This window comes from Zerene cesonia, chromosome 25, assembly GCF_012273895.1.
Source record: "Zerene cesonia ecotype Mississippi chromosome 25, Zerene_cesonia_1.1, whole genome shotgun sequence".
Classification (NCBI taxonomy): domain Eukaryota; kingdom Metazoa; phylum Arthropoda; class Insecta; order Lepidoptera; family Pieridae; genus Zerene; species Zerene cesonia.
This window is the reverse complement of record NC_052126.1, coordinates 1821685-1893773: the sequence shown is the minus strand read 5'-3', so window position 1 is coordinate 1893773 and position 72089 is coordinate 1821685. Positions and strand designations below refer to the sequence as shown.

Sequence of the window (72089 nt, the reverse complement as noted above, 5' to 3'; positions counted from 1 at the left end):
GGCGATGGAAATCATCTACCATCAGATTACTCGCTTATCTTTTGCATGATGTTCGAGAAAATAAAGGACTATCTTCTTATCTTTCTTATCTTTCTTATCTTCTTTTTATCTTTACTTTAATCATACTTTATACATACATTGTTGCAGTAACTAATCTAAATGTATTAAAATTTATTAACATTATCATTTATTAATGAACCTATTCATACTAATCTAATAACTATGCTAACATGAACTAACAATTATTTTTATGCTGCATTTCAGGCCGGACCCGCTGGCTTCCTCAAAAGCTTTTTCTAAGTTAGCCCTTCTCAAGACTGTCGTTCATTTAATTTATCATTTGTTTAATTTTTTCTTTAACTGTCGCACTTACTAACTTTCCGTAAGCGACGCCTCCGATCTCCACGTCTTTCGGTAAATCATCATATTTAAGCTTTACAAACGCAATTCGTACTTAAGTAATGTTATTGATATTTGTATTGAATATATATTGTAATGAAGTGTTCAGATAATAATAATAATGCGTCACCTCTTGTTGATAATCCTTGAAACCATGTATACAGGTTTTCTAATTGAGTTTATTGTAACCAGCACACAAGTAAGATAAATATTAGTTTAGCGATATTTTTAAGTGTTTAAATGGAAATTTAATCGTGTTCAGCGGGACTTGTTTTTTAAGTATTGATAATAAAATATTACAATATTGTAAAACTGTTAAGCAACCATGTATCTAGGTAGAACTGTAAGTCCACTAGTCCATGTTATCCAGCTTTTCTTGTTATGCGAATATCAATTGAGGAATAAACTGAAATCTATGTTGGCCTTTCTCGAATTATTTTTGAGTTTATACTGTTGGTATGTTTTGTTACTGACTAATTAATAGTTGTTATTATTATTTTGATTATTTTCTTTCATTTTCTCACCCCTATCGTTAGGAAATATCGCGAGCAAGACAAAGCGAGATAGATGCGATCAACGATCTGACAAACACTCTTAAAGAAAGAGACAAGCTTAAATGCAAGTTAGAAGAAAACAAGATGAGGATAATTGATTTAGAGATAGAGTTAAATGAGTCATCGCTTATACTTTCGGAAATATTAAAAATATCAGACAGTCAAGACTTGAATAACTTAAAAAAGAGTAAGAGTTTCTTTGAATTGCAAAAGAGTGGTAAGGTAGTGGATAGGCTCGATAAATGCAAATTTAGTAGGAGTTACAATGACTTGCATGTGGGAGGAGACAGGAGTATGATAAATGTACCGAAGTTAACACGTAAGATAACAGATTTGACGAAGGAAATCGAAATAAAGAATTCGAAAATTATTGAACAACAGAAATGTATATCAATATTGGAAGAAGCGTTAAGAGAAAACAATAATATAGCCGAATTTGAACAACTTTTAGCCGTGGTAAGAAGTAAGGATGAACGCATTGATGAATTAGAACAGATATTAAATAATAAAACTGGTGCTGCGAAAAAATTATATAAAGAAAAAAGAATATTGGAATTGGAAGAAGCACTTAAAGAGTCATTTTTGATTGCGTCAGAAAGAGAAAAGGTATTCTATGAAGAAGAAAAAAGGAGGATCGAAGCGATAAATATGGTTAGTTTTACATATCAACTTTATATTCCCACATATCAGACTTTTAGAATTACTGTATTTCCATGAAAACTTAACACTTTATTGCCTTAGAAATTTTGTTTATAACAAAAATATTCAGAAACTTTATTAAAGATACATACGTATCATAGAAATAAACAAGTAATGTTAAAAGCGCTTTTAATATGAATTATTGACTTTCTTGTAACTAATATTTGCGAGTAAATAGCAGAATAATGTAAAAAAGGTAATGTTTCAGATGAAGAAAATGGAACAAAGGATTCGTTCGCTGCAAAACGCTTCAGTGCTGAATTGCGAAACCTGTTCAATGCTAACAAAGCGCTTGAAACAACTAGAAGATTTACTGCAACGCTGCAATATGAAACGAGAAGCAATGCTACGTCATTGGTCACGTGTCGTGTAAGTTATAGAATACAAAGAGCATTGATTTTTCTAAGGAGAAACGTATAATTATTAAATGTTGAATCACATTACAAAATGAAATTTATTATTTGAATTTTTTCGTTGCAAATATGTACAAATATTATTTCTTAAATCTTCAATTAAATGTTACTTGGGTCATTCAATGTTTATGATCTACCAGACAGATATTATGTTCCTACTGGAGGGAAACACACGGGTCTTCTATGAGTTGTGGCATATGTCACATGTCGTCGAAATTTTTGATGCTTCGACTTGCCAGATACCTCAAGATCTTACTCTTTACCGTTTCTAGCAGTGGTTATGTGAATAATGTACAGATGGATTGAAAAATAAATATATTTTTTCCACCCTCATGTGATTTTGAGCTCCCAACTTTTTGCTTTAAGCCTGAGGTCCTAACTGAGTCACCAGTGCTCTGAAATGTATATCGCGTTAAGTCTTATTGGACAATAGAAAATACTAATATTTCAAGGATAAGAAAAATAATGAAATGATGTTAATTATTAATGTTTTTTATAGGCAAGATCTTTTGGAAGGTGCCATTAGTGAAAAAGACACGCAAATTGCTGAATTGGAAATAAAGGGAGTTCTGGATGAAAACGAGACAAAGGCATGCGACTTATTAAAGAGTGAGAGAGATCGAATGCTAAACAGATTAAAAATGGAAGTGAGTTTTTTTTATTTACTTGACTTTTATATTTTTGTTACATAATCACCACTTCACCACTTTATATAATACCAAATCACCACTTTATATAATCATTTATAACTAGGATTTATACAGTACATACCCGATAAAAAGATATTTAGTTTAATTAAATAATGTATTTCTATTGTTCTTCTGGGAGACATCTAGATTCCAAAAGATAGATTTTTATTTTGCCTTATCAAGAACTATTGCCCGCAGTAGCCAAAACCGCTGTAATGAAATGCAGTCATATAATATAACGATAATTTCCAGACCGAAGCGCTAATTGAATTTGAAAAAGATACAACCGAATTACCTCAAGAGGAAAGTTCCTTGCCGACAATCGTCGACGATGTGTTAGCGGCCTGTGAAGATAACCAAGTAATTATCTGGGTATCGTAAATCCACACTGTTGGGAATGCGAGTGATTTTTTTACTTTTTTACCATAATTATTTAATAAGCATGGAACTGCCTTAATGGAGTGTGATTTTTGAGAAAACAAGGCCTAGTAATAGGTGAAATGAAGACTTTTTAGACCTCTAACCACATTACAAAAGAAAGTCAATTATAAATAAACACATTTCAGGAAACTTAATCATGTAGACAAAAAAACTACAGATAAATATAATTACAAGACAATACATACTACTCCTATCGCTTGTCCCTCAGTCTTGTGGTGTGTTGCCCTCAATAAAATGGCTGTCTTATTTAATGTAATACTGCAGTGGATCTTGAGTGTGATAATTTGTTTTAGTGCGAGTTATAACACATAGGTAATTCTTAAGGGTTTGATTGAACTGCTTTAAGAGATATGGGTTTTATATTTGAACTGACCTGAAACCTAACGCTTATTACGATTTCGATACAGGCGGACATTGGAATCAACATAAGTCTATGTTTGTTTTGTTGCGACAAGAAGTATCGGATAATTATAATTCTCAATACTATATAAATATAATAGTCATCTTTGTACGAATGGTGGGAGACATGAAGATAACTTAGATGAAAATAATTCTTAAATGATAAATATGGGTATGGGTAGCTAGCCCTCCATAGTTTAATTTATTTTTCAATTTTGTTCCAATTCTGTCGTTGTATTTGCCCTTTTCATTATTTTAAAGTCAGAATTTGTCGGATCAACTATCAAGATCTTCGGATCAAGATAGTACTTGGATTGAGCATTGGGGAATATCTTATATTTAATGAGATTTCTAAGAGTATCAACTCGATAAAATAAAGTCCAAGAAAAACATGCAATCTTGAAATTTTTATTTTTGTGTTTGAAAAATCCATAGTAATTATGATGGTTAACAAATAAATGCCAAACAATTTTAAGACTAGAAATCAATTATGTGAAATAGCATTGTTTACAGGAGGAGGACATCCCTGCCACTGTGCTGTGACGTCTTAAAGCTAAGTCTTATCTGTGTTGTGGCCTAATACCATCGCACTTGTCATCTCATCCGCTACTTTACCAATCATCGCTTTTCACCAGCCTAATTGCCAATATTCCTCAAATAAAAATTATTGTGAAGGAATACTTTTTCTATCCTTGTAGTCTATGACTCAAAACCATTGACAAATCAATTTGGGGGGGAATCGCAGCTGTCAAATTTGACATCTGTCAGAAATGTCATTTCTTTCAATTCGTAATTAGTTTTCTCTGATTTTATTAATGTTTTATTTATTCTCACACGATACGACACGGAACCATTTTGAGTGATACCAAATAATATTTTTTTAAACGAAATTGATTGATATTTAGTGGAGATTATTTATCCTATTTATATACCCTATTATAGCACTTGTTAAAAGTTGTATACATGTAAAGCAATAACTTAACCTCTGCTCGTCTTAGATTATTCATATTGGTGTCTATTTTTTAACTAGTAAAGTCTTCTACTGATGCTGCTAATGAATTGTTATAAAACTAATATTAATCCTATAATAATATTTGATGCTTATTTATATTTTATTTTAAGCACTATCTCGACTAAAATGCTAATGTATAACAATATGATACTCTTATTTAAAAAAAATCATTAAAACGTGGAAAATACTAAGATGCACGGTTTTGAAAAACAGTTGAAATAATATTTTAGAATTATTTTTGAAATTACATATCATGCACAAAGTTTGAAAGCCTTTGGGCATATCATTATGTTACGTAGCTTGAATTGTAGAATTGGTGTAAAGACAATGCTTAACGAATCAATAAAAGCACTGCCTTATGTAATAAGAGTTTCCTTTCGATTGAGAGCCTACGTAATCTTAGGGACGTCTGTTCGCCTCGGATGCACGAGGGTGACTTATTTGGTAAATTGCATCCTGAACGGCAGCTATTTTCAACTACACACAGTATTTATAATGTGAAATTGTGAGCTTTTTATATTTTTTACAACCGTCTTGCAAGTGTGATAGGCGTGTAGACAATCCAATTTGTGAATATAATTTGTTACATGTAAGTATATACTTATATATGTATGAATGGTACTTGTACATTGCGTTGACTTCGTTACACGTGTTTGTTGTTTTATAAAAGTTTTATCCGTTGTTCTGATACATGAATTATTTATCCGCGTTACAGTTCATAAATTGGATATTCTGTACAGAGTAAGTGACATGAAATTATGTTTATCCGAAGACAATGGTCGCTTGAACATGGCAATATTTATTTAGTCGGTACCTACACCAACTTTTACGATGTTTATTGAATTTGTTACGGGTCCAATAAGGCCATTGTCTTTTATTTTACCGTCAACTTTAATTCTTGTTTGATCCATATGGAAATTCCTCGGGCATAAGCCGAGGTCTTACATTGCTAATGTAGTATGTATCTATGATAGATGGGAATAGAAAAGCTGCAATGTTTTGTTGATTTACAAATCGAAAATTATGTTCCAATAAATACAGATAACTAATAGATAATTATAATTAAGTTTTTGCATTGTTATTAGGTACAATTGAAACATTTTTAACGGGTTAAAACTTGGATTAAACTTACATTATAATGCTGATAACTCGATTTGAGAAAATATAACTTTTGCTTAGAGATTCTTTGTTGTATTCACCAACGTTCATTTTCTATTTCCAACTAAGCTAATAAAACTAAGTTAAAAAAAAACCCATTTCTCTATATATTTCCAATAAATTTTGATTTTTAGTCTGTGATAAAATATATTTTTCTTCCGTTTCGTTTAAATTCAAGAAGTTCTTAGCGTTATAATGTAATTAACTCTATTCTCAACTAGACTTTGCAGCTACAATTTTGTAATGATAAAGTGTAGGTGAATTATATTATCACAATAATAATATTAGTTAATTGTTATTATAATATGACGTTCGTATTGTTTCACACGTTATATTGACAGATATGCTAACATAAGGATAAATGTTCTTTGAAATATAATATCTTCGTATAATATGATTTGTGTCTATTATTTCTTAACCTATCCTTGCCTTCTTAAATCTGCCTAATATTTAACGTTTTAACAAATTTAAGTCGATATTCAAAGAGGGCATTACAGCATAAATCGCTCAAGTGCATGTGAAGCTGGAGGAAAACGCTAGTAAGAGAGTTAAATACACTCGTACCAAAGTCATAAAATAAATTTTGAAACATAAGTTTAATTTCACTCCAAACCTGCCGTACCGACTTTAATTAATTTTAACATGAACATTGAAAAGTTTGAAGGACTTTAAAGTGTAGTATTTTATATAAAGCACAACGGTACAGTAGTTTTATGTATATCCCTTTTTGGTGGAGAATGCATTTGAACTTAGTTTTTACAAAATGAAATAATAACACTAAGCTTTAATTGTATCAAAAGCCGTAGTAAGTAGGATACCATACGTAATAAAAATAATAAATGAGTTTATTATTTTTAATTTCGTTTTTTTTTTTTGTTCACTTAGAAGAAATTAACGTTATTTATTCAAATTGTAACAGACTAAATGCGTCATTATATATGTTTTCACGCCATCTATCGTGGAGTAGATTTTAACAAAAAAGAAAAATTAATGCTTAATCTATCCAACACTAGACGGCGCTTCATCATTTCTTAAAAGGTGAGGTGATTATATTATGTTAAAACTTCGAGTCGTATACACCAACTTTCTATATTTTTTTTATAAAAACTGCTTGTAAAGCTTCAATAAGAATAACTTACCATAGAATATAAAAAAATATTTTATTATGATTGCCATTTATGGACCAAACTCCACTGTGTTCCGTCGTGTCGAATGCCCACAAATTTATTATAACTATCATAAGTACCAATAAGTCCCTAAATTTCTTGAAAAGAGAATGAAAAATTATATCCAAAAATGATTTAATACTGGAATAGTATTTTTCATGTCCAGTAGTTAAATTTTTTGTAATAGAAAATATTCTTTTAAGTATCTTTCTATAAACATAAAATGTACCGACTAGGAGACTTATACTTTAAGATAAAATTAAATCAAACAAGCAAATGAAATCGAAATGTCGCGGACTAGAGCTGTTAGTTTTTATATAATTATGTTAGGGTTGAGCCAACTATAAATTATGTTAAAGTTTATTTTTGTCTGTCCTTGTTTGGAATAAATAAAGTATATAAAAAATCTAATTCCATACCGTTGGAATTGAAAATAAATACTTTTTCTGTTACATATAAATTCTTATATTCATTGCAATACGAAAATATACCACATGTACAAGACGACCCATTGCGTATCGATATTTTCTAAAGAAACTTTGTTGTTTGTTTGAAGGTTTTGAAGAATGCTTTCAGTATTAGATAGCCCATTAATTGAGGAAGGCTTTAGGCTATATATGTACCACGAATGAAGCCGGGGCGGACCGCTAGTGTTAAATATACCTATCTTCTGAGAAATAATCACTAAATTGATTTTGACGTAATTTAATACTAACAAACTCAGTATTTTCAATATTATAACTACTTATATTATATGTTATACATATATATTTTTTTATCTGTCAACCCTATAGCCAGCCCCAATCGAGTCACGAACGGAACTCCCGCGCACCTGTTTCCGGTGACGTCACACGGCTGGCGGGAATAAATATTATTTTAAGGAAATCAAACGAGTTACCTGATGGGGAACCTACAATATACCACGGATGTAGACCTTAAAAGAACGGAGGTCGGAGAGAGGTTGCTCAGAAAGTATAAATACAAACTTATGAATATTATTTTAGTATAACTATTAATAAATAACCGTAAGCAAAAAAAAGGTGTGTGTGCGATTCACACACGATAGAAGTGAAACTTCAGTAAATCCACAAAAGAATGAATAGTATGTATATTTCTGTCTCATTCTTTGCCGGCTTCATTCTACACATTTTTGTATTTGTGTCTCTTACCTGTCGTTTTTTCCGTTGCATCGGGTTTGAAATCACAACGATTCTAAAGAAGTTTCACTTTAAAAATCTACTCATTTATTTATTCAATAAGTCTACCAGATAGAAGTATTTTTGACTTCCGAAGAAGCGCATTTGAATCGTAAAAATACGTCTATATTCTATAATACTTACCAGCGGTTTAGAAAACAGCTCAGCTACAGAGAAGAGCCGGCAGGAAACTCTGTATTTGCTCTTTTAAACATTCTACTTAACATTTTAATTTGTCAAAACAGACTTCTGATAATTAAGTATATTGTATCCACCTAAGAGATATCTTGATTATTATAAAAATAAAAATCCAGAATTTAAAGTAACAGGTAATAAAGGTACGCAGTATACATAAGAAAAATTGAATTTGGCGGGAAAAGTGTGTTTTTAATCATTTTTTTTTTCTGTTAATAATATTCTTGTTTAAATTATTAAATACTTAATTGGACACGATAACAAAGTGCATAATAAAAAACAGTGTTATTTATGTTACATATCACAATAAGTGGCCTTATTCTCTGCAGTAATATCTACCAGCCAACAAGCAACCAGAGAAAGAAAGGTAAAAATAGAAAAGGAATATTTCTATGTGCTGAAGTTATAAATATTTAAATTAAAATCAAATAGAACTGATTTTAATGATTATTGGTTCATTGGAAAATTTTATAAAAAAACTTAAAAAATTCTACCGACGCAGCCCGGGAAACTGCTGGTGTTATAATTTTTTTCCATCATACGCTAAGGATATGAACTTTTCTAAAAAACTAAGGGAAAAGAAAACCTATTAATAACACATTATTATTATACAAACCCAATAAGAACGAAATGAATTCGACTTTATCAAAAACCCGACCCCCATAATAAGTCGGTCGAATTTACACCGCACTATTTTTAGTTTTTGTGGAATGCTGCGGTTATCCTAATTGGTGTAATAGGCGGCCAGACGTGGCTCCAAGGCAATCTGTCTTATGGTGTGTTTATGGTAAGATTTATGTATTAGACACCATGTTCTGTAACCATGAATAAAAAAATTATTTTGAGGAATACATAAACATATAGTTGTGCATTACGATGACTGTAATATACGTTATTCTTCATTAAATTTTTGAAAGTCATCGAATTCAAATCAAATCATACTCTTCATAGTGCACCAGACTAAGAGAAATACTAATAAAATAAACAGATGTGCAACTAAAAGGTACAACAGATTGATATATGATGGAAGTGCAACAGAAAAGTTTTAAATTATAATCAAACCTCACAAGGTTTGTTAATATTAATTCAATTAAAAGAATCCGCATCCAACTTTCTAAGACCCTAAAATATGTATTAAAATACACACACACAGTACAATTCTTGATAAAATTAATGACATTAAATACGATATAATATATATCACGTGGTCTAATTATGAATTTCATCAATTTTGCTTATGTGCTAGCTGCGCCCCGCGGTTTTATCCGCGTAAGTCCGTAGCCCGTAGGAATATCGGGATAAAAAGTTGCCTATATATTATTTCAGTTGTCCAGCTGTCTACGTTGCAATCGGTTCAGCAGTTTTTGCGTGAAAGAGCAACAAACACATCCTTACAAACTTTCGCATTTATTATATTAGTAGGATAGTAGGACTAGTAGGAAGGAGTAGGATTTTGTTGTCAGAACATCTAGTTACATTTGTTCTATTTAAATAACAAAAGGGAAACAAACTATTAAATATTACATATAATAACAAATACAAACACCTTAACTGCATAACAGCTCACAGGATTAAAAAGTGATTATAGTAATTTAATTTTTCTTAGATTTATTTATGTTAAACGTATACAGAGGAGATTGAATAATGACAGGTTCAGTGATGGACGGACAGCTTTGCTTTTTATTATTATATCAGTTTATATTTTGGTGTATATTATATATATGCCAATTCTTGTAAGTTTTTAAAAATGTTGATCAATTATTTAATAACAAATTTTAATATTTCGTAAATTAATGTATTAGTTTGTATGTATTTATATGTATTAGTTTTTACCATTACAGGCTCGTCCCGGCTCCGCCCGGATATCAAGATTCCTGTTTTATCCCAAGGGAAAATTAAATAGGGATAAAAAGGATCCTATCACCTAAGTCAGCTCTAACCCTGTCTGTGTACCAAATTTTATCAAAATCCGTTTTGTTGTTTCAGTGTGATTGTCGGACAAACATCCAAACAAAAAACTTACACTAAACTAACAATATTAGTGTGTGATAAAAATAAAGAAAAGTGTTTTTTTGATCGTTTAAGTAGTTAATAGCTACATAGATAAATTAAGTATTTCCACTTAATGAATATTTTCGCTCGTTAGTCTTACTTGGGAATGGCTGAATACATTTGAATGCAACTATAGTCTATCGTATACATGATGAGATTATTACTATAATCAAATTTTAATATTTTAATACTATTTGAATACACAAAACACATGCGATTATAGATTTAATTTGTATTTATATCCTACTAACTATCCTATTATCCTACTAATATTAAAAATGCGAAAGTTTGTAAGGATGTGTGTGTGTTGGTTGCTCTTTCACGCAAAAACTACTGAACCGATTGCAACAACAATAACTTTAATAACATATACATAACTTTTTATCCCGATATTCCTACGGGATACGGACTTACGCGGGTGAAACCGCGGGGCGAAGCTAGTGTAGATATATATCGTAGCTCCGAAACACAATAAATGTATCTTATTCAAACTTAAACTCAAACTCAAACATTTATTTCTTCAATTATATTTCTAATAGAAGCACTTGTTGGTTCATCATCACACAGTTTTAACATTTACCACTTTAATTACATAATTTTTTTTTCTAGGTGACCTTAAGAAACCTATTTTTATGTCATAGTAGGTCATATGGCAAAGGATCTGGCGGCTGTTGGTAAGCGCTACCACCGCCCATGAACACTCAATGGATTATTGACTTAAAAGGTGTGGGTTGGAGAAATTAGGTGGATAAAGGATAGGATAGGGAAGGGTAAGGAAAAGAATACATGCCTCCGGGATATATGAAGATCAAGCTATTTTCTAAGAAGATTTCATTTCAACAGTCCCATTATGAAATCAAATTACAGTGCCTTGTATTTAATGTCACAGCGGGCAACTGAGCTGGTGGTTCGCTTGATGGTAAGCGATCTTCTCCACCCACGAATATTTGTAGAGGTTGGACTTGGGCCAGGCGTTTCCTGCTCATAAGTGGTAAGGAATAAGGAAGGAATGGACGAAAGGAATAAAGAAGTGGATTGGGAAGAGAGGAATAGGATACGGGCCGTGTTTCGATTTAATTAAAAACAAGTTTTTATATTTATGAAATGTAACCACAAATTAAAATTTATAGATCTTAATACATATAAATTACGTTTCACATTGTTTGTCCGCGAAGAACTCCTAATTTACTCGACCGATTTTAATCAAATTTGCACACCATGTGCAGTTTGATCCAAGTTAAAAGATAGGATGGTTCATCCTACTAATATTATAAATGCGAAAGTTTGTAAAGATGTGTGTGTGTGTTTGTTGCTCTTTCACGCAAAGACTACTGAACCGATTGCAATGAAATTTGGTACGTAGACAGCTGGACAACTAGAATAACATATAGGCAACTTTTTATCCCGATATTTCTACGGGATACGGAATTACGCGGGTGAAACCGCGGAAGGCAGCTACTACTTTATATTATTTTAATTACGATTAATGACTACACGGGCGCAGCCGGGGCGTGCAACTAGTTATACCATCATCGATCTTAGCACATTACCGCTAAGCCTTCAATACAATAGTTACGTAACAATTTTGTATTAACAAAATTATCCGAAATGATGTCATCCGTTTCATCTGGTCACCATTGCATATACTATACACACACATGTGCATGCATATACATAAACGGGGACGCGTGTGTGCGATAATGCAATAACGGCATTTCACACGTATAGTATTATATGAAACCTCTTTTTGGGTGTGAAACAGCTTTTATAAGCGAAATAATAATGAAGACTTGCCGCCAAATAAGTCGTTCAAGATTTAATTATAAATTAATTAATTAAAACATATGTCCATGAGTGTATTTTCAGGAAAAGTATGAAAGCAATTTTGAGTTTTTGATTTTTATTATTAGTTTTAATAACAATTAAATGTTGTTAGTGCATTTAACTTATTAAATATTCTGGCAAGTTCTACGTTATATGTCTTGTATGGAGAGCCTTTAATGTAGATGGCTCAAAACATATAAAACAGACGAGCAAAGAGCTTTTAAAACTATTGAATATCCCGAGCAAGGGATTGTAAGCTTTATGCTTTGTGCATAAAGCACCAAATAGCATGACTTTAAAATATTATTCAAAAAGCGCGAACAAATAATGAGATGGACTGCGGATACTTTGTACTGGGAATTATATGCTTGATATTTTAAATAAACAGATTTTTTGTATCCAGATATTTAATTACACAAAAAAATTTCAAATGTTACTATGTACATGTTATTTATGATAAAAAAAATGGTTTAATTCATGTAAATTATAGAAGTTTCAATTAAAACTTGTAAAAAATATCATTCTTTCGGTGTAAGGAATACCACGAAGAATCTTATGTGGGAGTCGAGCACGCTTCGGCACAAATTGGACCATCTAAAACCAGGAAATTACCACACCCCCACAGAAAACCGGCGTGAAGCATAAGCTGTGTTTCGTTCGATGAGCGGGGGAGGCTCGTATCTTTTCCTTACCCTTCCCAGTGCTTTCCTTTATTCCTCTCAATCCCTTTTCAATTTATAGTCGGCAATCCTTTTGTAGAGGCGTAAGGTCTGCAATCAACCTTACGCCCCTCCATATGTTCATGGGCGGTGGTAGCGCTTACCATCAGGCGACCCACCAGCTCCATTGCCGACGATGACATAAATAAAGTAAATACAAGAAGACTAACCTTAGCAGACCAGCCTTGGTTCTCTTTCTTTATTCCTCTGTCTTCTTTCTTCCCTATAGTACAAGGTAAGAAATTACTACATAATATGTATACATCTTATTCCTTACCTACCAGGTAGATTGGTAGAGAATGCCGTTCAGCAATAAGACCGCCTCTTGTGCAAACGATAGTCATTTGAGTTAAATCGTTCTAAAGTATCACTAATAAAAATTAATTAAAAAAACAAATTTATATATTCATGCAATGGATTTTTTATAAAACTAGCTTTTGTGCGCAACTTCGCACGCGTTACATTCGGAGTAAACCTTTTATCCCACTTCTTTTCTCTATATTTTGTAAAATCTATTATCTTAAATCTACAAACTCCATTAATCTGTAGCGTAATTTCAAAGATCCAAGCACACAGACACACAGCGTAAAGCGACTTTGTTTCATACTGTGTAGTGGAACTCAAAGTATCAAGACTATTCGTGCAGTATATAGTAGCAAGCATGCGCACACTGTGTATCTAGCCATTATACAATAAGTTTTATATAATGATTATATACGTTAAGTATATAATTATATATATTAACACCCGAGTGGCCGGAGGATTTGGAAATTTATTAAATAGGTCACGGATTCGATTCCCAATAGTTTGAATTTATTTCGCAACTATATATAGCTTATGCCCGCTGCTTCGCTCGCGTTAAATTCGGAGTAGTTTAATAGATGTTATTATATAGACCTTCCTCTTAAATTATCTCTCTCAATTAAAAAAACCTAGTCAAAATCCGTTGCGAGTTTTCAAGATTTAAGCATACATACATACATACGCGGGAAGCGACATTGCTTTACTATTACTACCTTCTACTACCTTAAGGTAGTAAGTAACCTTTGACTACCGATATGCCCCGGTTTTGACCGTGGTACCTACGTACATACGTGGTGGTGGTGGTGGTATATATATCTTATAGCACTTAGAGAGCACCTACATACGGTGAAAGATTTTTTTAAATCTGTTCAGTGATTCCTGAGATCAGTGCGTACAATCAAACAAACTCATTGGCTTTATATTATTACTAGCTGCTTTTCAGTTTCGGTTTCAGTTCCGCCCGGGTTGACGCAAGATGGAAACGAAATAAATTTTAGCCTACGACACACACATAATGTGGCTTTCTATTAATAAAAGAATCATTTATATAAGTTCAGCAGTTCTAGAGATATTACGCCACAACGTTACAAAGTCACAAATTCAAACACTTCACCTTTACACAGATAACATAACTTTATTATACTAAGTAATCCTACTAATAATATAATGCGAGTTTGTTAGAGATGTGTGTGGTTGTTGCTCTTTCATGCAAGAACTACTGAACCAATTGCAATGAATTTTGATACGTAGACAGCTGGACAACTGGAATAACATATAGGCAACTTTTTATCCCGATATTCCTACGGGATACGGACTTACGCGAGTGAAACCACGGGGCGCAGCTAGTTAAAAATACTTTAAAGTCTCTAGAATTTTATGAAAACGAACTCAATTTGAAAGAACATATCGATTAATTATATTTTATATTAATATAAGTAATTGTCGTGTTGCAGCGTTATTTGATTTATACTCAGAAACAGTTTTAACAATAATTATGAAATTTTATATGTAGGTGTAGTAATTATAAGGCTTCAACCCGATTTCTACTGCATTGTTTCCATGCGTATAAGATGTATCGCCACGGTATAAAATAGTCTATCACTAGCCTCTTAACTATCTCAAGACAAACGAACAAACACACTATCGCATTCTTATGAATAATGCTTAATGTTGGTGCGTCTCTTCTTCTCGCCAAAACCACTGAACCGATTTGCATGAAATCCCGCAGAGCGATATATTAAGACCCGATAAAACACATAGGATAATTTTATACCCAGAAATATTACTGGAAACCGATCCCAAGTATAACACGGTCTTATTAGCTTTATATTATATATATATAGCTATATGTTTGTATGTAAGCGACCCCTTTAGACTCAATTTTGACCCACTTGTCTTTCAAGTGGGTCAAAATTGAGTCAAATTTTATTCCAACTTCGTACACTTGTCAAGGATCGGTGACAATACAATAATTTCATGTGTTCATCTCATTATCCTGATCAGGATCGTCAGGTTTCGGAATGTCTATTTTTAAAGACAGATTTAATTCTAACTTTGAACACTTATGACGGCTTGGTGACAAAATAATTATTTCATGTGTTCATCTCATTATCCTGATAAGGATCGATAGGTCTTTTTTTTCTTACTCTATATAAAAGTAAGACAATTCAGTTGATACCATTATTAAAGCATATTTTTAGTTTATATAAATTCCTAGCTGTAAATATCTATGTAAATAGATATCCAATCGTTTAATTTGGGTCAAACTTCATGGCATGCAAATTTGATCAAAATCGGTTGAGCAGTTTAGGAGTCCATCGCGGACAAACAACATCGTGATGTGACACGTAATTTAGATGTATTATGTATATAGCTTTTGCCCGCGGCTTCGTACATGTTAATTCGGAGTAATTTAATAGATATTATTATACGTATAAACCTTCCTCATGAACCACTCTATTTATTAAAAAAAACCATCAAAATCCGTAGCATAGTTTTAAAGATTAGGGACAGAGAAAGCGACTTTGTTTTATACTCTACTATTATTTGCTTTAACTATGCGGACGAAACCGGAGGCGGAAAGCTAGTGTAATATAATATCATTTTAATTGAATGAAGTCGAAAGCCTGACGGTTAGTATTATTTACAAACAAACCTGTCACCAAATGATAGATGACGAGCGTCACCTAATGTATCAATGCCCCAATCACCAAATATGGTGATTAAATAATTTTGATGTGTGTGAATGATGATTATTTTATTTCTTCAGTAGAAATGATACTAATACTATAAATGCGACATTTTGTAAGGATGTGTGTGTGTTTCTTCATCTTTCACGCAAGAACTACTGAACCGATTGCAATGAAATTTGATACGTAGATGCTGGACAACTGGAATACATAGGCAACTTTTTATCCCGATATTCCTACGGGATACAGACTTGCGCGGGTGAAACTGCGGGGCGCAGCTAGTTATATCTTAAATCTTAAAGTCCAATATTATAAATGCGAATTTGTTTCTGTTTGTATTCTTTACACTTGAACCACAGAACCGATTTGCATGAAATTCAGTATATAAATAATTTGAGAACCCAGAATGGACATAGGTCAGTTTTTGTACCCAAAATCCCAAGGTCAGGGGAACTAAAGCGGAAACTCAGACTGTCTATTTTTTCCTTATACTAAGCAGGCGAAGCCGTAAGCGAAAAGCTAGTAATATCGTAAACATGGAAGTTTGTAAATAAATATGTTTGTTACTCTTTTACGCAAAAACAGCTGATCGGATCTGTATCACAATTTTAAGTAAATAATGTCTTTTATTACAAATATTCCTAACATTAAAAATCATAAAATTTCAACAATTATCATTTCATTTCACATCACTGATACGACTCTATGAAATAGACAACAACCAAATTTAATTTTCGAATTTATGAAAATCAAACTAACTACTAATTTTAGCTAATTCCAAATTCAAACGCATTTCCGAACGCGCTGGCTAGAAAAAAAAACAAACCATATACCTAACTGTATATATAGGGCCGTACGAAAGTTACTGTTATCTTGGCATATCCTCTCTAGGCAACGCGCCCATAAAGTAACGTATTTATTATCTCTACACTCGCGAAGAACGGTACGGCGTACTTGATGAGCGCGTCTCTCCCCCCTCACTGCTATTGTTACGAACTTCACATAAAGTACCACAATTCCAGACAAGAATATTTCTACCTCTGGCTTCGAATTAAAACGCTATTTTCTCCAAAACCCAGGTAAATACGTAGGATATTCTTATATAGAATAAAAGAGCAAAAAATTTGCGATTTTTCGATACACACCTGCATTTAAAACTATGCACTATAATCACGTTAAAAGGTCAATTTAAATAAATTCCTTATCTCTCTGGCGGCCATTTTAAATGCGGTACTTTATAGACGCGCGCAACCATGTTGAGCCGGATTTGTGTGAAGCGAGAGAGCGCGCTATAAACTCGATACTTTCTGGGTCTCAGAGCAACCCTTCGTCTTATTCTCCGTCCTTGTCTTGCGCGACGCTCGACTGCGCTCCTCTACTAAAGCCATGAGTGTACTGCATCATAAGATATTTATTATTAATACTTTTTTTTTCAACTATAAAACTTTTAGAATGCAATGTTTTTGCTAATGTAGGGAATACGATACTGTTGATACTTAAAAAAAATATAGGAAAGTGCATACGGTGCTATAGGTATGCCTATTTCAAGCTAGTGTATGAATGGAGAAATTATATTAACATAGGACACGTAATCTTAATCACCCCAAACGGCTTGAGTGAAAATTTATAGTAGACTGCATCTGTCGGCGTCGGTTAAAAATAATATGGACACAAAATACTCATAATAAATTACTGATAGACAATAGAGTTTAAATGACACGGTTTTACGTGTGATTTAAACTCAAATTTAGTATCGTTCTATGTAATGTAAAAGAGCTCTCCACTATTACCTAAAAGTACTGAAAATATCGAAAGCACATAAAAAGCGTTTTAGATACGCATATTTACGTACAACGAAAATAAAAAATATACAAATGAAATCTTTAGTAAGAGAAGTTAGAAAAGTGAGGTGGCTTAAAACTTTAACTATCTACAATATCAAGAGTCTCTACAATACCCTCGTAGTATTTGAATTAAAGTCAAAATTTAGACCACACCAGTAATCGGCGTTAAGTATTTAAGAATCAGAACCTACACGATATAATAAAAAAAAAAATATCTTGATTATCGCCTAACATTACTAGTGGAGGCGAGCCCTTAAGCCCGCGTCCCGGTCGGAGCGCCTACGTAGTTATAGCGCGAATGTACTTTTGCCCACTTTGAAATATATCGTGCCTAGAGCATAAACACGCAACTGCTATCTTGGGCTTTTTAATAATTATTTTTCTCAAAATTTATATTTATGTTTGTCTATTTATATTTGTACTTTACAGTTATATATATATTTGGGATATATCGATTTTTTATAAGTTTGATTACCTACAAGCACAAGGCACTTAATATGACATTCTTATTTTTTAAATGACGCATTACTCCTGTGGACTAAGATCTATATCCAGTTAAGAAGAAAATTAGTCTTATTATTTAGAGAAAATCAATTAAACATGTGTATCAGTCTCACAAAATCGACACACACACACACACACATACATACTTCGTTATGACAAGGAATAAGAGTTATCATATCCATGTGATTTATCTATTTCGCAGTTGATCAAATGTTTATTACTGTAATCAGATCATTTGCATTTTATAGCCGCGTGTTGATCAATTAAAATGTTATAAGATGATTTAATGCTGGCGGATGAGCTAATGAATGAATTGCAATAGTAAACATGTGGGCTGTAGCTTTGTTATTTGTAGTATAGAAGATTTCATGAAAAATTATATGAAGTTACATGTTTTCATTAATCTACGTTTTTAAAATGTCTGTTGGTAGCTGTAATAGATTTTTTTACACATTACACATGTATGATATGTGATTGATTGTGCGCGTGTGTGTGTGTGTGTGTGTGTGTGTGTGTGTAAAATATTATATTAGATACATATTTATTCAATTTATTGGTAAGAATAAAATGAACAGGTAGTTAGTAATTATTTAGTAATATGTTGGTTATCTAAAATGTTCATGGCACACAGTATATATTATATTACATATATTAATAAAAAATATAAACTTTTTTGATTCTAGAATAAAATTAAAGATTAATAATAGTTATTCATCATAATGTATGATGATAACTTTTTTTCATTTTTTTTTATTAAACAATAATAAAACGAAATTTTCAGTTCCGCCGTTTCCCGCTGCGAAGGTCAGCTGTCTAGAAGCGGGCGCTTTTTATACATCGAGAGCCCATCCGAGGAAACAAAAAGACTGGATTTATATATTTTTTATTATTTTATTTATTCGCCTTTATTCTCATATTTTATTTTCGTGAAATTTTCGCATATCGCACTTCGGCCGTTATTGTTTTTGTAAATGTTTCCCGCGCTTTCGACGAACTGTCAACTGTCACCGCGCAAATATGTGGCAAAGGAAACTTGATCGAATGCCCGAATGAGGTTTGACATAAACCGCTTTTTGTAAAAATGCTTTACGTGCGAGTTTCGTCTGATATTTTTAAATTTAGATTTATCTATTTTTTCCTTGATAGATAGTAACAATGCTTGAATATTTGTTGTAGAGGAATACTACATACCATTTTAAATATTATAATAAGAAGAAACATTAAAATATTACATAAAAATGGGAACTCCTTGCTCCAGTGATTATCGTAGAACCGTTGCAGAAGCAATAGGTCGTTGGTTCAATTGCATAAATTATATGTGGCGGTTTAAATAAAATGTGCAGAAAAACTAAAAGATATAACGCTCTTATTGTATCTAAAGAATGCTTCATTTAATTTGCTTTAAAGCTAATATTGCTAATTATCAACCCATAAAAGGTGTTACTGAAGTCAGTAACGGTTTAGTAATATATTTATATGTTATAATATTCCGAAATATCATCGTTTTGTGTTTTGATTATTGTTAGAATAGTTCATACAGTTAGAAAGATAAAAAAAAAATTATTACGTAAGTTGCCTGTTTAGTCTGTACTTTAGTTCTTATTGTCCAACAGATCACTTATAAAACGAGTAATAAAAATTCGTAAATAACCTGTCTCAAATATTGAACAGAACATTACTCAAATCGGTCTAGGCTTTTCAGCGATTTTACGCTACTCAAGCATACACATACAGCCATATTGATAACTAGCTGCGCCCCGCGGTTTCTCCCGCGTAAGTCCATATCCCGTACGAATATCGAGATAAAAAGTTGCCTATATGTTATTCCAGTTGTCCCGCTGTCTACGTACCAAATTTCATTGCAATCGGTTCAGCAGTTTTTGCGTGAAAGAGCAACAAACACACACACATCCTTACAAATTTTCGCATTTATAATATTAGTAGGATTATTTATACATTCTGAATAATGAATATGCATATTGAAACCTGTTTATTAACATAACAATTTACAATTTTACGCATCCAACAAATAAACAACAAATCGATTGACTATTTTTTAGGTACAGACTCGTAAAAGTAATCATTATATGTACTTATAGGGTATGCTTATTATGTACAGTGAAGTCCAGTAGTGCACACATACTGTTTGCGCATACCAATGATACAGTCGTGTGAAAAAGTGCTTAACTTTTTTTTTCACCTTTCGTTACTATTATAATAACTTAACACAAACAGGAGATCAGACAAAAAGAGGTAATTTTAGATATTATTATTTCATATTATCCTACTAATATTATAAATGCGAAAGTTTGTATGGATGTATGGATGTTTGTTACTCTTTCACGCAAAAACTATTGAACCGATTGCAATGAAATTTGGTACGTAGATAGCTGGACAACTGGAATAACATATAGGCAACTTTTTATCCCGATATTCCTACGGGATACGGACTTACGCGGGTGAAACCGCGGGGCACAGCTAGTTATTTCAAACATAAACAGTTTTATAATTTAATTTGTATATTAAAGCTGAGAATTAATAACGTATTCTGTACATACTTGTATATTTTTATACAAAGTTTAAAGATTAATCACAGTACAAGTGACATTCTGAATAGAATTTGATCATATTATGAATAAAAAACTTCATTTACTGATTGAAAACTTCATCATAAGCATTAAAATACCATCTGAGGACGCCCCATTACACTGCGTATAAATATTATAAAGAGAATACATAAACAAGTAATAAATAGAAAAAATACGGTATTTTGCACATGCGTAACGCGCTGTCATGCGTGCATGATAGCCTAATTAAAATATTGTTTATCAAATCCCATCCTACTAATATTATAAATGCGAAAGTTTGTAAGGATGTGTGTGTGTTTATTACTCTTTCATGCAAAAACTACGCAACCGATTGCAATGAAATTTGGTACGTAGACAACTGGACAAGTGGAATAACATATAGGCAACTTTTTATCTCGATATTCCTATGGGATGCGGTCTTACGCGGGTGAAACCGCGGGGCGCAGCTAGTGTGTTTGTAAGTCTTACACTTGGACTTCTGATGCCAATATACAATGCAAAACAGGTCATGCTTTATGATCGCCGTGTTTGGTTGGGAATTCTATAATGGAGTTAGTTTTTCTCTTTTATTTTTGTTTGCTTCATTCCAGTTTCGCCTATGTAGTCGTAGGAATCGCAGTCCTGTCTCGGGCTGTAAAGTATATTTATATGAAAATTCATCCAAATGCGGTCAGCAGTTTAGACGTGAACAACTGTCAGAATAACTTTCGCATTTATGATATTAGTATTAGTTGATATACTTGTATAAAGAATTAAGGAAAACATGCAGATCGAGACTTTTTTTTTATTTTATTTATATCTAATATATATAATTCTCGTGTCACAGTTTTCGTTGCCATACTCCTCCGAAACGGCTTGACCGATTTTGATGAAATTTTTTGTGCCTATCCGGTATCTATAAGAATCGGTCAACATCTATTTTTCATACCCCTAAATGATAAAAGTAAGGCAGAACAGCGTTTGCCGGGTGCAGCTAGTAAGTATATAAGTAGTTAAGAAAAATGCTACAAAATTTGGGCATAACAATTTTCTGCGTCACTCATATGTGAGTGGGGAAAATAATCAAAATTGACTGAGAAAAAAATTAACTGACGTGACATTATATTACATTATCTCTACTATATAAAAATAAGTCGGGTTTTCCTTCCTGACGCTATAACTCCATAACGCACGAACCGATATCCACGGTTTTGCATTCGTTGGAAAGGTCTCGGGCTCCGTGAGGTTCATAGCAAAGAAAATTCCGGAAAAATTTCAGCAGAAAAGCAGGAAAAACGAAATCATTTATTTGGTGGCGAAACGGAGTTTGCCGGGTTTGCTAGTATTGTATGAAATAATGATTTTGAAGAAATTATCGAATAATCGACACAATTATTAGAAATATTTTTATTATTTTTGTATCAATTGTATACATACGTAAAATATGTTTTTTCATGTATTTTATACGTATGAGTATCCTAGTTTATATGTTATTTGTTATATTTAACAATTTCTCAATCTTATTCTAATATAAGCACAGTTTACTTCCATATATTATATTTGTATGTTTATATCATGATAATTCCGACTAATAAATAATCATGTAATTTTCCACTCGACTGTCCACATATATACGTATAATATTAACAAGGTAGGCTGGGGAGCGATGAACAAACAGACCGGAGGCGATACTGACTGTATACATAACAAATGTATACTGATCCTGAGTGGAATTATACATTTTTAAGTATATTACCTACTAGCTGCGCCCCGCGGTTTCACCTGCGTAAGTCCGTATCCCGTAGGAATATCGGGATAAAAAGTTGCCTATATGTTATTCCAGTTGTCCAGCTGTCTACGTACCAAATTTCATTGCAATCGGTTGCGTAGTTTTTGCATGAAAGAGTAACAAACACACACACATCCTTACAAACTTTCGCATTTATAATATTAGTAGGATTAATTAATTAATTACTTAATCCTACTAATATTATAAACTTACTTACTCTTGTCATTTAGGGGTATGAAAAATAGACCTTGGCCGATTCTCAGATCTACCCGATACGCAGACAAAATTTCATCAGAATCGGTCCAGCCGTTTCGAAGGAGTATGGTAAGGAACATTGCTACACGAGAATTTTATATATATAAGATAAATACAACTAGCATATCGTTTGGATTGCACAGTTTTATCATTTTGCTTCCGTATATGAAGGTATAATAATTTATTTTCAAATACAAAATAAATCATAAAAATCAATTTACCCAACTAATTATGAGTGAGAAAATAAGTAATATGACTTTTTGTATCACGGCTACATTGAAGGACCGATTTTGATAAACTTCACATTGAAAATAGCTCAAGATTTCGAATGAAATTTGAAAAAAATGAATATAAATTATATGTCTATTAGGAATAAGGTAACTTTTTGCAAAAATATTTACTAAAATCTGATTTTTTGTGCAAAGCTTTCCTCCATAATAACTATATACATAGATCATAGAAGTAGAAACCTATATATTGAACTACTTAAAGGATCAGATAGATTCGTATATAAACTTTGAATTAAAGCTAAAAGATTTAGACCTAGCTGTAGCTTCGCCCGTGGTACATACATAGCCTATATCACTCAGTGAATATACAGCTTTCAAATGGTAAAAAAAAAATTAAAATCGGTCCAGCAGTTTTTGTGTGAAAACATTCCAAACATATTTACAACACAATTTTTTCCTCAACTTTTATACACGTACAAAATGCTTTGAATAACAGAAAATAAGTACATGAAAAAAAAATATACAAACATAATAAATATCCGAAAAATAAGGTTCCTCTATTAAGGTAACATCTCTTTAAGTAGCAAGCAACGACACGGGTATAACTAGTATTGAATTCTCCAATCAAGCTCGCGGCGTTTCTCGATGTTTCTAGAAAATTATACGTTTTACTTGTAGCGTAGATAAATAAACCGTTTTACCCTCTTTCATTGAATATGAATTAAAATTATCAAGAATTCGCGATGAATGGATGCGGCATTAATAAATTTTCTATCAGTTAGTCTAGATTTGATAATATTTTAGGTTTAAAATGAATTGACTTTAATAATAATGGAGTGAATTTGGCAACGTAAATTTAATCTTTATTACCAGTATAATAATATCAATATATATTTACCTACATACTAGGTATGTGGGCCTTAAAAATTTAAGAAATGGTAAACGCAATAAAATATATTTTATGTCGTACAATTTTACGAATTTATTTTGCAACTGTGAAATATTTTCAATGCATACCTAAGACATTTGTTAACTAGAAATTAAAGACTTTTTAATGAATTTTAAAGCGAGTCTCCCCGTGACCACGCTCGCTGTAAAGTGTTCGAAACGTCGGGTTAATACAATATCATGAATAAATCGCGTTTAAAATTCGTTAAAAAGTCATCAATTTCTAAATGTATAATACTCGCGTAAAATCAATCACAAGAAAATACTAAATTGGTTAACTGCTTTCAACTTCCAATAACTTAATAAGACAAATAATAATAATTGCTCAAAATTTAAGTGAAAATAAATAAGCACATCCAACCCCATTAATAATTCAAACATCCGTATTTTCGTCACGTTAAAAACTTTTTTGCATCGCGTGCTTTGTGACAGACAGACAGACGGACAGCGCAATTTATAATATGTCCCTATCGCCCGATCTTAGCACGCTAACTAACCACCAATTTATGCAGACCCCTCATTTCCCTACCACGTCATTCAATGTATAAGAAAACCAGAGGCCCACACAAATTGGTCGCGTTTTTTCGCGCCAATTTAACTTGATCTCTGTATCATGTTGATTACGTTAAAAAATGTTTGAACGCGCAGGTCAATTAATTCTGGTTTAGTTTTTAAGGTAAAATTAGATGTAAAAATGATACTAGGTTAAATTGTTCGATAATTACAGTCGGGGAAGGGTTTGTTCCGTGTTTGGTAGTTTTTTTTTTTTTTAGATAGCGATCAGTGAATCATCGGTCCGGTTTTTGGATTTTAGCGCTGGCAATTTTACTGAATATTCCTTATTTAAAAATGGACAGAATAACGTGTTTAATTTTTTAAATTATAGAGTGGAACAAGAGTCGAATTTTTTCATTCGATTTTCCGTGATAAAGTTGATATAAGTAAGTAGTTAAAATAAAACTTATAAACACGCTTTAACGATAGAATCGTACAACTAAATTGTATCATGAGATCTTTTACTGAGAAGGAAATTTGTTAAATGTGATCCTAATAATTTTTAAGGAGTCTGTTACATACAAGCATATGAGTGAAGCTTATATAAGCGCGTCAAAAAGTTTATTTACATGTATGTTTAAATATTTTTAGTTTAGATAAACTAAGATCTTATTATACTAAGATATATATTCCAGTTCTTAACTATTATAATTTCTTATTACCTTTCGTATTTTTGTGTATTTTTATTTAATTCAAGTTCACTGTATTGAAAATAACCACAGGTTACTAAATAGTTACTAGATAGTTCGTATTATTAGCGTATATTTTTTATGTCATAGCGGACAACTGAGCTGATGGTTCGCCTGATGGAATACACCAACGTCCATGAACATTCGCAGTAGTGCCTGTGTGAATGCGCTGCCCGCTTTTAAGGGGAAGGGTAGGGGATACAGAAAGGAGTGACGAAGGTATGGCCTGGGAAGTGTGAGAAAAGGAAACGGGCCTCCGGCTGAGACTCACCGTATGAGACACAGTATTATGCTCCTGCTAGCTGGGCCCCGCGGTTTCACCCGCGTAATTCTGTATCCGGTTGGAATATCGGGATAAAAACATGCCTATGTGTTATTCCAGTTGTCCAGCTATCTACGTACCAAATTTTATTACAGTCGGTTCAGTGGTTTTTGCGTGAAAGAGTAACAAACATACACATACAAACTTTCGCATTTATAATATTAGTAGGATTTCCGGCCGGTCTTCTGAGCGAGTGTGGTTCGAGCCCCACATAAATGTCGCCGTCGAAAAAAAAATCTGTAATTGAAATTAATATCTTGTATTGATTGCGTACGAAGTTACGTCACCTATCTACAATAAATTATGATAAATCTGTAAATGAGTTGTTAGTGTGTGTGTGCCATTACTCCTACACAAATATTACTGGAGGAATTTGTCATTTGAATTAAATTAGGTATAACGACAGACTACAATGTAACCTAAAATTACATACATTACATAGTATTAAACTTTGTTTTTATAGCTGAAATAGACAATTTCGAAACGTTTTTCATATCTATAGATGTATTTATACTGATATATTATTTGCAGGGAGCGCTGGGCCATTTTTCATTGTTCTCATTACTGCAACCCTTTATGAGTGCGCCCTTGTACCGTTGGCAGAAAAGTCTATTGAATATTTTTGTGATTATTTCATAGAATTGATTTAACTTTTCTATAAAAAGCCGATATACTATATTAAATATTATCGCTTAATAGAAGATTTTTGTAGTATTATTATTATTTTTTTTCTTTTAAACAAGATCTCGGCCACAGGTGTCGCCGGGGTTACTGATGATCACGGGCCTAGGCCAAGTGATCATCATTCTGGTATATACTATATCTATGCTGTTGATTGTTCCGTTTGTAAAAATTTTCTTGTATACCTGCAAGTGTTCAATATGACTGCTTTTTGTAATGTAATGAATAAGACTTTAGGAAGATCGAGAGTTCTTATATCTTGATGAAGTTGGTTTGGTACTATGCCAGTCGTTGATAAAACTATGGGTATGATTAAGACTCTACGTAGATTCCACATGCGTCTAATCTCATCTTTTAGTTCCTGATATTTACTTATTTTGTGTGCTATAGTTGATTGGATATTGTGCGTATTAGGGTAGTGCGTATATTATTTCAAAACACACATCTTTCCCCTATTCCATTGAAAATGCAGCAACTGAAAATATTAATCATTAGCTGCGCCCCGCGGTTTCACCCGCGTAAGTCGGTATCCCGTAGGAATATCGGACTAAAAAGTTGCCTATGTATTATTCCAGTTGTCCAGCTGTCTACGTACCAAATTTCATTTCAATCGATTCAGTAGTTTTTACGTGAAAGAGTAACAAACACACACATCCTTACAAACTTTCGCATTTATAATTTAGTAGGATTTATAGTATTTTTTTGCTAGCGGTACTTTCCATAACAGGGGCTAGGGACGTAGGCATTTTTCGTTGCAAGTTGATTAAATCTCCTCTAATATATAGCCTGCATATTGCAATTGTACTTCTCTTATTAAAAAAGCTATGTATTTTTGACTATCATGATATCTTCTATCATATATGTAGTGTGTGAGAAGTTATCTGTGGAACCTACTGAAAAATCTAATATATAAAATTCTCGTGTCACAGCTTTCGTTATCATACTCCTCCGAAACGGCTTGACCGATTTTGATGAAATTTTTTGTGCTTACCCAGTAAATGAGAATCGACCAACATCTATTTTTCATACCCCTAAATGATAAGAGTAAGGCAGAACAGCGTTAGCCGGGTACTAATCGTATCGGTGCGTAATCTAAACATTTGACCTTATACCTCTGTAAAGGAGTAACCGATAAACGTAAATTTTGTTTTGATATAGCTGGAACATCAAGAATTGACTAAGACTACTTAATATCTTTGAATAATTTACATAGATAGCACTCTTAAATCAGAAACACATATTCATACAGCTATTTATATCCATAAAATATTTCTATACATATTTCTATCTTGACACTAATTCGATACTGGCCAGCTTCGACTCATTCATTCTAATAAAAAACAAACCATTCCTCAAATGCGATATAAAATAAATATTGTTTCGCGAATATACATGAAATGAACACCCATTTATCCGTCGCAGACGAAATATATGTGTCACTAAGCCATATATTAGATGTGGTCTTATAAAAATATATAAATACAATTCTGTGACGACATCGCGTCGCGGCCTTATTCTCGTTTCTTGAAGAAAACAAACTTTTTCTTGCGTAGATGTAGTAAGAATTTGGTAATCTGTGCTTTTACCAACATTAGACAATTATCTGAAGTCTTAAGAGTATGTTATTTTTGTGTATAGATAATTTTCGTAAATTCTGTAGATGAAGCATCTATACTAATATTATAAAGCTGAAGATTTTGTTTGTTTGTTTGAACGCGCTAATATCAGGAACGGCTCATCCGTTTTGAAAAATTCTTTCAGTTTTAGATAGCCCATTTATTGAAGAAGGCTTTAGGCTACACACGTACCACGGGCGAAGCCGGGGCGGATCGCTAATAAAATATAATGAGTCGAAATCTCGATATCCCGTTTAATATTTTGACATACTGGTAAGCCTCTAGACTGACTCAGTCTGTCATAGTCTAGATAGAACACGAATAACTAATCGCCCTGTCTGTAATATACAACAATTAGTATTTATTTTTAATTTGTTCAATACTCTACGTATACAGCATGGGCTATACCCATGTATAGCTTACAAAAGGGCTTGGAAGAGGAAATTCGACGATGTTTTCTGTCTAGACCTTTATTTATCAAGTGATGTGCGATATTTATCACTAAATTAACACCCTTTTATAAGCATCACCTGTATGTTTATATGCAAACGACTCCTTTGGACGATTTAATTCAAGCTCTGTACACTTATCAAGAATCGGTGACAATACAATAATCTCTGTAGTCTGTAGTTGCATGTGAGACTGTTTAATTGATTCTATCATAAAAGCGTGTTTCTTTTTTAATACCCAGCTATTAAAAAAGAAATACGCTTTAATGTTATGTTTATTTTAAATATCAAGATTATTACTTGATATTTTAATTCAGAATAGGCACGCCAGGAAAACTTATAGCCGCGTCTAATAAAACAGTCGGTGGTCCACATTTTCTATGAAAAATAGTTTTCATGAAAAATAACTCATAAAGGCCGTACGAATATTAAGAAATATGTATTTATTGTGGTTCTAAAGGCATTATACGAGGATTATTAACGCTCGCAAACGGTCGGAAAGCACGGTATTGTAGTACCTGGCTATTATTTTAAACCTTTTACAATACACAACGTAGATTCTACGCTTTAGAAATTTAAATGCACTAAAGCGATTCGAACTTTGTTATTATAAATATCAATTGTCTGTTTATGAAATCAGCTTAGATACAGAAAATAACATGATATTTCAAAGATACCGAGTCTATATAAACTAGAAAAGAGGTTAAGAGTTATGTACCTACTCTATTTGTAATTCAAGTCAGTATTACTCGACCAGTTTTAATGATCTTTGGTTTGTAGGTTTTGTTTTCGCCTTATAAATTAACATTTATTTATAAAATTCGAAGTTTAAGCACTATATTTTCAGAATAACAGTAACTTGAGATGAGGCATTTTATCTTAGATATTATGGAGTTTCAACCGCAGTCGTTTTGCGTAAAATTATATTGAATTAATGCATCACCATAGCTCAAATTGGTGAAGGAAAAGTAATGAAATCATGTCTAAAAACCAAAAAGTTTAGCACGTTAATTTACGACTTATAAAAGTATTACAGTAACTATTTGAGAAGGGTTTTGTAGATGCAGAGTGAAGAAAAATACACTGATTAAGATCGGATTAAGATGATCAATTCAGACTTCACATATAAAATATTTATATATACACTAAATCTCTACTACTGCATTTAAAGCCTTTAAAAACCACACTCCAGTCTAGATAATACAGGATAGAAGCTGATAGTTATAAGTAATGCTATAAATTATCACTAGGCTCCAAGAATCCGGCGTATCGTAATCTCCGAGTGTCACGCAACTTTACAAAAGGAAGACTGGCTCAAAGGATGCCGACAATAAGGTGTACAACAGGGTGAGAGAAGCGATAGATCTGTAATTGTTTTATGTCATTATGGTGATAAAATGAACATAAATCTAAAGAGACACTTTCATGTCTTGCTGTACTGAACAAAACTTCATTTTATACCATGTTTTTTGTTGATTCTATATCGTGAACATAACATGAATTACATATTTAAATACGTAATAAATATTAACTTATTACACAACCTAAAATTATATTGTTTCACCGATACTGATGTTTTGACTATATAATTGCATAGAATGAGATATATTTGTGTTTTGTTTCAAGTTTAGATTAAATTTTTTGCTAACGATTTTCCTTTTTGAACATAAGCTTGTATAAGAAAATTGAATTATAGCTCATAATATCATAGCTTTTCTTACTGGAATGCCATCTTTACCGACGTCCTCAGGCAGAGCTAAAAACGGCAACAGCTAGTCTCGTCCTTTAATCTTAACGGGTTATTTTAATTCTAACACAGTTAGCTGTTTTATACAATAATGAGCTTTAATTTATTACTTTTTCTCTAAATTAATATATAACATAAAACTGTTGCAAATTCATCACATTGTATGTAAAATCTAAAATCAGATCACCTACGTGCCTTTTGTAGTTATCAAAATAGCAATTTCTCCGTTCTATGCTAATATAAAGCTGAATAAAAATAAAATAAAATAAAATAAAATAAGAGTTTGTTTGTTTGACGCACTAATCTCAGGAAGTACTGGACCGATTTGAAAAATTCTTTCAGTGTTAGATAGCCCATTTATTGAGGAAGGCTATAGGCTATGTAAGACCCACGGGCGAAGCCGGGGCGGACGTCTAGTAAATATAAAATATAGTAAATCGTCTGAACCGATTAAGTGAAATTTGTGACCAAGGTACCGTAAATACAGATTGCGATATTGCAAGCACCCCTTATGTCGACCATTTCATTCAAATTTTATGTAAAAAGAATCAAGGGTAAAAATAAAAATGCTTTTTGATTCCACATCCTTTATATACAGCACAATACATTAGTCTTAAAAATAATTAACATTTACTACAATTTTACAAATTACGATAACATTTAGCGAATCTAAATTAAATACATTTAATACTCTAGAAGACAAACACTACGTTATATGTCATTGTCATCTTGACAATTGATATTTAATGGCGCGAAAAATTAACTATTATTCGTCATAACTTTGAGCGGGCTGTCACTATTTGCAGGGGCCAGTATTGTAGGTATGTTGAAAATAATTTTTTGATCCAAAATAGATGATTTTATAACGAAGGTTGTAAATGATATTTTATATCGTAAATGATATTTCATATTCATATAAAAAGAATGCTATATATTAATTATAATCATTAGATACATATAACAATACAATGTAGAAAGTGAAGGCCCTCTTTCAGAAACAATTTGTTTCAAACGTTGTTTAAGTAAAAATGTCAGATATTCAATATTATAATTACAATGGTACAAACATAGATTTCATTGTCTGTTTTATATTGGTAAATATAAATATATAAAACCACTACACGTATATTAATTATTCTATAATATACACATAATAATATACAAAATTGTTTGCTGGTTTATTTAACAATGTAAAATTGGTGTTATTTATCTTAAATCTATCGATTTCTGATGTATAAAAATAATAAGATTTTCAATGCATTGCCATTTTTTTCTGTTATTTTTTTATTTTGTTAAAAAATCGCTTAATTGTGCCTTTTACCACTCGTATAAAAGCACGAATGGTTTTTAAATACCTATGAGAAAAGAAAAAAGTTTTCGATACCTACATTATAGCAAAATGGCTATAATTTTAAATCTTCATTGTTAAAATTTTTCTCATACGTTGTCGTAGGAATGTGTACGCAGACCTGTAAAAACTGATTATGAAATAAAAAATACAATCATCTAAAACTGAAAAACTACTGCTATTTAGGATCAGCGATTTAATCTACAAGAGAAAATTTCCATATAGTCGCCAAAAATGGTCGATTCCTATGCATTTGAAAAATACGTAAAGCACACAAGTAACACTTACATCATGACATTTATCCATACTGTATTCGTTTCATTATTATCTCTCTTATGCTGTCTAAACTCTAGCAATGGTCTACCGAGTTATAGAATTTTGTATTCTAAAAGTATATTAATTATACTGTCTAAATCCAAATTCACGAATAGTAATTTTATTTTCATACCTATCATTTCAAACTTATTTAATCGACAAAAGCATTTCATTCGTATCATCATTCACTTTTATCTGTGATAATGCATTAAATTTGAATTTCGAAACAAAACGCTTACACTACGAAAGATTTTTATAAAAAAAAATTCTATATTCGCAAGACATTCTTGTGATACGTAGTAGGTACCCAAAATTGTGGAAATTATGACTTAATTGTTAAAAAAAATGTAATATGTAGTTACAACATGTTATAGGTATAAAGCAATGAAGAATAAGTGTTATTTCTTCTTAACACACAATTTTACAATTTAGAAAATGTTTTCTATTAACAATACAATTTTATTATATTATATAATTAATGGTTATATGAAGGGTAAGATATGCAAAACCTCACTTTTAGAGTAATAATACTCAATTACTACATCGTGCTAAAACCGGAAATATCAAGTACCAAAAGTTACAAGTATATTTGACATCTGCCTAGGTTATGACCTAAAACCCCTAGGAAGCCCATGCAGTGGGAAGATTATATGGGCAAAGGACAATAATACTGGATTTGATGATCACAATCCAATCACGTTTAAATATTTATACGGTAAAAATCTGTATCCAGATATGAGAGCCATTAACTCAAAGTACGAATGGACGAAAAAAGTATTTAGTGAAAATAGAATATAGCTGGATGCTACAATCATACAACAAACCTCAGCCTTTCCATTTTCTACAATTTTTATGCAATAAATAATTATGCACAAAGGGCTACATACAACACTGTTATATAAAACAACATTCATTTTATGACGCATATTGAGGTCATAACCTAAAAATGCTAGGTGACATTTGAAATTCCAATTTGAAACCGCGCCAAAAACAAACGAACTTGTAATCAACCAAATAAATAGAATTCCATTCGGAAAATTAGTTATCACAACATAATAGAAATTGTATTTATAATTAATATTCCATAACTTCATCAACTTTGTGCGTTTTACAATAGTTATTACGATCGATTCGATTCGTCCGCCATCTTGAAAACAGAATACGTTACTAATTGTTTCCCGCCTTTTTTCATTATTATTTTTACAAATAAATATTCAATCTTATGAAAACTACAATAAATATCATTCGCATATTTACAGCTTCGTCTTGGCAGTGACCCGCTGGTCCAATCCATATTTACAATTTTTGTCCAATATTTAACAATATGGCAACATTACTATTACATTATGCTCTGGCTCAAAAGGAAATTACGCAACAAAACAAATTACAACTACTATATTATAAAACCACGAAACTATAAAAAAAATGTATATAGACAGATGTTAACCTATTTACATAATTTCGATTACAATATACCGCTCCTTGGCGCAGTTAGACGAAAAAGTCGCTTAAACTATAACGCTTTTTATCGTATTTTTTGTGATGAACACCTAAAACGAAGCAAACTTTTGAAATTAAAGATTTCGGAACTAACTTATACTACGTTTCAACTGCGTTATTTAACATTCTCCATGGTTACCATACACATTCAAACAGGTACATTATTATTTTTAAATGTTATTTTTTAGTATTTTCTTGTGTGTGATTTTACGCCAGTAGTATACATTTAGAAATTAAAGACGATTTATTCCTATATATATTTATTTGTCTCCCCGTGACCACCTCGCTGTAATGTGTTCGAAACTTCGGGTTAATAATATAATGAATAAATCGCGTTTAAAATCCGTTTAAAAGTCTTTAATTTCTACATGTTCTCTTTTTGTTTTACTTACTCAACATGTATAGAAAAAAAAAAAACATTTATGGTATCAAATTCGTGAGTAACTTCAATCTTTAATTTCAAAATCGACCACGATCAAATAAATAATACCATCGATTATTATTATGCTGTACAAAATCCTACTTACAATTTTGACGTTTGCGTTCATTAATTTATTATTAAAAGCAGTCTATTATGTATACAGGCACCTTCTTTGTAATGTCTTCTAAAAAAAAATTGGGTACTTACACAAGAAAGAGAGAGAGAGAGTACAAAAGTAAAAAAAAAAAACATTTTTTTTAAATAGCGCGCTAACACTAAATTTCACAATACTTCAGAAATCTCTCTCTATTATATGTCACTAATAACGTGATGTTTAAATAACAACGTAACGAACTAAATACGACAACCTACTCAAATGTAGGTGAATTATATATAAATTATCCTAAACTTACCGTCAGTCTGATACAAATAAATACGTATAATATAAGATTGAAAATTCGAGGTCAGTATAAATATGAAAATAAAATGTGATCATGTATTATATTTTTTAAATTATAAAAAATTATAATGAGATACATTTGTAATAATAAAGAATCCACTGTAGTACTTATATCTCACGAAGAATATAAAGAAATACATATGTATACATATGTACACACACATACTATACTGTAAAAACTTAATTCTTTTTATAATAGACAACAGCACTAATACAAAATTTAAATTTCTATTTACTCTATTTATTTTAATTCATTTTTTGCTACTTTGTGTGTGTAGTGAACAATATATATATTTTTTTTGCATTTTATATTTTATTAGACCTATTCGACAGACGTCCGATTTCCGATAGTTCTTAATTAATTCAAAGGGCACAGTGGTGGCATTGAAAATATGTTAATATGTCCTACTTTTGTAAAACTGTCACCACAATTATCACACTGTGGGCGTTGTTATGCTTTTAAAAACCTACGCCTATTCAATACGATACAATAAATAATTATAAAACAGAGTCGTTACGCAATCCTAAACTTCTGTATCAATACAAAATATAATTAAACTATATTTTGTGATGGTGTCTAAAGCTTTTTAACTCTACCACTACTTATGTTATATACAATCGCATAGCTAGAAGGTATAGACAGAACATAATGAGAATAAAAATAATTATTGCATATTATGTGAATACTGTTATCATTTAATTTGGATATAAATTCAAGCTGTATTGGTAAAATAAAATAAAGATTCACGATATTATGAATTATAAGTACTACGATGGATATATTATCTTTTATAAACAATACCTTTTACGCAATGACGCTCTTATCTTAATGTTTTTATGCATAAAACCGTAATGAATAATTTATTATAATTGATTGCTTAAAAGGGTGAAAGGGTAATCAATATTCATTAATTTTAAGGTACGTAATCATGGCTAGGTAAGAATTGGCGCGTGAAACTTCAAGCATTTAATTTTGAGTGACGTCACTTCCTTTACCCTTACAAGCAAATAACCTCCAAATACTCACATTGAAGTCAATGAAAAAAAAACCTTTTAATCGTAATGTTGTCTTATTCCTTTTTATGTTATCTGTTGATAAATTGTAATCCATTCGAATTGTTCGCGTTTAACGCAATATTTTTCTGCTACGTGTACGGTGTAGTTTTTATATAAACCGAACTTAACCTAAACTAACTCATAATATTGAATGGTTTCAAATCAATAGATTATATTTTATCGAAAATATAGATTGTATTGTAAACTCCGTACTATGTTACGGATCATTTTTTCGATAGATTACAATCTGGCGGGATCCCATAATGGTGTTTACAATTTAACGGTGACATACATATACGAGAAAGATCAAAGAACTATTTCGCAACACCTTTTAAAGCTAAGTAATGTTTGAGTTTTGGAGGATCTAAAAAAAAAATCAATACATTTTATAATAGCTTTTTTACACTAAATAGGTATTAAAACCTTTTTTGATAGGTAAAAGAACATTTTAACCGCAATTTCATATAAAAATAAATATTAATTAGTTTTTTCCATGTATTTATGCAATCACTAAGAACGTCATTATAAAATGCAAAGTACCAGGGGCGCATAATTTGTATGGAAGTTAGAGATCACGGTCGTGCGTCATTGGAAGATTCGACGTCACTCGAGCTGCTGGAAACTGACTTCTTCGGCTTGTATTCAGTTATGACTACTGTTACACCGCTTACGGTTACCTTTGGGTGGAATAAAGTGGTTAGAAACTGTTACTTCTTGTAAATGTGATTTGATTGTTAGTGCTAGCCTGTTAATACAAAAAAAATCCACAGTGCATTAGACTAGGAGACCAGTAATATTTATCTGCAAACCAACTGAAACCGACATACTGGCATAAGTGTTTAGTCTTTACGAGAAAACCTTTAGAACTAAAGAGACGATCGCGGTACACTTTCCGTCTCTCTCACACATCATGTAGCTAATATGCTTCAGTAGTCGCTTCAAACTAAAGAGTTTTCTGTCTCTTTCAAACGGAGAGTCTACTTCTCTGCTCTATCAATAATACCTCAAATTCACTTTATAAGCTTTGATGAAAAACTTCTCAAAACTTTGGAAATTTTTGGAGCTAAGCCATAATTTTTCTTCATTACCAATATATACATATTCATCTACGTATATTGTGCAAGCTAACTTGACACGAACATACGACTCCCCACATAGCTCACCTCTCTGGTCTGCGCGGAGCTCCTGTCAACGTTGTTAAGTCTTGGCGCTCTACGTTTCTTCTTGAGCGAGTTAGCGGACCTGGGCCGTTTCTGCGAGCTGGTCGGCGCGGTGCCCGCCGCCTGCGCGGCGACCAGCGCCGGGTTGATCCTTGGCTTTCGTGTTGAGGTACCTTCGAATAGTGGCTCATTAATAAAACTTCACTTTTGTACAGTCGAGGATGCTCATGAACACCAACGGCCAAGGTTCTCTTATATCAGACTCCCACTTGCCAATAGCAATTGCACTAACGTATACCTGTGTAAATCGAAATTATATATGCGCTTGATTAGAGATCAGTGAAGAGAAATCAGTTGTGGCTCAGTGGTGAGAACCTCGGACTTCAAAATCGATAAGTCGGGGTTCGAGGCCGGGCAAACGTGCAGGACATAAATTGATTTTTCAATTTATCTGCGCATGTGCATAACATCACCACTGCTTTAAACGGTGAAGGAAAACATCGTGAGGAAACCGGCATGTCGGAGACTCAAAAGTTCGACGACCTGTGACATCTGCCAACCCGCACTTGGCCAGCGTGTTGGATAATGGCGTGAACCCTCATAGGACACGGGTCTGCCCAGCATTGGGAACATATAAGGACTGATGATGATGATGAAGAGAAATCAAAGGTTTTTAAAGCAACATTTTGAAACGGATAAGACAATTAGTGGATAAGCAACAATGCTTTAAAAAAAACAAATGAGCAAATTCAATCAGCACGGAAAAAGATAAGCTTAATTCTATTGAAACATATAAATAATATAATTACAACTATTAAACTATATAATACATTTCGTACGATAAGTTTTGCGTTTTGAGAAATGAAACGCTTAGGATTATAAGAAAATTGATCTTCACAAAGTAGGTATACCTATATCCACTATTCTGAAACAGATCCCTCTCGAGTTTGAATATTGTAACGCCCCACACTTCCATTTCGAGCCGATATTCTAATATTCTAAGTTATACCTCTAGTATAGGGGTTAATGCGAAAACTGTGTCGCCAAACCGCGCTCCTAGCAAATTGAATTCCAAGACATTTCGGATTGCCTCGAGCTACGTCTGAGAGGCAATTTCTGGGATATAATAGGTCTAAATACTGAAATATATACCTACAGTATATCTACGATTCTGAGATTGGTATTTAACGTGGTTTATTAAATATGTAGCTCTCATGACGACGTTAAGAGGATTTTCAAATGTTCCATGATTTGGAAACAATTACGTAAAGAGACTGCTTTTGGAGTAGTGCTTGGCTAGAAGAACTAGTATTTCAAAAATATATTATTATTCTAATGACATTTTAATTTCGACAGAGTTATATTACAAACTCTATAAATATAATTACAGAAGAAAAAGAAGTCTCTCCCCTGATTGATGAATAAAACTCTACTGCACTTGCAACTGTCCTCCCTGGCTAAACTCACACTTTACTTAAGTACATACTTCCAAATTACATAACATGCTCGTACCTAGGCAATATTACAACACTAAGAGGTACCTAGTTTCTAGAAATTTATCAAACGGGACACGCTTATCGTGACCCAGTTCCGCGAACATCGGAATGCGGAGGCGACCCTATCTTTGAATACCAATGACCATCTTCATCTATAATTTAACATATATTACAACAAAATTTAGTATTTACCTAAAGTTATTTAAAAGCCACATATGATGACCCACCATAATTATCTTCTTCGGCCTTACTTGCGAGGTACGTGGATAATAATTATTTACTACATAAAGGTCACCAATGTCGTTTGGAGGGAGGTTCCACACAAGATTTTGAAATGGGATCAAATGACAATTATTACCTATCTTTAATACCTTTTTTTTTTAAATTAAAGTGTATTATTAATACAGTTCAATTGACAAATTACTTTGTATTTTGGGAATGTTGCTTAAAAAGTAGCCCATGTTCTTATACTTAACTAGCTGTGCCCCGCGGTTTCACCCGCGTAAGTCCGTATCCCGTAGGAATATCGGAATAAAAATTTGCCTATATGTTATTCCAGTTATCCAGCTGTCTACGTACCAAATTTCATTGCAATTGGTTCAGTAGTTTTTACGTGAAAGAGTAACAAACATCCATACATAGAACTTAAACAATACAACTTAAATAGAACACAGTTTATGTATACTCTATATAAATCACTGACAAATTGAATCCATAAATGTCTATTGTCCTGAAAAATGAGAGAAATCCCTGAAAGATACGTAATATATCAGAACTAGACCGACATTTTAATGGGATCACATTGCAGCTTTAAAAAGAATCATATAAATCAGTTCACCCGGTATTACGAGGTAATAAACAAAAACAAATACAGTCCAACTGATAACCTCCCCCCCATCTTTCAATTACTTTATTAAAAATTGAAATTTCTAGTAAGACAATTGAGTCAAATAGATAAAAATTAAGCTTTATTATAAACAATAACATTACACAGTACCACTTACGAATACATCTATACAATCAATATAAATTTTAGTCTGTTTGGTTGTACATGCTAACCTAAGGAACTACTGCAACAATTACAATTTTTTTTCACAATTGGATTTGTACCCATACTAAAGGCCCAGTAACACAGGCAAAACCAGAGCAGACTGGATGTCTAACTATAAAATGTATAGGGTTGTGGGATGGAAGATCTAAATTACTTTAGAAAATAGGCATCCTGGAAGGTTTACTCGTTAGTTTTTTGTGACAATGGTTATGGAAGAAAAGGTCCTTTACTGTATAAGGTACACATTAATATTTTGCTATTTCAGAAAAATATGATTTCCATTGAATTGATAAAATAATCAGATGTTATGTAGAGTCCACGCCGGACAAGTAAAATGCTTCTTAGATTAAATATTAGTAAGAATTTGGGAAAATCTAAAAAATAAATTCTTATTACAGTGCAACCTTGATATAACAAATCAGAAGGGGACAAATAAATATTCGTTATAAAGTATTTTGTTGTAGTCAAGTAATTTGTTGAACTGAGGTTCGTTATGTTGAGGTTAGGTTGGTCTAAAATTTGTTATAAAGAGGTAAAAAAATCACATACTATGAGATTAAGAATCAATACATTGGTTACACTTTATATAAAGGTTTTGGGTTGACAAAATTCGTTAATTAGAGGTAATTATACTTTAACTTAACTTTTTGATAGTTAAAAATTCGTGATAAAGAGATTGTTCGCAAAAAATGTTTGTAATGTAAAGGGATATTTTACATTGACTCTTATGGAAAATTCAAGGGGATTACGAAACATTTGTTAAATAGAGGAAATTGTTATATTGAGGTATGTTATATTAAGGTTGCACTGTATTTCTAATACTCACTGAAAAAACCAAAGTGTACTTTAGTTTACTTTATTGAATATAAATAATGCAATGTAAATGTACAAATGTACATGCAATAAGTTATTTTGACTATGAACAATGTGTTCATAAGTATAACAAAATATCACAATATTTTTTGGAAGCCATAATTCATATCCATATAATGTACATGTGATAATTTGTTCAATGGATATACTTTCATGCTAAAACAAAAGGTCAGATCTATGTATAATTTGGCAGAGGGATGATAGATAGTAGCATACAGGCTATATATTATATGGGTATAGCGCAAGTAAACCCGCAGAATCAAGCTAGTTTTTACTTAAATTACTTGCAAGATTTAACTAGACATAAGATTCTCAGCCACTCAAATATATTATGTGTTTTGTTAGAATAAAAGTAAACAGAATTTCAATTGAAGTTTACTGCTAACTTTAGCTCAGAAAAACTTAATGAATGGGATCACAATTTAATTTATTAAAAATTAAAAATGTACATTTTAATGTAATATTTTATAGACAATATACTTGGAAATTGCTTATTCTATGAAAATTTGTCCAGAAGATTATACCAATTTCTTTTCCAAAACTGGCAACACCAATAAAAGGTCAAAGACTGGTTCAACGACCCCATATAGTTGAGGTTAAAGCTGTTCCCAAACTTTATTTTGATATTGAGTGGAATGAAGCCTTTATGGCAAGGATAAAATAAACCTACCAGAATGCAACTAAATAAAATAATGCGAAGATACAATGAACATACAAATGTACATACACTAAACTATATGGTATCATTGAAATTGGAAAGAGCTAACAAGTTTGTAATCTGTTTTTTTTTTTTATTTATAAAATATTTCAACAGTTCACAAATAAAAAATTGTTTGTATATACGATGTTAGGAACTCAGTTTATAATTTTTTTTCTTTTACCGAAACTGTATCCAATCGTTATAATGTGACAGCTACACATATTCGAAAGATATTGATTAGATTTAGCTCAAAGTCTAGACATGTTAACGACCTGAGTAAACTAATCAATACCGACGAATTCTGCCTTTGTCTAGACACGTTTGAAGGTTAAAACCCAATTTATTCTGATAAGTAATGTAAATAGTCACGTATGAATGTGTTATAGCATTGTTTATTACCTAAATGTTGTGCTCACCTTTGATAATGTTGACAGTTTGACCTATATTTACATGAATTTCGTTAATGTAAGAGCATATTGCATGATATAAATACCTTTTCTAACATCACACATTGAACATTTAAAGGCTTCTGCGTTATTTCTATATGTACACACGCTACAATCCCAATAATTTTCTTCAAGCACTTTGGAGGGTCGTTTCCCTCTCCGAATTGCATTTTTCTTGTCCATTTTAAACTCACTGACTATTTATAATAATAATTACACATTGATCATAATATCTGTGACGGTACACAATAGTTTTTATCACATTTAGTTGATTTATTTCGTATATAAACCATTATTTTTGTTTTATTGTACACATAATCGTACAACACTTCGCCATGACAGATACAATCGGATACGTCGGTAAAACAGTGCTGGCGCCACTTACCTTATATTCTGTTTTACCGACGAAATCTACAGATAAAATAACGCGGAATTTTCAGATTAATTTTATAACAGCAACACTAAAAAATATTTTTATATTCTTATTTATGTAATCCTATGTAACAAATCGAACAGACACATCTTACAGCGTGCTTATTGAATGCCTTTTGCAAAATCTATGTTTAATGTTAAAATCTAGTCATGAAGAGAATTAAAATTTTTGATTTTAAGGAAAATTTTTTATTCGTAAAAGTTGTTATAGGTAGTCGTCACCTTGACATTTCGTTAATGTTAAAAGATAAAATGGTAAATGTGGATTGTATTTTTTTATTTTGATTGTATTACATATTATTATTGTTTTTACTTCATGAAGGCACATGACTAAATACAGTTTTTCTTCATCATCTGGCTTAATATTATAAGTTTCCACACTTTTTTATTATACGTGGTACAAAATAAGCTTATTATTATATCATACAGTAGATACTTACTGAATAAAATAACCATTATTCCAATTTGCATACCATCATACTGTACTTCTTGCAATTATACAAAAATTTAAATAAATTTCAATGTTTATAAATATAATGTGCTCCACAAAAACTGTACGTATTTAAGTTTCATTGTAAAGTCACATAAGCAATGGCTTATAACTCTTTGCTCTATAAATTCCTATATCGTATCGAAATCTCATTAAAATTGGAAAGCTGCATTATAATGTATGGAAATACAGGTATTGTTTTGTAAAAATTAGATTTTCTTTCTTGAACTCCCATACTCACACTAATTGATCGTACTGATCTTATTAAAGAATACGTAATAATTGTACTAACACACCACTCTCGCCTTCGTTTGCATCGAATTAACTCTTCCAACTCTCAAGGGGGCGCTGTCGTTGATTTCTATACTAAGATAACAATCATAGTATAAGCCGAAGTCGCTTCCCTCGTCTCTATGTATGCTTAGATCTTGAAAACTACACAAGCTTTTGATGTTATTTTTTTTTAACAGATGAGTGATTCATGGGGAAGTGTTATACTCCGAATTGAATGCGTGCAAAGCCGCGGGCAAAAGCCAGTTTTTTTTTTTATAAAATTGATACGGTAGGTGCTACAGTATAGTAGTTAGTGTGCGTGAGAATGCTTCTCCTATCCTACTAACTACCTTCAGACCTTATGTTGAAAAATGGCAACACAAATATTTTAAGTAAAGAGTTTATAAGGGGTTTATAAGGGTTGAATTCATAGACAAATAATGAATATATGTGTTGTACTAAAAATATTGAATAATATGTGTTGTACTCAAAATATTGATATTTAATATATAAATGAGATGAGTAATATGTATTTCCTGTAATAAATTTTATTTTTTTTAATTTATCAGTTGTTCACTTGCATAGTATTCATTTATTATTTTTATTTAACTCTTCAACAAGATTGTACATAGAAGGAAACTTAAAAAAAAATAATAATGATTATAATAATTAGTGTACAATTTGTTTGGCGGCCTTATCACTTGTGATGAAGTGATCTCTTCCAGGTTAACCACTGTAAAAGGTAACGAGCATACTGCTAAACTATAAGCGGGACGAGAAACAGATACTTTTAAAAATTTAATCATATTTACATACAACACATACATATATTTACACAAATATGTGCACCCACCCACCCAGCATAGTACCCACACAGCATTGCTTATTTTTGGACTTTGAACTCTGTAAATGAAATAAAATATCAGTTTCCTTTCTGTTCTTTATATTTTCATAGATACAACAAATTATCGACAATTATTTAATATTTCCAATTCGGCGGTACGCAATCCTCGCAGACGCGTTCTGCGAAACCGAAAAAAAATACGACAAAGAAATTTCTCGTACATTTTATTTTCCGTACTCGCTCAGACTTGGATTAAATAAACTAGAATTATATGAAAAAAATACAAAGGGTCTATTATAAAAGAACGTGGGAGCAGGATTCTTGGAAAAGACCCTTTTTTGGGTCGACGCGGGCGATGTGAAATATATTTTCTACCTGCTGTACGTTATTGTACGTATACACAGACGGCAATTTTGTAACGCCTCAAAATTTCTCTGAATTTGCAATTTGGTGTTATTTATGTGTGTTTTATTCATATGGCAACATTAGCTCCTGCACGGTCTACTCGATGGGGTTTATAATGATACGTCGGGAAAATATCCCAACTTTCATTACACAGTTCATTTTCATTACTAAGTAAGTATGCTAAAAATTCATATAAATCAAATAGAATTATATGTATAAAGTAGTGAACAGCAAGGAATAAATGGAAACCATCCGTATTATAACTAAAAAATAACCAAAAAAAAACAAAAAAGCTGTACTTTGTACTTTTAAACTTTGTAAGCAAAGTTATTTTGTTATTTACAAAATGTAACCCAATTTTTTTATCATGCAGTTTAGAGACGAAATTGACAGTGTAGATTTTTGAGTATCTATTTACATTTTAACTTTTTATATTAGCTCGTGGGTATGTTATACATTATAGGTGATGTATAAAACCTAAACGCTAAAATAATTGTCAATAAATATCCTTACTTGACCAAAAGTCACAAACACATCATTCCTGAATACAACGAAGAGCTTTGAAAGCACCTAATAACAAAAAAAAAAATCATCAATGAATCGTGATTGGCAGCTCCTTTTAAATAAATACATCTGTGTAGTGTTACGTATTGCTTCCCTATTCCAAGAATACGTCATGAAGTTATACTTTGAATATATGACGAACATTCAGGCTGGGATATAAAGGAATACATTTATAATCTATTATTACTTATCATTTCATTTACTTTCCTGCTTCTTTTTATTAAATTTTCTTTGTTTCCTTTCATCAAACATTGATTGTTAGTTGTACCTACCTTCAGTTCAATTCTAGTTTTCAAGCGTACCTAACTAATGTAGAAAATATTTTCTTAATCTTAAAAACACGAACTCAGAGATATATTTCTTACTTTCATAATAATAAATTAGGTGTAAACTTACCAGAAAGTGTTAATGAAAGTTTTAACAGCATTTACCACTTCGAATTTGCATATGAATTTAATATCACTTCATAGAATTTGTATGCTTCGAACAAAATGCGAATAGAATCTCTTTTAAAAAATTGTACAAATGCGGCCGTATAGTTGGAATCCTTTACCTCTAAAAGGTACAAAACGAATTTAGAACAAGTGACGTTAAACGCTTTCCCGCGCTTTCCCGAAACACGGGCGACGTGCGAAAATGCCAGTTTTTGTTTTGCTGCCTCTGTCATGAATCTTGTTGGGATTTTCAACTGCACCGTTTATTTTCACAAAGATTTTTTTTTTTTGTAATTGTTTCAACAATAAATAATTATATATAAAATAGCGAACACATTATTTCATATTATTTATTATCTTTGGAGTAGCCGAAAGACAGGAAGTATATTAATAATAATAAACTCAATAATTATATGAGTACCTTGTTCAGTACGGCTGTATAACTGTTACAATTATCGTTATAATATACAAGATATTTCATCAATGTACAAAATTACCACTTTAATTAATCCAATTAAAGCACAACTTATAGTCGTTTGATCATTTTTATATTTAAAAAAATTGGTATGATCCAACAATTAATCCACTCTTTTATAATTAATATACCGAAATATAAATTAAAATAAAAGCAAATCAAATCGTCTCAAATTTCAGTTAAGTTATAATTTTTATTATTTATATTTTATGATGTATCACCATGTTGCCACCATACAGAGCGTGAAACGGAGCGAATTAAGAAACAAAGTTGACATAAATATTTCGAGAGGAAAGATTGATGGCGATTTTATTAGAACTAATAAAAAAAATAGAAATTGATTAAGTATCCACTTTGGTTAAGCATGGTTGTAAATTGTCAGGTAATTTATTTAACAAAAAATCCGTGTGCTTAAAACATTTCATTCGCCTCAAGTTCAGCTTTTACAATACTCCGATTGATGTTTATCATTTCAATAGCAATCGACTTTTTTTCCTCCTTTAACTCCACATTAATTAATATTTAGAGTAGAACTAGTATACAATATAAGAAAATTAAACTAATTTTAATTCAAACCACGAAAACAGATAAAAAAATATTTCACGGTAAATCCAAAACTCAAGGGAAGCAGTTGAACATGCCTCACACCCCTGTATCACTTGTTGCTTCGAGACACTGTGGTTTTATTGCGGGGACGATAGTCACTACTACTGACACAGATAAAAAATGATGCTCGCTTTTATATTCTGAAAGCGGTTCTAGATCTATCTCAAAGTTTTGATTTAGATATTACCTACCTACAAGATTTAAATACATTTATTTTATACAAAGCTTTTATATAAAAGTGTGTTCATTACTCTGAAGAAATATAGATACATAATATTACAATCGAACAGATTTTGAATTGTGTTCTATTATTTCTTTTATTTTATTGCATGTGAATTAACGCTTTATCGGTCTAGATAGGATATAAATCTGGATGTACTAATGACGTTCGCAAACGCAATCTGTGCCGAACCGGACTGAGCGCCTTACTGATTCGAAATATATTTTCTACCAAGCTATTGCAGCTACAGTAAATTAAAAAGTACCAATATAAAGCTGAATTATTAAGGAACAATTAGAAATGATTTTAAGATATGTGTCTTGTTATATAAATAGATGTAATGTGTTGAAAGGAATTACGGTTGTCTAGTGTTAATCGATGATTGAAAGTGCTTCCAAATGCTGTAGTGATGATATCAAATGTTAATTAAATATTAAACTTTTCGATACATATTAAATTTGGTGATTCTGTTGTCTTAATGGTTTGCTTTTCTGCCCATAATAGTAATTATTCAAAGTGATTTGAATTATTCATCTAAAATCTTCTTAGTAAAACATAAAACGGTTTTTGTTGTGTTCTCGAAGGTGACGGAAGGTTTGGATACGTGGTTAAACTTCGGACTCATATGCTTAACATATGATTAACGAAATTTGTTAGACGATGTTCAGATCGTACTGTAGAATATGATGCCTTCTGGAAAGATGATGCTTATATAGTCAACCTAGAATTTGACTGAAAAAATGCCTTTATTTCTTATAATTCTCAACATAAAAGTTAAGTAAACATATTGATTTACTCTATTAATATAGTTTTTCATAATAAAAAGCAGTGATGTAATGTATGTGTTACAATTTAGAACACTTTACAATCAAACAACGGCACAAACAAACCTAACACAGGGCACACCGCAGTCAATTAAAACAACGTGTAAAATACGCGACAGTGTTGCAACAGCACAAAACGATAAACGGAATCATACAACATCCAACTTGTTGCGTCCAATAAAAGAAAAAGAAACGTGGATACGCCGCCAACGTCCGGATACGCGGACCACCGAACAACCGAAAAAACGACGGGCTGATTTATTTCCGAACGATGGATTAAAAAGAAACGGATTGCCGTTCGATATTCAAATTTTCTAGTTTGCTTACGCGGTGAACATGTCAAAATATTCTTATTGCAAATTTTGTTAGCAATTCGATTCTTGCGAAAAAATTTTGTTGTGCATTTTTATTCATACACGATCATACACGTAGGTAAAGTGTATGCATAAATACATACTTGCGATAGTAAAAGAAGTAAACAAGTCTGTACATTGCTACTTAGCATACTAACTGTAACTACTAGAACATAAATTAATAGTAGGTAATTGATTCTATATGAACAATTTATGATTATTATTTTAGTTTCAAACTGTAAGTAATAATTTTCTAATGTAATTTAATAAAAAAATGAAAAATACACAATTACATGAAATAAAAATCTTATAGATCGTGCAATTTTTTTATGAATGAAAAGTCACTACTAACACAAGACACTACTAACTAAAACATAAAATGTTGCTCAATATAGCTTTGACTTATTAAGCTTTATTTGGATTGTATAGTGTCTTCAATAGAGCAAAATACGACCAGGCCGTGCTTAAAATCTGAAAAAAAAATAGATCAACCTTTATTTTGAGTATTGTTGTGCATACTCGTAATGTATTAAAGGTATAATATAGTATACAATGTAAGTTCCAGTTGATAAAAACGTGTGATATAATAAATGTTCCACGAATAACTCATTAATGCGAAATTTCGCAATAAACTTAAAATTTCTCCTAAAATAGACTTACGCTCATAAAAGATCTTAAATTGACGTCAGCAAAACCGAACGCTGTAAGCTTGCAAGGCTTCTGAGCTCTGAAACAATGGAAAATATTTAAAATTGAAACTTGGAAATGCCATTTTATATTACAAAATTATTTATAAGAGTAGGTACTTTATGGGCTTTTAGTCCGTAGTATTCACAGCATGCATATATACAATATTGAACTATAACGGAATATGAATTTGTACTTAATGGGCGGTTTTTTCTAAACACCATCCACCAAAACCTATTCCCTACCCAGCCGGCTAATCAATCCTAATCCAATTTTATATTAATAATTAATTTAGTAGTCCTTTTTCTGGAAAAAGTTTGTCATCAATTGAAGCATTGTTTTCGTATTGGCATCCAGATTAGAGTAATAATCGAAACTTAGTGCTAATGCTATTTAGGAGATATCTACCATTTTTTAACTTAGATATTACGTCATCTCATCAAACCGTTTAGTTATGTTATGCCGGTTTCCTCACTATATTTTCCATCACGGTTCGAGCAGAGAAAATTATAAAATATTGTGCATTCATCATTTTCAAACTCTTTGCAAGTCCTGTGCTTTCTTAAGACTTCTTTTTTATTTTTATTATGACGATTACATAATATAAACCTACCTTATTTGTACGATGTGCAAATTATTTTCAGCGGATGAATTGGCCAAGTACCACTTGCTCTCATATATTGCGTAACTAACATCCGTACTCTATGGAAAAGAAAAACTATTAATAATACAATTTCTAAAAGGATGTCAGCGTTTATCGTTTGTAAAGCTGAAAGAAGACTGCAAAAAAATGCCATAAATTTGTAGTTTGTATTCAAAATCAAGCTCATGAAACTGTCGTGTCGTGTAGTTGTCTTTATTTTCACGTTTCAATAATACGAATAGCACTTTAAATTTACTTTTTAAGGTTACTTGCACATGACTGAGCTATCTAAATTATTCTTAAAAGATATTTGTTATAATACACAAGATACATTTTTTCTGCTTGGTTATTTAATTCTGTCAAGTTTGGTTTTTGACTTGACAGTAATTTCTGTTCTACATACAAATGCTGTCTATATATGTAATATTATGTATGTATAATAATATTATGATTAAAAAGACGAACGTACAGACTTCATAAGCAAATCACCGAAGAAACATACGAAGAATATCTGCAACAAGCTAGCGGACAGGAATACTAAGAAAGTGCATGCCAGCGTCTTATCTTCCATCGCCTGTAGAATATAAGCATTCGTTTATGGGCATAGAATAATACTCACAATTAAATTTATGAAATAAATACTAGCTAGAGACTGAAAAATAAAAATCAGTTAGGTATTTGAAAAAATAATAGGTTAGGCTAGGTCTGGTTTAGGTTAGGTTGTTTTTGAAATCAAGTAAAAGAATTAGGTATTTCTATCATTACATTTTAGCTTGAACTTTCAATCATTGAAAGCATTTTAATCTAATTGTAAAATCAGTTCTCATTTAGTTATATAACCATAGATTAGCCTGATCCTATACCAGCACGTTTTCACTGGATCACCAACTTAAAACAAAAAGTCCGAGATTTGAGTCCGGACGAACGGGCAAGACATAAATGTATTTTTCAATTTATCAGCTAATTAATATTAATTATTACTACTACTAATTATTTTCATCGCGATTCAAAGCGGTTAAGGAAAACGTGAAGAAACCAGTATGACGAAGAATCAAAAAGTTCGACGACATGTGACATCTGCCAACCGCGGCAGTTGGCCACTGTGGTGGATTATGGCCTGACTCCTCATGATAGTCCTATATCTCAGCAGTGGGATAATATATGAATTAATAATGGTAATGTATACTGACATACTAAGTAAATGAAAAATGAAATGAATATTCGTTATTGCTAATAAAAACTAGGTACTATATAACTCAAAATTTTATAACGAAATTAAAAATAAAATTAGATGGATCTCCATTTGATGAATTATACTCACAAAAAAACATAAATTTTTTTTTTCTGTAACTCTCAAAGTACCATCAATACAATGATTGATTTAACTTCGGTTATATTTTACGATTTTGAATTTATAACTCCATCATTGTTGTTTACATGAACATTTTCAGCCTTACCTTTCTCGTCTCTAGTGATATTAATATTAGATCAATTACCATTACATTGAATCCAGTGAGACACAAAAGAATAGAGCTGGCCACAAAATTGAACAGCGTCGACTTTGCGTACACTGTGTCCAATATTGCTGATAACCTGTTTATTAAAAATACATATTTAATACAAATATAATCCTTAAGTGTCCAGGAATTAAGATGGATTTTAAATGCGTTTTAGTCGCTACATTATTAAACCCGAAAACATTTAATTTCTAAATGTATGATTGTTACAAAAAATCAAACTAGATACTCTTCATTGAATACATTACGGACACATTAATACCGACGTATATATACTATTAAAATAATGCAACCTTCATAGACGAAGGTCTTCAGTAGAAGTCAAAAGAAGAAGTCAAAAGTAGGTATCAATTTACATACGAATCACGTAAAATTCTATGCAAATTACAATAACGTTTTTTTTATTCATACAGTATACATTTATAAAGATACTTTTATATTTAACTAATTAAAACTTCTTACTGTCTATAATGTATATGTATATTTATATTGCTAGCAAATATATTATACCGAATTAATTCCTGGTGCCATTTCACAAGTTTTACGAGTTCTCTTGTGAATGCTTCATTATCGAAATCTACACTTGCTTTCCCCACAATTCTTGTAAAATCATATTGTAAAAGGCGAAACTGTATGCGTATGAACACACAGCAAATGTATAGTAGATAATCTGTACTGCAAATGTTTAATACTACTATGGACTCTGGAATAAATAAATACATAATCTATAGAAATGATTTGAGAGAAGAGTTTGTTTAAAGGTGCTAATCTAGGAACTAATAGACCGATTTCGTTAGATATATTCGTCATTTTTGAGTGCCTTCCTGAAGATAGAGTGCATTGCTAGTAATAGATATTTTCGATAATGTTTTAAAGTTATTTCATATCAAATATTCTCATCAAATAGGGCAAGAGAAGCTCAAATAAATAATAATTTCTTACATTTAACAAAATTTTACAAGACAATATCCTCACCTGACCACAGCTGATGTAAGTACACAAACGGCCAATATCTTATATCATGAGAATCAAAGGGATAAATAATAAGAAACGGGAGCAAGAGATCCCATTGATTTGTTTTCAAATACTTCACAACGATCAAAATTAAGGGGCTCATAAAAAACGTCGCAATGAGTCCGAAATTTAGAATATTCGATATATTTATGACTGCGTTCAAGAATTTAACATCTTTAACGATAATTTCATCTCTTTCCATCGTCCTTTTCCTTGCATTTTCAACTTCTTCTAACGATCTCAGTGAATTTATTAATTCGCTTACATAAGCTTCGTAGTGTATGAGGGTATATGCTCGGATATTCGCGAATAAACTGAACGTAACGCAAGGAGCTACATATGTTAGTTGTACGAACGATTTTCCATTCAAAGCTCCATTAACAAACCACCAAATAGCTCCTAGTACATCAGAATTGAGCCAGAAGAAGTTCAAAACATATATAAAATGTTGTTTTAGTTTCGCTTTTCGCGTAGCATTAGCACTATCATATGAAAGACCTAGAACCAAATAAATGAAATTCAGTTTTTTTAGAACATTGTTTAGAGCAGATTGGGTATCCATCTTGTATTATTAAGTACTGAATACGACGTTAAAAAAGTGTTTAACTGGTGTAATAAGGGGCTTCAATTAAGTTATTACCGTAATTGATGAGTTAATTACAAACAGTATACAGGATGTATGATGAGTGAATGATATTCTCACGTCTTTAAAACTACCGTCTTTCGGTATGAATATATTGTTAATGAAGTATACAAATTGAATGACCAAATTGTTTGAGACAGTTTTATCTTGAGAATGGTCGTGTAATTTCAATACTATTTTGATTTTATTTAGTGTCAATAGAACAAATTTAGATAAAATTATAGTGCAGAAAATCACGTAGTATTTGAAATTAGTACCTAAGTCTTAATATAGCCGTGGATGAAGTCTACGTGACCCGATACTCCGGCTCGATATAACACGGGGTAGTCCACTATTGGCAGTGGATGCAAACAAGATTAATCATTAAAAGAAAGCATAATTTAATTAATTACTTCACCGTAAGCAGCTGAAGTGTGTATGTGCTATATATAGTACATAGTTACGTATACATAATTGTAAATTTAGCTGTCATTATTCTACAACAGGTATAAGAAATTGCCTTACTGTAACACACTAATACATTATATATCCTACCTGTATACACCTACTGCATTGCATACTTTCAAAATTCAAAAAGTTATATAACACGTGAATACATCACATTATGAGGTTGTTAATTATACTGAAATAAACAAAATAATATGAATCCTGTATACTGCAAAAGAAATGCCATAAAATTAACTATTTGTTTTAATTAAGGCACTTTAGAAAAATATAACATGCAATTACATTTACATGCTATAAGTATTTGGGTAAAGATTGTTTTTATTTTAATTCTGGGTTCTGTACATATGTGACATTTTATAGTATTTGTATTGTGCAGTAAATTTTAATCTAAAATAGCCTCGGAGGTCCCCATCCTTTTTCTTATCCTTCCCAGTCTTTATTCCCCTCATCAATACTTTGTTATCCCTATTTTACAAAGTTGGCAATCCATTTGTGAAGGCGTAAGACTTTTTCAAATGTTCATGGGCAGTAGCTGTTGTTTACCCCCAGGTGATTAACTGTCTCTTCTGCCAACTCTATGACATTAAAAAAAGTCTATTACAGTCTCCATATTTTGCTCTGTTCCCTATGTCAAACAATCGACTTCAGGAATGAAATAGATTCTCAATTCTCGTTGAGTGTATTAGTAATGGTTCATTTTCGTCAATTATTATAAATACGTAGTTTTTCTATTTGAAAGATGTAAAATTTTAATTTGTCAAATTTGCCATGTAAAGATGGCCTAAAAAAGCAGTAGAGTTGTCTAAAACATTAACGATCTTATACAAAATCATTCATCTAGTTGCTGTCACATCGTTTACTCAAATGATATCATACATTAATTTAGGCAATTCTCATGAGATAACATTGAACCAATAAATTGTAAATGACAATTTAAATTCACCACTGACCCAGTTAAAATTCTCGATGTTTGAATCGTTGACTCACTTCTTATCAGGAAATATTTCATTATTATAAACACGTATTCTGTGATATTTTAGAACTTAATAAAATAAATAAATATTCATTTGGTCACTAAAGGGAACAACAAACAAATACTGTAATTAAAGGAAGGAGAAGCTAATTAGTCTAACTTAGCCACAGCTGATTTTCCCCGTTCTACCACATACTTGTAAGAAGTTTTCACTTTTTTAATTAATCAAATTTTTAGAACAATGAAAAAATTTACAATGTTTAAATTAACACTAATGAGAATGAATCGATCGGTAAGTAATAAAATGTCACGTATAATATAATGGAAATATGGAATGGGAAAAAAATTACTTGTAAATAAAAACCCGCTGGAAGAGAAACTGTTTCACATCTGTGACACTGGTTCTACTTCAGAGACAAGACTTTGCGTCCTGCGAGACTAAAACTAATTTGTAGAACAAAATTGTTCTTTTGTAACCTTGTTCGGAATATATGATAATTGCATCTTGTATAAATTAATAATAAAATATGAGTAAAATATATAATGTAATATGATATTAATAAAATTATAAATCAATAAGTTCGTAAATTTCGAATTTCGCATCAAAGAATTTTGATGAAATGTATCATATGTAATTATTCAGTGTGCTTTTGTGACAGAAAAAAAAATTGAGGGTGGGAATATAAAAAAATCTATCCAACAATGATAAAAAATACTTCGGTAACTTTAAGGTTTTGGACGGCGGGACCCTACGGATATTATGTAAAAAATGTTTCGTATAATTATGTATGGTTCCTAACTTGGATTTAATTTTATGAATTATTTATTAACACTCGTTTGTGTATTGTGTTCACGCGACTTTGTCTATAAAATGCTAATATTTCTGTGAATTATCCCATTTATTTGTTACTAGCTGCGCCCCGTGGTATCACCCGCCTAAGTCCGTATCCCGTAGAAATATCAGGATAAAAAGTTGCCTATATGTTATTCCAGTTGTCCAGCTGTCTACGCACCAAATTTAATTGAAATCGGTTCAGTAGTTTTTGCATGAAAGAGCAACAAGCACACACACATCCTTACAAACTTTCGCATTTATAATATTATTCAAATTTTGTATTTTACATTTCATCAAAGCACCAAGTTATTTGTTAATTTTGAATTGCTAACTTTTGCAAATTTAAGTAAAATTTGTAACTAAAACCTCATCAACACCCAGTTTGATTAGCACAAAAATAATTCATATCAAACAAAACGACCATTATTAAGGATAAAAAACAAAAATGAAACAATTGTTTCATAAAAAAACGTAAATATTTATTTATAAATTTATACACTTTATTCATATTATATAATCTTTTAATCATTAATTTCAATTTTGATTCTATCTCCCATTTCCGCTTTTCCTTAAAGCTACTGACATGAAACCTCATCTCGAATCAGGCAACACTTGATTATTTTGGAGTTTCTATTTAGACGTTTTATCAAAGAAAGCGTTAATGTTTTTAACAATTGCCTTCTTTCATATATATTACTGTTTGCCTTATCACTGGTTTCGTCATGAACAACGTCTGTTTGATAAAAATTGTGTGCATTATCAGAGAAATTAAATAATATAAAACACTGTTACATATTTAACTGAGTTTCAATTGATCAGCATAAATAATGAAAAAGTATGTAATTTTTAGCAAGAATTATAAAAATTTTAATTGATACATAAGTAAAATGTTTGATGTAGCATACAGATAATATAAAACTTGTATTAATAAGACGTATTCCAATTTAAATATCGAACAGAAATTACCCAATGAAAGTTAAAACGCTTCAGAGACGAAATGCACAAATGAAAGTACGCACACATACACGCTACACGGGTATAGTTATACATGTGTGGGGTGTATGGAACGCCCCGCTGCGCCAGACGGTAGACGGGTGTATGTGTATAGAGTATAGGTATTTGGTTAGGGTTGCCACATGGAAATTATTTGATAATGTAAGAGTTATTCAGAAATATTATGTTAAATGATTAATTTTATCATGCAACCAAACTTGGCCACGAGCAGATTGTCTTTATACGAAATGAATAAATCACATTTAAAAACACTTTAAAATTAATTTAAGAGTTTGCTCATACACAATAAAACATTATTCTATATGTACAATGCAATCATGAAAATCCTTATTGTCTGCGTATTAGTTTTATATAAAAGTTAAATTTTTTAATTGGAATTTAATATGGAATGTCTTTATATTAAAATAAAGTATTGGTAATTTATATACGAGCAAATTAATTAAGGATCAAGAATAAGTACAAAGTTGCAATATCGAGGATAAGTTTTACATTATCGCAGTGCAGTGAATAATTAAAATTGAACAAAATACAAATAATTCATATTTAATGACTAATGATTGGCAGCCCTATTAATTCTCAAGCCCACCCCTAGTACGTAACCCCCGTAGTGTTTGGCAAGTGCACACACGGGCACATGTAAAAAATGACAGGCAATAAATTTGAAAAAAGAACCTGTTCTATGGGTAGAGCATTGTCATAGACCCATTTTATGTGCAGTACCGGATTTTAAAATTAGAATTTGGGGATTTAAATAAAATTTCTAAAAATAACGGTCCGTTTTAAAATTCACAGGGATTATGAGAAAGATCTCTCACCTGATGCACTCAAATTTAAAAATCTAAATGACAGTAAAAATTTGAAGAGTCGTAAACTATTATAATACACCATTTGGTTATTTTTATGACATTTGCATGAAAGCAACGAATGATCCCAATTTTGAAACTATACCTGAACATAAGTACACTGTAATTTAAGCTTTTTATAATGGATGCAAGTGAAATAGCAGTGGTGGCTCAGTGGTTAGGACCTCGGACTTAAGGCGAATCGTCACGGGTTCGAGACCGGACGAGCGTTTAAGAAATACGTAGATTTTTCAATACCTGCACATTATTCGCATCACACCACAAAACGTTGAAGGAGGCACCCTCATAGAAGGCCGACGGAAGTTGACGATGAAAGGGTTGATGGAACTATAGACCAAGCTCTCAAAGACACGAAATATTAAATTATGAACATCATACGTTGGCAAGATATCGCTACTTTTTGCCAATTGAATATACATATACATATAGTATATACCTATGTAAATGTCCCCATACCAACTATTCACAACATTACAAATATGTGTTTTGTTTTACATATTGTACATGAAGAATCTAGCTAGCTTCTGCCAGCGACTACGCCCGCGTATTAAATATCAAAAATCACTCTGATATAGTACATGCATCCTACAGTTATATTTAAACTATATCTCTATCAATACATGTTCTGTTTTTGCTCTCTTGTTTCATGTTGTACAAACTGACCATCACACAAAAATGATAAAAATCATTTGTATTCTGCTACTCAGAAAGAGCCCAGTATTAAATTTTCCTCAATATCCATACTAGAGTTCAACATTTTATCATTTCATTAAAATTTGTAACAGTATTACAGGTGCAAATTTAGCTAATTCCTGTTTCATCGGATGATACCATACTGTAGGTCTATTTAAAATGTTGATAATTCATCTGAGTAGATACATCCGTCATACCGTTGCATTCCGTTGTACTCCGATAAACGCTGTCATGCAAACCACAATATTATTAAATCCATCCGACAAGCTATTTTACACCTTATACTTAGGTAATAAGACTTATAAACAACGAAAATTTTAATTTGTCTGTGACGTTATCGACACGGCATAATATGCTAACAATCCAATATGCTAAAATGTAACTTAGGCGGTTGTTATAAGGGTGATAAACAAATAATTATTAATTTTGTAACGTCTCGTCATGACGACAAACCTTATTGAGAACTGATAAAACCAACTCTATTTCTAAAGCCAAAGAGCTTCAAATACAACATATATTAGTAAGCAACTTCTTGGCTAAAAACAACTTTTATTTTAATTAATTTATACCATTTTAAGCCTTACTTCAATGTCGAAAAAGTTTGTATATACTATAGAATTGTCTTGCTTACATTATTTTATTCGGGAAATTTATTTTATAGATCAAATATAGGCCCTATAACAATTAAAAAAATACAATTATTTTTCATCATATCGTTGAGTATAAAATGATCTTTTTCACTTTGGAATAAGACATATATTTGCTCATAAAAATACTTGGTGCATTATACAATCAACATCTTAAAATATACGTTGTTTCACAAGGTTTTGAACTCTACTGCCTTGAAATACGACTCTTATTATATGTATTCATATAAGTTTGCTTTCATTCTATTACTTTACAATAAAATAAAGCACATTGTCAAGCGATTCTTAACCTTATCTCAATAGTGATACAACAGTCGAAATATGAATACAAGTGAAATTTGTGTTTTTTGTCCCTACAGAATTGTCTCACGTCTCGCGCTTAGCCAACTAGATAGGATGACCTAAATAGGTTCTAATCAAAACTTACTGAAATACAAGTCAAGGACAAAATGTTAGCAGTGAATTAATGAACAATTTTTTGTTCAATTTCATTTTCCAATTTGAAACGATCAGATCGCTATTTTTTTCTGTAAGTTAGTTTTCAGAAAAGAGTTTTTATCAAGCTTAATGTTATTCAAAAGCAGACTATCGTGATTTCTGTTTGTTATTGTTACTTGGGCTACATGTGCAAAATTCGTTTAAATGAAGTTGTTTAATTGATTTTTGAAAATCGAAAATTTGTGTCCAAGAATTAATCATACGTTTGTGGGCTGTGACACACCTAAATTCACAATGTTTGATGTGATGAAACATTTAAAAAGAAGAATATAGTTGTAATTCTGAATAGTTATATGTACATATTATAAAAACTAACTTTCTACACGCGGCTTTGCCCGCGTAGTCAGTGTAAAAGATAGGTAGATAGGCTCTCAACATAACTCCTGTTCCCATAGGAATTCCAGGACAAAATCTGTTCCTATCCTTTCTCAGATCGCAAACTATCTTTGTATCAGATTTCATCCAAATCAGCCCAGTAGTTCCTGAGATAAGCGCGTTCAATCAAACAAACAAAGAAGAGAGTTCTATAAGATTGTTGAAATATTCTTTACAGTGAGAGATTTTCAGAGACTTTAAAATTACATTTTTTAACCTGCGAAACTAGGCGCTCGTCCCAGCTCCGCCCGGATATCAAGATTTTGTTATATCCCAAGGAAGCATTTAATTGGGATAAAAGTATCCTATCACCCAAGTCTATATACGAAATTTCATCAAAAAGCCGTTCAGTAGTTTCAGCGTGATTGACAGACAAACATCCAAATAAACTAACTTTCACATTTGTTATATTCGTGTGATATTGCCATAAAACCGTACCGAAACACCTAGCTTTATAATTATTAAAAAATCTTTTCTAACTCATGTTCAATGAGAAAGCCGAAATTCGTTTCTTGTTAATTATAAATTTTTATTATTTACACCCTGAACCATCCTTTCGGCATTCATCGGTTAGTCTTTGATCCCATGAAGAATGCCGACAAAATTTCTATAAAATTTGCGTGCGTTGACAAAAAATGTCCTCGGTCGAGACAAAGGGCCTTCACCGTTAGAGTACGAGGTGAAAAACTGAATTCGAAATTTAAAATTGTGTTTATAATGGCCGCTCTTTAAGAGTTGCCGCGTTTTGAAGATTAAAAGTTGTTAAATATTTTGTAGAAAAAATGCGTTTATTTTTAGAACTAGCTTATATTCGAATTGGTTGAAAACTTTTTTCTCCCACATTCTGGTAAAATTTACATTGTTAGAGAAGTAGTTAGTTATCACATGTTTTTACCGTTATTTTAAACATAGCTTATTAATGATAATGCGGTTACGTACCTATTATAAAGATATTAAATATATTTCTGCATCACTGACTTAGTGTCAAACTCATAAATGTGTAGGTTTTGGTAACTTATTGCTACAAGGGAAGCATGCTCCGTCAAGAATTAAGTAGTTTGCGATTAATATTGCAATATAATTATCTTACCTCCAGGTGCTGTAGATTTTATATTATTTGTATTCGCATTTGTATCTTATTTTTACAAGTAAATAATAAACCATGTGGTACAGGAGCCATCTAGGTGACAGTAAGCTGTCTAAGAATTTTATGTAGTAAATTATATGTGTGGATTGTACAACTTCTGTTTAAATTTTTAAGCATTTCTATATTGTGTGATTTCTTTTGTTTGTGATTTTGTTCATAGACTGAACTGTTCCTACGTATATCATCAAATGGATAGGAATTATATCAACTTTATTTTCTAGCATAGAATGTTTTCTTTTTCATGTTTATATTTTCAGCAGAAGTCCATGTTTGAAATCCATACGCTATGAATTTTTTTTTTTTTTCTTTTTTTTTATGTCATAGCGGACAACTGAGCTGGTGGTTCGCCTGATGGTAAGCGATCACCTACCATTGCGAATTTTCATTCGCAATGGTAGGACCTCTGCGAATGCGCTGCCCGCTTTTTTGGGGTAAGGGAAAAGGAATGGATTAACGACTGGAAAGAGGGAATGGACTGGGACGGGTGAGGAAAAGGAAACGGGCCTCCGGCTCCCCCACTCACCGTACGAAACACAGTGGCATGCCACTATTTCATGCCGGTTTTCTGTGGGGGTGTGGTACTTCCCCGGTGCGAGCTGGCTCAATTCGTGCCGAAGCGTGCTCGACTCCCACAAAAGGGAATATAATATATATAATATAATAAAATTCTTATACACATATATTATTGTCTCAATTAAACCTTAGCACCATCATTAAAACTTGATAATTTATAAAGGTAGTTGGATGTTAGATACTCTTCCATATCGTTCACTCTTAAAGACAGCAAAGCAACTGTATGAAATGGCACAAAGACAAATGATAGTTTAGATTTCCGACTCACTCAAATTTTACCCGAATATCATGTGAGTCGAATCGGGGCCTGAAAGTTCTACAAAAAGAATTTACGCCAAGAACTCCTTCGAAGGTGTATGTAAATATTATCAACTGGATGTCCTCTGATTCGACGAAAGAAGCTAGCTAGCTGTGTGCTATATTCATGCGATGTACCTTACACGTGAAAGGTATTTTCTTATTTCTACCAAGTTTCCTTAATTTTAATATGATAAGACCATTCTATGCAATTAAAGAAAACTAGGAAAAACGTTGAATTAAATCAGTAGGTACAATCGTTCACAAGAGGCCAACAAAATGAGAAAATTATTATGTTTATGTATAATTGGTGTTTCTGAAACGGTTTTCAATTTGTTGGGTATTTCAATTTTATCCAAGCCTTTATTCGTTTTTTCAATGGTTTCCTTATCCCATGACATCTACCCTTAAATACGAGCAATGTATTTGGAGAAACATCTCTTATTCTCATCATCTGCCACTGCTAATGTTCCTGGGCAATTATGATCGATTACCATCAGGCGAACTTAGTTCCCACTTTAACATAACATAAATAAAAACCATTATTTTACAATCCTTGTTGATATGTCCAAGAGAATTGTTAAACTCAAACATATATTCATTTAATTAGACTTCTTCTAGGAGCGCTTTAGAATCGTTGCCGCTTCGGCACAAATAAGGCAAGCTCGCACCGGGGAAGGTACCACACCCCACGAAGATCGATGTGAAATATGTAGTAGCATGCTGCTGCGTTTCGTTCGGTGAGTAGGGCAGCTCGAGGCCCCTTTCCTTTCCTTACCCTTCCTGGTGCTTACCTTTGTTTCATCAATCCTTTTATTTGTCCCTTATCTACTAAAGTTGGCAATACATTTGTACATGCATATGGCCTCTGCAAAGAACATTTGCATAGGCCATATGCTTACCGAGCCGTGCTTACCATCAGGCGATCTATCAGCTCCTTTACCAACTATTACATAAAAAATAAAGATAAAGAGACAATTTACATTCTAGATTGGCATACCTTTTATCTAGGATATCTTATCTAGCTAGATATATCTATTTGTTTAGCTAGATATATCTATTTATATAGATTTGAAATCCAAGTTATTTGTAAATATAACAGCATTTACAATATGCTCCAAACATGGATTTTTACCCAATGCCTCAAAGCAGTACTATACCACTCGCCTGCGATTACAGTAAAGATCACTCTTCTGTATATCCTTATTATCTCTTATATATAAAATTCCCATGTTACAGTGTTAGTTACCAAGCTCCTCCCTGCATATTTGGTATGTCTGAGAATCGGCCAACATCTATTTTTCATACACCTAAATGATAAGAGTAAGGCAGAACAGCGTTTGCCGGGTCAGTTAGTTACTATATATAGTAGTACATATAGTAGGTAAATATGAATTATTAAATGTTCCTTCATTCATGTAATAGTAGGTATATTAGATCTGGCGCCACGAAAACATTTATCCAGAATTCATAACTCCATGCGCGGGTGGGTGTATTTCTAATATTTACCAGACGACATTTCACCAAGATTTTTAAGGCCTAAAGATCTTTCATAGAAGTGATTATTAATAAGGGATCGTCAATAATAGTTTAGTAGGACCATCCAGGCCTATATTCGCTACCTACGTTTGAAGCTATAATCTAGACCGAGTATTGTTTCAATTGTTTTGTTACTTCGCACACGGGTTGATAATAGCTTTTGTCTCAGTTATTTATGTGTGTGTCTTTATTTATAAAGTACTGGAGTAACAGGTGATTTGAACAATGTACGATGCTTCCCTGTCCTTATTTGTTGTTCCTTATTTATAATAATACAATTTATAATTATGTAAATAACATATCTCAATATTCCTTTAACACTTAATAACTATATTGTTTTGCAGTGGTACTTTTGGGGGTTCAAGACCTTAATAATTCAAATATCATATTCATTTCTTGCACGCTCATGTTATTGATTTTTAAATCTATCTACATCGCTTCTGTGTGAAATGGGGAAGGAAAAAAATTAAAGTTTGACAACATGTGACATCTGCCAACCCGCTCTCGGCCAGTGTGGTGGTTTATGGCTGGAACATGGAGCTGTATAGGAGACCTATGTCCCTAGAGTTGGAATTTAATTACGATTATTATTTAATTATGATTATAATATATGACCCCACATAGTAGGTAAAAGGTAGGTACATACTTGCCTTCAAAGAACAAATTAATTTATTTAGTTATGAAACCTAATGTCATAGAACCTAAAAATAGTTTTATGACTGTACCACTGTACTTATAAATAAAACTATTTAGTTAAATGCACTGTCCAAACAACTAAAAATAATAACTATCAATATACTGATTTATTATCACAAAGAACTGTTACAACTCTATTTAAAATACAAAGAAACAGTGATTAAAAGATTACCGGCAAAAGATAAAACACAATCCCCAAATAACTGTTGTCAATACAATTGCACTGATTGTTTTTAAATATTTTCACTTTTCGACGAACTGTTTATTGCTTTACGATCCGAATTATGTTGTAAAAGTGAAAACGGACAATTACAAGAACAAAATATAATTTCATTTCTGTGTACAGTTAGCGAGATCTTTGCAACAGGATTTATTGTTTTATGGTTTAAGTTTTAAATGTTTCGTAATGGTGGTAATTATTAATAATTTTTCAAAAATCTTTGAAATAAAGCGACTTTGTATAACTAAATAAAATACTTTTACAGACTCCAATGCTTACTATTAAGTAAGTAAGGTAAGCGACAGATATGAAACACTAGTCGTAGTTGAGTCGCGGGTAGTCTTAGGTAATGCTTTGAAAACGAAGGAAACCACAGTTCTCAGTTGAACAAAAAGATAGATTATTTTTTACATTCTGCAATCTGTAATAGATTGAAAGATTGGAAAATAAGTATTAGTACAATTTGATAACAAAACTAATATTAGAGGATCGCGCTGTCTTCTCCGATGCTACGTATACACTCAGGGGTCCCGTACATATGATAAAAGAATTTTTGAAATGTATCCTTTGATCAGTTCCTGAGCTTAGAGCGAACTAACAAATAAACGAACAAACTCTTCAGCTTTACAATATTAGTATTCTTCTATACTAATAATATAAAGTTAATTTAATAGATTTCTTGATCTTTTACTTTTCAGTAATGTAGTATATTAAGGGTTGAGAAATAACTTGCTTATATATTAGGATTGAATAAAATATACCGTAATATACAATATCGAAGCCCGAATTCACGTAGTCTATAATTTCTAAGAAATAAAAACCAATTTCCATTTATACTTGTTTAAATATATTACGATACACTTAACGAAAAAACATAGGTACTATTTGATTTGCATTCTTCATTGTAACATGAGTTAGTTGACGAAATATTTGCTGGTTTTCGTACTTCGCATAAACCTGTGTATCACAAATTGAAGTAACTATAATGGAACCAGTCTTCTTAATTCATCATTTTCAAATTCATTTTTGAATTAAAAGTTAAGCAATTAACATGAACAATCTATTCTGAGTGTATAGAGAGCCTAGATAGAATATAGAGAGCTGAAGTTTGTTTGTTTGAACGGGTTTATATCAGGTACTATGAGACCGAATTGTACTGTCCGCCTCCTCGGCACAGTGGTTAACGCTTGAGCGTAAAACCCCCCTCGGTTTCTTGGGTTCAATTCCCGATGGCAAAGCACAAAAAAATGTCTCGGTCTGGCAGGACACAGAAGGTTGATCACCTACTTGTCCGTAAAGAAAATTGATCAGTGAAACAGATGTACATCATCTGCCCCATACCCCACTAGGGGACACGGGACTTCACTTAATGAGACCGAATTCAAAAATTCTATCACCGATGGATATATTACACGTGATCAATGAGCGCTATATAGACTATCTTCTATGTACAGCGGGAGATGCCGTCGCTAACTACTGGATATATAATATTGGATAACTCCAAGGGTAACCCCGGGTTTGTACGACATAAAAATGTTGTAGTAGTTAAATAATTTTTAGTATAATAAAATATGAATGAAAGATTTTCTCGAGTTAACCCATTGCAGTTTTACCTTTCCTCTTTATATTATAAGAGTATTAATAGATAATAATACAATTCATTTGTTAACTAATTTTCGTTTAGTTTATAGATATATCCCCTATAAGAAAACCACTAATTTTATGAAACAATGTTTGTTCGTTAATCTATTAACTAAAGAGATTAGAATTCCGTGAATTCGCTTCAAGTAGGTATTGTAATTGAAAACAATATGGCCCATACCGTTACATTCTTTTGTTTTAAGATTTACCATAACGGGGGTTTGAATATAAAGTAATTGGTGTTAACAGATTGTGATATAAAAGCGTTTAGTAGTTAATAGTAGTAAATAGTAGTTTTCTTTTCTTTAAATCTTTTAATCCTTTAACGTTCACTTATTGTAAAATAAGAATAGGCAATAATTCCGTCTTAAATTCTACTAGTTTAAGATTTATTTTTTTAACTAGCATACCCGGCCACGCGTTGCTGTTGCTGAGTTATAATTTAAAATATTAAAATTATAAATTAATGGGATAATTAATCGAAATTAAAACTATCCTATATCTTAAGTTGGACCAAATTACACATAAAATGCCAAATTTCATCAAAATCGGTTGAGTTAGTGAAGAGTTCATTGGAAACAGACATCATGACACTGGATTTTTATACATTAAGATATACGACGGATGGATATAATTAAATCATGTTTTAGAAATTTTGGGATATTTAACTTTTAAGTTTAAAACTAAAACTTAAAAAGTGTCCTAGTGTATAAAGGAGCTGTAACAATATCGTTTATTTCATTTTATGTCCTACATTTTATGACGGGCGCCCCCATGGACGATTTTCATTAAACATAACTTAGAATCATCAAGCTTTAAAATGGAAAAAGCCGGTTCGGAATCAGTTCATCCGGTTGAGAGTTACGATATTGCAAGTAGAAACGTTAAATTTAGCATACTCTCTTTTTGCGTCGGAAGTAATTTTAACATTTATTCTCAAAGAAAATTAAGCCGGTCAAAATACACACATATTATGTTATTAAAAATATTTGTTTCCCCTCCCGTCGTTAATAGGGCAACGCAAAAGTGTTGGTTACAAAATATTGTGATAATGATTGAATTAAACATTTTTAAGAACTTTCTAGACGAACTTAGATAGAATTTAATTATAATCATAATCAAAGTAATGGCTTTTTGAATAAATTGCAAACGTGTTTTACCATTCCACTAACAATGTATTTTATAACGAAACGTATTAGCATTATTTATAAATTCACACCTTTAATTGCGACTTAAAAACATTTCCTCTACAATGTAACCTTATTACAAATATCGCTTATACGTTTAAGTCCAATACCTTTAACATTTACGGCTCTTAAATTAATCATATAATTACCATATTATCCAGTATTACTGGTTATTTTATTTCAATTTCAATGTATAGCATTTATCTGCCTTTTATTGGATAATAAAACGCAATATGTATGCCAAAACAAAAAGTTTTTACCTCAAAAATAAGCGATTGTAAACTAGCCTTTATGCCTTTGCGTTTTGACCAAGAATTAAAAAAAAAATTTTAATTCTTTTTTAAATTTTTAATTTTTAATTTTGATATTTAATCTGTAGTCTTATAGCATGTTTAGTTTTTAGGAAATAATTTCCATGTGTCTGGCTCTAGGTTCTGTCATTGCTCGTATCATTAACATTAATAATTAGTATGTAGACAAATTCATGCTTCATGCGAAAGTTTGTAAGGATGTGTTTGTGTGTTTGTTGCTCTTTCACGTAAAAACTACTAAGCCGATTGCAATGAAATTTGGTACGTAGATAGCTGGACAACTGGAATAACATACAGGCAACTCTTTATCCCTAAATTCCGAAGGGATACGCACTCACGCGGGTGAAACCGTGGGGCGCAGCTAGTAATCTCTAGATGTGAAATCGTAGTTTGTGAAAAGTGCATTCAATAAATGTGTTAAGTTAAGATTAGTTAAATTCTGTTATCTCTCAACCTGCCTGACGGATGTTTAAAAAAAGTAAATTCTCTAATACATAATCGACATGATACATCGGCTTTTAGTACATAAGAGCCGGCATGTCACTTTATATATTGATCTATATATTTTGTTTTTTGTTTCACAGGTAAATATGTACTATAAAGAATAAATAAGTGCAGGTAACTTTGATAATTATATTCGGATTATAGTCGAACGAAAAAAGGTCGTATAAACGTTGTATTTAAAGTAAATATTACAAATTTCCATTTCTCAACAGTCTGCAATCTCACGAGTTAGGTTAGGTTAGGTTATAATATAACGGTTTTCAAACTAACGTCTATATGTAAAAGGACTCAAAATATTTATTGTTAATTATAGGTATTTAATATGAAATCAAAAATGTGTATACGTTGGTATGCCATGATAGTGCACTTTCACGAAGAAATACTTAACCAATTTGGGTAAAAATTTGATAGGTATACAAATCAATTATGCACACGTGTATTTATTGGATGCGCTTACGCAGATTGTATCTAGAATATAAATAAATGTAAGTTTTGTTAAAAGGGAAGGAGGTTATAAAATAAAGTCTTTAGTAATTGGCAACTTAAACGATGATTTAATACATTTTATCTATATTACATAAGTTTTGTACAAAACAACTTTTCAGTTAATATACAACAGATTTCAATTCGACATTTTGCGAAAATATTAAAAAAACCTAACTTACGTATAAAGAAGATTATGGGAGAGTATTTTGTTCGATAAATTAACAATTAAATCAATAATTATTGAAGTGTTTGAATGTATCATTTAATTTTAAAATTTTTACGTTCAATGCAAGAAAAATTCTTTGTCATAGTTTTGTCAACAAGGATTCCTGTTATCTTGGCTCAATATGCTACATCTTTTGATCGTTTACTTGTAGTTAATGAATTATTACGTCAAAAGTAACTTTTGCATCAGATTATACATTTATATCTTAACAGAATATCAAGACATCTTATTTATAGGACCATTTATTAAAATTTAATGTTTAAAAAGACAACACTTATTTATAAGTAAACAAGTTCTTGGAATCAATTAAATAACTAATGAACCTACTCTAATCTCCCACAAACATTAAAGAAAACTTGAAACAAAACGCAACAAGCAATTTCGCAAAAAATCGAATTAAAATGACAATTTGAAATGCCTAAATATCTAACTAATGGAGCAATTAGATAGGAGAACCAGACCTTTTCGTAATCACTGATTACATTACGTTACATTTACAAATATGTGATTATTAAGATAAGTAATAATTGTATACAGTATACACAGATAAGCGAAAAAGGTCTAGTTAACACAGCGACTAGGTTTGGGGCAACTTTCCTCATAACCAAACAAAAACCAGTAAAAAAATCACAGTACATGAAATCAGTCAACAAACTTACAATAACAATGTATACGACCAACAGAACATAAAGAAAGCGACCCCGTCTCCTAACGATAATTCAATAATATCTTATAATTGGTTAATTTTATAATTTTGTCCAGTATACAACCTTGGCGGTTCCAATATGGCCGTCGCACTCACACTCATACGCGGCACAGAAATACACTAGTGTGTGTGTGGTCACCGCACATGCCACAAGCCGAGGTTTAGAACACTTAGACGCGGCAACTTCACGATATGGTCCAAGCCTTGCGGAGTGATGCATGTACACCCGTACAAGTCTATGGCCTTCAAATTCAACAGCCCGTCGCCTAACGCTCGCAGTCCCCTATCCGTAACTCGGGTACATTGGCCTATATTGAGTGTTTCTAGTTGCGATAGCCTCGCGACTCGCTCCAGACCTTCGTCTGTTAGTCGGCAGGCGCTTAATGATAGGGAGCGAAGTCCAGATAGGCCTAGAGTCGCGTGCGATAACGCTTCGTCTCCAACCTTATCGCAAAACGACACATCCAAGGCCCGTAATCTGCCGCTTTCCGCCAAATGGGCGACGCCAGCGTCTGATACGCCGTCGCAAGCTCTCAAATTCACATCTTCCAAGTGCGGTAGCTTTGCCAAATGTCGCAGACCAGCATCAGTAACGGCGACGCAAAAGGAAAGGTTAATTGATTTAAGTTTGGGAAGCCCAGTGGCGGCATGCTTGAGAGCCTCGTCTGTTAACCTTTGGCAGTCTTGTAATCCTAAGTGCTCCAACTCTGGAGTTCCTCTGGCTTCACCACCGCCACACAAGTGGGCTATACCATCGTCATTTACATGCCAACAAGATCTTAGATTCAATCTGCGTAGTTTTCGTAAGCCCCACGCGATTAACAACAATCCTGTGTCTGTAACATTGCAACAGCCGCCTAATTCTAACTCTTCCAAGTTTTTTAGTGATTGTGCTATTCTTCCAAGCGAGGAGTCTGTAACTTGCTTGCACAGTGACAAATCTAGTCTTCGAAGCGCTGGTAGTTCGGTTGCGAAAGCGCTTGCAAGAGCTGCATCGGTCACGCTATAACAACCGCTGAGGGAAAGCGATTCTAAACCAGGAAGGGCCGCTACGGCATCTCTTAAACCGCGGCGCAAGGAAAGAACTTGAAGTTTCCTAACGCCTCGCCGAGCTAGCGATGCAAATAGCACAGGCGCTGGTCTCCTTAAATGCAAAGCTGCTTCCACACCTCGCCAAACGGACCGACGGTCAGCTGCATCCCTCCAAGAACGACAAACTTGCGCGGCCCGTCCCCTGTCTCTCACGGGCAGTCTTTCAAATATTAACGCTAGCAATTCGGGGTATAACCTCGAAATATGCGTTCCATGGGCCTCTGGTACCGGTTCTGGCACGTGAGCGGTAGACAAGTGAGGCCTGTGTAATCTGTACGGCGCGGTGCGATTTTTTCTTCTATTCACTGTGGGTAATTCGGTGAGACCTAGCCGGTCGTCGCGCCAGGACAACACTTCCTCCGTCCACGCACTCATCACTGCACTATAACATGACACGGGTTGACATTCGCGCGATACGACCGAAGCGGACGTGCGCTCAGTGCGATGTCTGAACGCATACTGCCGGTCGGGGGAGAGCGGCCCCCGCCTGCCGTGGGTCGGGCGGCGATTGGTCGCGCTCGACAGCACGTGACGCGCGTCGTATCGATTTGGAGGCTCTGCGGCGGCATTTTTAAGTTGGCGGCCGGAGTGCCCGCCTTCGCCCCGCGCGGCTCGCGACGCCCGCTCCATAGATTATGTATTAAACACATATAGAAATTTGTATAATTTAATATTTATTTTTTAAATTCGAATTTTTTTTGTATGTGTGACATCAATATTGGCTTTAATATAACTGGTATAGAAAATATATATGTGAAAATGACTAACAACGAACAAGCCAACTACCCTATTTAACAATAACTCATGAAAAATGATAACAGGCACTGAAAACTTTTTTATAATTTCTTTATTTTATATAAAATCATGTTTCATCAAATATATTTATAAAATTTAATATAAATCCGACTCCTTCAAATAAATTATACATTCTTTACAGCAAAAAAATCGCAAAAAAATGTTCTCTACATTCACATAAAGAATATGCAATCAACTCTACATGCACAGTGTCGATATAACATATATATGATAGAGCCAAGATAAAAAAGACGCAATCAATACAAGTTACTGTACTAACATCTTAGTATAAGCATCATAATAATTATTGAAATACGTTTAATATGTGGCTGTAAGAACATATAACAGTACCTATAACAAATCGATAGAGTCATACAGCTATTATTTATTAGTAAAAATATGTTTACGAATATAGTGAATAAAACATAGTAAACTGTTTATTACAAAAAATAAAAAATATGTTTATTTAATGCACGCCTTTATATCACGATTTATTGTAACGTAATAAAGAATTTTCATATATTTTTTTTTCCACCGGAAAAATACGTGAACTTCTATAGTTACTTCAATTAAAAAGGAACAAGAGATGGAAGTGTTAAAACCTTTTATTACTGGAAATACATAATGTAAACAGAATATAATAAAAAATACGTATAATTTATCAAAATGAAATCAAATAACAAACAACTTAAATTCTTTTGAAGTCTTCGAACATTAGGCATAAAATGGCTACGATAAATCACATAATCTATGACCAATTCAGTGATAAGGCGGCAAAACAACTCGTCGCGTCGTATATTTTCGTTCGCGCTGCACTTGCCGACGGTTTATAACCAATCAACGGAGAGCTCCGTCACGATTTAAGACATCACTTATTACAATGGAATACGAAATATACAATACTGTGACATGGCTCTTTGATGCTGGTTGCTTGATATCAGACAACTATTAGACCTATTTCGCACGAGACCTCAAAGAACTGATTCTTGCTTTTAAAATTAATAGGTTTAGCTGTTCTCGTTTTATAAACAAATAATTAAAAAACACCTTGTTTAGACTGAATTGAGAACACATACATGCAAACAACACTTGACACTTTAATAAATATTTACTTTGTTGTACAAAGTTTACCATATTTTAATAACTTGAGAATTTTTTAACGTTAAAAACTCTACATTTTAAACTTTAATCATAATTTATACGCATCAAGAAGATAATACTGCCAATGATAAGGTATCATTATTTTCTACGCTTCTATTATAAAACGTGTTGCATAAAAACGCAACTTTAAAACGCTGCGTATTACTTAGCCTATCGCGATGCATTTAACGCGTGTATAAAAGCTCTCGTGCGAATTAGGCCTTACAAGGTTAACCGGTCGCTAGCGTTCCAAATATGATATTCGAATTTCGAATTCAAATGGAATGGAACACTTTAGGAATTAGCATTGCAGTAAAATTGATAATTTGTATTTAAGATGCTGGCACTTTAGAAAGTTGAATTTGTAAAATATTGCTTTTAATTATCTATCAAATATTTTTTTACTCATCATTAAAGACGATAATATGTACATAATTTGTAGATATACTAACATTGATGATTGAAATTAAATAAATTACGTACGAAACCAATTTTATCGCTATTTTATTTAAATGTTTGTAACGAAACAAAACTTAATATACGTAGTTATTGCCTTTAAATCGTTTATAAATATAAATAATCGATTGTAGTACAAAATTAAATATTTAAGTGATGACGTCATTATTCATTCTTTATTATGTCATTATAGTATAACTATACCAGGGTATTACATGAAAGCTGGTATGTGACTTAGATTGTGACAAAGAAATTAAGATAATCGGTATCCTTTATTTGATTTATTTGTTGTTCTTAGTTTATAAACTATTTTATTTCTGCGAAACATCAAAAGACTTTAGAATACGATTCATACAAACGATTTTTAAACTTTCAAGATGTAAAGCATTATTCTTCATTCCTAAATAAATTATTATGAATTTTCCCATTTCCATTTAAAAATAATATCATCCCAGTTACATAATTACTACATAAATAAATCCATGAAGATTATTGGTATATAGATTACAATATTTAAGTAATTATCATAAATTAATTTCACTAAACCCATAATTATTATGCATCAACCACTATTGAAAAGATATATCGATTATCTATGATTTTTAAATCACGAGAATGGAATTCTAAATTTTAAAAAGTACATTTTAAATTCAAAAAACGAAGAACGAGTCAAGTGGACCGTCAGAGACCACTAGCCGCACGCATGCACGCACACATGCACATCAGCTGATTTACATTTTGTATTTGTCCCTTTAACATATTCATGATAATTTTAACCTTATGTTAAGAGGCAAAGAGTTTCTTTTCAGTTAACATTATTTGCGCATTTTCTATGAGGAAATGTAGATTTATTAAAGAAATATGAATCTTATTTCGTTAGGACAAGTTTTATATTTGCGTACGTTGAAATACAATAAGCTAATTCGCACTTTATTACAACAGCCATAGAGTAGGTTTTATGATTGGAATGAAAACAAGGCTACTTATAGTAACAAAGGCATCTGTTTAGTATCGTTTGTGTGCGTGTATTTACCTGTGTGTTTATTTTTAAGCTTGGCGTTTATTATAATACCATTATTTTAACTATTATTTATTTCCATATTATGTTTATCAAATTACATCATGTAATAAAAGGGTCCCAGTCACGTTAGGTTGTTTTAAATAAAAAATATCATTATATAACTATTTTAAAGGTTTAACGTTTATTAATGCATAAATACATAATAGTGTGTAAAGATATCTTCTAGTGCGTCCGCTAAAATCAAAAATTTTCTTTTAATAAAAGTATTCCGTCCGTACGCACTACAAACAAAACATAGTTTACAAACGATTCTCGAACAATACATTTTTAGAGAAACCATTTACAGCGTCAT

At 32.0% G+C, this 72089-nt stretch overlaps 5 protein-coding genes across 6 annotated transcripts in view; 2 read left to right on the top strand and 3 right to left on the bottom strand.

The window, feature by feature from the left end:
• LOC119836707 (plectin) overlaps window positions 1-570 on the top strand; it is a 36174-nt gene extending 35604 nt beyond the window's left edge. For both annotated transcript variants that reach the window (XM_038362133.1, XM_038362132.1), the window contains one exon: window positions 265-570. In XM_038362133.1, coding sequence (XP_038218061.1) covers window positions 265-300 — 36 coding nt within the window. In that variant the 3' untranslated portion in view covers window positions 301-570. The remainder of the gene's footprint in view (window positions 1-264) is intronic.
• An 81-nt stretch (window positions 571-651) lies between these two features.
• Window positions 652-6269, top strand: LOC119836708 (ERC protein 2-like). Its single transcript, XM_038362134.1, has 5 exons — window positions 652-1604; window positions 1861-2021; window positions 2565-2712; window positions 3007-3126; window positions 4108-6269. Exons 1-5 carry the CDS (start codon window positions 1038-1040, stop codon window positions 4135-4137), a joined length of 1026 nt encoding a protein of 341 aa, XP_038218062.1. The 5' UTR covers window positions 652-1037; the 3' UTR covers window positions 4138-6269.
• A 29002-nt stretch (window positions 6270-35271) lies between these two features.
• On the bottom strand, window positions 35272-41284 carry LOC119836793 (YY1-associated factor 2). Its single transcript, XM_038362263.1, has 3 exons — window positions 40979-41284; window positions 36369-36538; window positions 35272-35882 (listed from the first exon to the last, which is right to left on the bottom strand). The coding sequence occupies exons 1-3, from the start codon at window positions 41112-41114 to the stop codon at window positions 35778-35780; spliced, it is 411 nt and encodes a 136-aa protein (XP_038218191.1). The 5' UTR covers window positions 41115-41284; the 3' UTR covers window positions 35272-35777.
• A 5946-nt stretch (window positions 41285-47230) lies between these two features.
• Window positions 47231-51274, bottom strand: LOC119836581 (putative odorant receptor 92a). The gene is made up of 7 exons (XM_038361963.1): window positions 50674-51274; window positions 50209-50401; window positions 49678-49774; window positions 48651-48755; window positions 48152-48240; window positions 47512-47578; window positions 47231-47322 (listed from the first exon to the last, which is right to left on the bottom strand). Exons 1-7 carry the CDS (start codon window positions 51272-51274, stop codon window positions 47257-47259), a joined length of 1218 nt encoding a protein of 405 aa, XP_038217891.1. The 3' UTR covers window positions 47231-47256.
• A 15072-nt stretch (window positions 51275-66346) lies between these two features.
• LOC119836664 (F-box/LRR-repeat protein 14) lies at window positions 66347-68901 on the bottom strand. Its single transcript, XM_038362055.1, has one exon. The coding sequence runs from the start codon at window positions 68698-68700 to the stop codon at window positions 67369-67371; it is 1332 nt and encodes a 443-aa protein (XP_038217983.1). The 5' UTR covers window positions 68701-68901; the 3' UTR covers window positions 66347-67368.
• Window positions 68902-72089: the final 3188 nt, after the last annotated feature.

Bases quoted from the DNA above. Each gene is read 5' to 3' on its own strand.
- LOC119836708 (XM_038362134.1), top strand. From the start codon at position 1,038: ATGAGGATAATTGATTTAGAGATAGAGTTAAATGAGTCATCGCTTATA. The intron at 2,022-2,564 runs GTAAGTTATAGA...TGTTTTTTATAG, and splicing joins CGTCATTGGTCACGTGTCGT to GCAAGATCTTTTGGAAGGTG. The intron at 2,713-3,006 runs GTGAGTTTTTTT...GATAATTTCCAG, and splicing joins TAAACAGATTAAAAATGGAA to ACCGAAGCGCTAATTGAATT.
- LOC119836793 (XM_038362263.1), bottom strand. From the start codon at position 41,114: ATGGACAAGAAAAATGCAATTCGGAGAGGGAAACGACCCTCCAAAGTG. The intron at 36,539-40,978 runs GTATTTATATCA...CACTATTCGAAG, and splicing joins AATGTGTGATGTTAGAAAAG to GTACCTCAACACGAAAGCCA. The intron at 35,883-36,368 runs GTGAGCTATGTG...TTCCACCCAAAG, and splicing joins GCTCCGCGCAGACCAGAGAG to GTAACCGTAAGCGGTGTAAC.
- LOC119836581 (XM_038361963.1), bottom strand. From the start codon at position 51,274: ATGGATACCCAATCTGCTCTAAACAATGTTCTAAAAAAACTGAATTTC. The intron at 49,775-50,208 runs GTATAATATATT...TTTAATAAACAG, and splicing joins TGGCACCAGGAATTAATTCG to GTTATCAGCAATATTGGACA. The intron at 47,323-47,511 runs GTAAGTCTATTT...TTTTTTTTTCAG, and splicing joins ATTTAAGATCTTTTATGAGC to ATTTTAAGCACGGCCTGGTC.
- LOC119836664 (XM_038362055.1), bottom strand. From the start codon at position 68,700: ATGAGTGCGTGGACGGAGGAAGTGTTGTCCTGGCGCGACGACCGGCTA.